Consider the following 72,089-nt stretch of genomic DNA (forward strand, 5'->3'; position numbering starts at 1 on the left):
ATGCGCACCATCGACCGAGACAAGCAAGGCAGTCCAAGGGCACGGATACGCGATTTTCGTTACGATGTGGCGGGCCTATGACTTTATTATCCGTGACACATCGATGATGTTGACATTATCTAAAACGTCGGAGTACAACCCATGTGGCTTAGTCTGTGAGTACTCACGTTCTTAAAATAATATTCTTTCGCACACGACTTTGTTCAGTGCTCTGATGTATACATACTTGAGTTATGTTTGTGACTATAGTTGATCTTACTCGCATTCTTGTACACTTTTCTTCAAAATTCTGATATCTGATGTCATCCAAGAGGATTCAGCATGATACAGCATGACAGTGTTTACAAGTTGCAATTAGTAGTACCGAACAAATGAGCAGATACATACACCATGGGGGCAGCAAGGGCAGTTCACAGGTAACACCACTTGAATTATATACTACAGCTGCCCTTAATGACTTAGAACTGTGACGATGCAGGAGTAAATCAGATGTATTCACTGGGACACAGAGTGTGGCACTAGTATAGTATGGAACAAGAGGGTATCATGCAGAAGTAAGTAAACAACAAGATAGCAAGGGGATGAAAACAACTAGAAATACAGCAAATGAAATAATATAGTGAATTGAGTCTCTAACTACACACCTATGTGGACAAATACAATCTGCTGTTCTAACGGAATCTTCTTGTGCAACAATCTCACAGCCTTGTGCAGCGCTACTGCAGCCCCTGTGCAGTCCAATCTTTTTGAATCACCAATTAACTTGCGGTAAAAAGCAGACATGACCTGGCATGCAACATCGTCGTCAACAGACCACATGGAGCCGATCACACTGCGAAATCTGCAGAATTCCATGGCTGCAACAAGATGGATCAACTCATCCGGGGTCTTTTTGTCGCCAGTGGTAGTGTGGCAGGCTGATAAGAATGCAAACTGTGGGTTCTGCGAGTTGGATCGGATGATATCCTTGATCATTAAGGGCCCGTCGTGCATAGCGAAGGAAGACTCGAATGGCTGCGTCCGATTCGGCATTCCATGGCAGGCAAGATGAAGCCATTGATTATGGTTGAGTGCATCGAATGCACCCTCGACTGTTGCGTTGGCATCCTCGAGGGATGTGAAGGAGATGACGGGAGTAGTGCTGCCGTGGTCCGGTTCGGTCCGGTTCAGAGGGCCCTGGACGAGAACCGAGAACTGGACCATGGTCCGGTTCTACAAAATTGTCGAACCCAGAACCAGACCATCAAGAACGGTTCTTAACAGTCCGGTTCGGTTTTTTTGCGGTCCGAACGTGAACCGAACCGCAAATTTTTCAAGCAGCAAGGAAAAACATTCACAATACATCTACATGACATTGGGTAGCTAGGCTAATGACACACCAGCTGCGTACTCTTCTGCCTCTACTGCCGCTGACACATGACCATTCTTATAGGCTGCCTTCATTAATTGTAGCGCGGAGAATGTGGATGGTGCGAGGGCGTTGCGGCGCAGAGTCGATGTGATCCCCGCACTGGAGAAAGCGCGTTCCGATGGGACTGCACTGCCTTGAATGGGCAGGTAATCACACGCAACACGAGCTAGCGTTGGATATTGCATTGAATGTAACTGATCAAGGATGTAAGCGGGGAACAATGAATTTGAGGGCTGACTTACACCCCACCACGCGACAACGTCATCCGTCTCCTCCAATGGTGAAGTAAGGTATGTGGAGAGCTCTTGATGAGGATCGCGCGTGCGATGGTCTGTAGCTTGACGTTCCATGATAGCGTCGCGCATCCAGGAAGCACCATAACAAATTGAAGCTTTCGTTGTTGACATGGCCAATGGCTCCTTGGGTTGCAGTCCTGGGGCTGGAGGCGCTTGATAATATTTGTCAAACTAAGCATCCATCTGAAGTTAGAGACCGCCAGGATACTTAAGGTTGAATAGTACTCACCACCGCCTGAAGACGAGCCCTCCCATCCGCGACCTTCATCTCAGTCCATCGCCGTTCAACATATGCTAACTTGTAGTTGGGGTCAAGAACTGTAACAAAATGAGACATGGACTTGAGCAAAAACTCGATACTTACCTAGACAGATAAAGTAGACATCCGAGTCACTAGCTTTCTGGTAGTACTTCTCAACATTCTTGAGACCCTTCGTAATGGCATCCGCGATTATTGCGTATTCTGGATTTCTTGCCATCGTCTCCCATGCGCTAGCGAGACACTCTAGTGTAGGTATAGTCTGCCAGGCTGTTGGGTACGCGACCGACGAGAATGATTGCTGTGCAGTTGCAGGTTCCTATAACAATCAGTAAATAAAATAAAAACAGATATACAAATAAGTACCTTGAGGACGTCATGCACTAGCCGTATCTTCCTCCAGTCGGCTTGATCAAGCTTGAAGTCACTATATGACTTGTTGCGCAACTTTGGGACCTCATGGCTCTCATCGGCAAGTAGAGTGAAGCGGTTGACAGCCTGAAAGATGTTAGATACTAAACCGGCAGTTGTACATCTCACCTACCAGGCGAAGAGACAAGAAGCGCTCGAGGCACTTGAACAAGGAAGCCCAGCGTGTTCTCACCCATGTCAGAATCTCACGAACGGCAACACCTTCTTCCTCGCATGATTTCTTGAAAAACGCTTGAGCTTGCGGTGATTTACGGATCTAGTTATTGGTTGTGTCAATGAGAACTCGAAGACAAAAAGAGAGGACTTTACCTGTTCAATGAGTGCCAATGCTTTTCCAACAGCATCGCCGACATCAAAACCATCCTCAACAATAGCTTCAGGGTCGTGTTCCAATGCTGCAAGTTGTTCAGTTAAGCTGGTGATGTCAGTATCCTCGTCATAATCGATAGCGTGACGGATCTTGCATAGTAAGGTTGCCTGTGGGGTGGGTGCGACTCCGTCAACAAAATGTCGCGCTGCAAGATTCAAAATATGCTCTTGACAGTGGATGCGACGGGGACCTGGAAGCCAGTGGGTACCATCTGCATCTATGGCCTTCGCTACTTCACTCATAGCGGTATCATTATTTGAGGCATTGTCCGACGTCAGCCATCCAACCTATGCAAGCGAAGTCAATCCACAGCTGAAGCCAGACTCTGGGAAACATACCTTATTGCGAATATCATACCTATCTATCGTCGTAACGAGTATATTGCTGATGTTGTGGCCGCTATGGTTGCCTTCAATCCGCATGAAATCAAGTTGCTCATTTCTCAGCTCCCACTGCAGCGGTTTGCCAGCAGGGCTCCAAATATAATGTCCAGTAACCGAAAAAAATGGTTCGCCGATTATCGATGTCCATGAATCGAAAGTCATGGACACCGCACTGTCAATATGCTAATGAAATATTGTAAGACTGATGCCATAATATAAGTAGGTCAAGACTCACCGCTAGACGCTCCTTGATATTTTCGACCACAGTCATTGCTCGAGACTTGATTGTTTCCGTTAACTTGGTGCGATGCGGAATGTCCTTTTCAGTTAGGGTGGGACGCGCATACTGTAATAAACGCTGAAATGCTGGCTTGTCAATTAATTGTATTGCCTGGTGTGATGTGAATAAATTGATACAATATATATATAAAAACAACGTACCTTGTCTTCTGTCACGATAAGTTCCATGATATATTCAAGCAAGCCTTCCTTGGTGAACGCAGGTGGTTTGCAAACAAGCTTGCCATCGAGAGTTGATTGTGATTGTGTCATGATGTCGTCTTCTCCAGGTGGGATTGCACGAGAGTGCATTGTGATGCCTGCGGCGTCACAACGCTCCTTGTAGACTTGAAAATGCGACTTCTTGTAACAGACAATATGGGTGCGAAGTGTCGAAGTACCTCCACGAAATGTGTGCTTCTGCACTGGTTCACCAGCGGCCCTTGTTTGAAAGTTATTAAACGACATATCAAAAACAATATGGACCACTTACTTGCATAGTGTACACACCCACCCATCAGGTAAACGGGTAAATATAGTCCTAACGTCCGCTGTGCGTTCGCTTTTTGAAAGCTAAATACAGGTCTTAGTTGAGACTCAAGGAAAACAATAAACGAGTACATACAGTAGTGGTGCACCCGTTCTCGGATTTAGATTCATCAACTTCATCGTCGACCTCTGGTTGGGGGATCAGCTCGTCAGCAGACGACTCTCCCAGATCAGGTGTAGAGGGTATTTCTTCATCTTCGGAGTCAAGAGGAGATAAGATTCGCATGGCAGTTTTCTTGCGTGGTGGATGATCCGTAGCGCTGGATAAAGCACGTTTCCTTGGGTTAGTTGACGAAGACAGACCGCAGGCATTGTCCACATCGCGAATACGAGCTGACGGTTTTGAGGGCCGGCCAGAGCGCCTAGATCCAGCTGCAACTGTTGCTGGGGTGCGTCCAGCCTTGAGCAGAATGGAGAAGGCGTCCTTTGCGGATGTAGTGGAAGAGGATGGTTGGGGCAATGGTACTTCATCGTCAGGATCGTTAAAGAAGGTAATTTCAGAAGCATCCTTAAGGGTGCCGTCAGCGTTCAGAGCGCAGCAGTCTTCAGACATCATGAGGCAAATAACTCACAAGTTTTTTGTTAGCACCTCGTTTTATGTGTGGAGGAGACCCTAACACCACAGAGCAACAATATCCAAGGAGATCTGTTAGAGATGACAACCGGTGGAGGATCATGCTTATCCAGGAAGCATATAGACTAGAACATGTAGATATCTGTGATATAGGTGAACATATGTCAGTCAGTAAGAGTTCTTGAGAGTAGATTGATTAGTACTTACCTTCAAAAAGGCTAACAGTAGCCCGATTAACAAATAATGCAAATCTCGAAGACGATGCTTTGATGTCGACATGGACACCGACGTCGTCGTTATTGAAGTCGAAGTTGAGGGAATTCGAAGTCAAGGAATGGTTCGGGAAGGTTCGGGAAAGTCGAACCAGAACCGGACCATTAGTGAAGGTCCAGAACCCAGAACTGTTTTCCGGTCCGGTTCTGGCTGGTGAGGGAACCATGGACCGAACCACAGAGAACCGGACCAAAAGTCTGGTTCGAACCGTGGTTCTGGACCGGACCGCGGCAGCACTAGATGGGAGTAATGTGGCGAGCGATGACGGCTAGCTCAGGAGCGACACATTTGAGCTCCTTCCCTTCAACTGGGTTGCCTTAACCGATGGCAACAAAATGTTGGGAGGACGCATCTCGAGAAACCTGCTGTCTTGCATGAACGAGAGTTGCCAAAGTGGGGGTGTAAGAGGATATGTAAATGTCAGATAAATTGTCTCTCCCCTTCTCGTATGGTCCGGCTGCATGGAGGGGAAGCAGCATGAACTCAGCAGTGGGACACCACCAGATACGTGAACCAGGGCGAACTTCAGACTCCCTGAGAGCTCGGACTACGGGGTCAACAACATCATTCCAAAGCTTGCGAAGGATCCCGACAAGCGGAAGTTGATAATCAGAAGAACCAAACTGCTGTGTGAGTGATTGGAACTCTGAGGAGAATTCGGACACTTCGGCTTGTTTAATGTCAAGTGGAACATGGACAGGATCTCCTGCACCATGGATGATCAAGGTGTTGCAGCTGTGCTGACTAGCATTGACAATTATCACTGGGCCATCTTCGGCCACCTTCTGGAGGTCAGAAAAGAGTGGAGGTAGGAGAAAACATGAAAAGTCAGGGAGCATGCGAACGCGCGAGACAACATCATCCCACTGCACAGTAATTTGTCGGATTTGCAAAGATTGGTCTTCAGACTGATCGAACGCATTACGAAGGCGAAAACTCAACTGTTTGAACTCTTCTGCCAAGACCATGCCGGCGTCACCTGAATCAGAAAGTTCATCAAGTGGTGTGCTGAAGCGTGCCAACTGGGTCCAGAACACTGCATGACCTTGCTCCACCAACTCCACCGCAGTGGTCAGCGAACCATGATGAACACTGCATGAAAAAGCATCTGTGGCAAGAGAAGAAACAGCCTCCCTGATGACATCGAAGTGATGTGAAGAAGACGACAGGAAGGCAACTTGCTGATCCAAGAATTTCAGTGCAACTTTATAAGCAAGCAATGCAGATGGGTGATTGAATATTTCGGCGGAGGCCGCCCATGACTTGGCTGCACTAAGATGTGTGCGAGATGCTGCATGTGATAGGTGGGAGAGTTGAGAGTACAAGCTAAATGCTTCGTCAAGGTCACACTGGACGTCCCATTTCCGGAATCTGTCTTGAAGGCTGAGTGGAAGATTGTGCAGAGATGAAGATCGATCTGAATGACCAGGGGGACAGAGGAGTAATGCAGCCTGATGGAGCTTGATGGCCTCGTCAAGGTCAGACATCACGCCCCGCTGCTGGAATCTGTCTCGAAGGCTGAGTCCAAGATTGTTCAGAGATGAAGATCGAAGTGAATGACCGGGGGGATGGAGGAGTAATGCAGCCTGATGGAGCTCAATGGCCTTATTAAGGTCAAACATCATGCCCCGCTGCTGGAATCTGTCTCAAAGGCTGTTTGCAAGATTGTTCAGAGATGAAGATCAATCTGAATGACCGGGGGGACGGAGCAGTAATGCAGCGCGATGGAGCTCGATGGCCTCATCAAGGTCAGACATCATGTCCCGCTGCAGGAATCTGTCCCAAAGGCTGAGTCCTAGATTGTCCAGAGACATGGATCGAAGTGAATGACCGGGGGGATGGAGGAGTAATGCAGCCTGATGGAGCTCGATGGCCTCATCAAGGTCAGACATCATGCCACACTGCTGGAATCTGTTTCGAAGGCTGTTTGCAAGATTGTTCAGACATGAGGATCGATCTGAATGACCAGAGGGAAAAAGTAATGCAGCCCGATGGAGCTCGATGGCCTCATCAAGGTCAGACATCATGCCATGCTGCTGGAATCTGTCTTGAAGGCTGAGCCCAAGATTGTTCAGAGACGAGTATCAATCTGAATGACCGGGGGGATGGAGGAGTAATGCAGCGCGATGGAGCTTGATGGCCTCATCGAGGTCAGACATCATGCCCCTCTGCAGGAATCTGTCTCGAAGGCTGAGCCCAAGATTGTTCAGACACGAGGATCGATATGAATGACCGAGGGGAAGGGGGAGTAATACAGCCCGATGGAGCTCGATGGCCTCATCAAGGTCAGACATCATGCCGCACTGCAGGAATCTGTCTCGAAGGTTGAGTGCAAGATTGTTCAGAGACAAGGATTGAAGTGAATGACCAGGGGGATGACGGAGTAATGCAGTCCGATGGCGCTTGACAGCCTCATCAAGATCAGACATGATGTCCCGCTGCTGGAATCTGTTTCAAAGGTTTTTTGCAAGATTGTTCAGAAAAATGGATGGATCTGAATGACCGGTGAAGGTTCAACGATACAGCGAGGCACGAACAATGCTCCTGACTGTATCTATAAATGTTGTAAGGTCGCGCGTTGCCTAGTCTGCTATACTTGAGACGACAAGTGCGTTCGACCCTAAAGGGGAAGCGAGTGCAGCAAGGATCTAGTAGTAGGCGCCGAAGGCGCTACTGGTTGGCGAATGCAAAGCACAGGAAAGTGAAGGTGCGCGCAAGGCATGAGAATGCGCGAAGCACGGGAATGTGTGCGCGTGTATGCGGAAATAAGAGAGAGTAAGAGTGAGTTTGCTTAAGTGATGATTAGACACTAGACAAGAGGTGAGAGATGCAAGCTGAGAGATGTTATATGCGAGGTGCCAAGGAATAGATTTCAACTATGCTCTGCTGGGTAGTCAATGGGTATTGTTGTGGTTCGGTGGGTGAGTAAGTGAGTAATAGTATGTACTGCTGGCGCTTAAGTATGGCACCTAAGCGCTGTCATGCGGAGCCGAAGCACTACCGAGTAAGGTATGTAAGGATATATGTAAGTAAGGGTCCATGATAAAAATAAAGATGGAACAATATGCAAATGTGAGAAATGGAAATATACGCACTAGGGAACTTGGTGGACAGTGGATGGATGCTTCCAGATGGCTGGCGCTATAGGGCGCTCAAGCGCGGGAAAACTTGCGCACATATACATCGTGAAGCGTGGGAAGTTGCGTGCACATTGCGCGATGCGCAGGAAAGCTGCGCCTCATGTGGGAATAGCTGTAGGAAGCATACAGAGTGATGCTACAAGTTCGTGCTGTATACTCCTTGGTGAAAACTGCAATATTGCACAAGGAGAGGCGTGAGTCTCTACACCGGTTGGACGGAAGAGTAATACCCTCGGTTAGTGAATGCAAGCTAATCTCGCTGTGAAAGGTGAGCACAAAATGGAGTGAGATCGCAGTCAATACCTACTTGGGGAGCTGAAACTGCAGTACTTGTACACCGAAGCCTGCCAGTGCAAGGGAAATCATATGGCGAATGCTCAGCGATCCCTAGAATTTAAAGGCGAGCTGCATGACCAAGGTGAGGTTGAGAGTCTGTTAGAGAACTACACGAGGCTGGGGCGTTGTAGCCTGTAAAGTACATATGCGAGTCGCAATTTGAATACATGAAACCGCACTGCAGCTGCGCATCAGGTCAAAATCTCATCCAAATGAACATGAGGGTGACATGATGAGTTTGCTGGCCTTCAATTACATGCTACTATAACTTGGAAATATCTGCAGCCGTGTTTTACCATTAGTTTACTTCAAGCACGGGCCCTTGCCAGCGAGCTCAGGAAAAGGCATCCAAAAATATGCAAGACGTGATTGAAAGTACTATGTAGTCCTAGGCCTTCACTGTGAGTCCGTGACCACTCTCATCAGTAAATTCACACATTTATTGGCGCTACTTTTTTGGAACATTAAAACATATTTACGACTTATTTACATTTATTTACTTGGTGCGCTATGTTGACAAGCCGAAAAGAAGCGCGTGATAAACAAGGACAAGAAAGCACACAAAAGTAAGTCATATATTCCAAGCAAAAAAAAGTATAGTAAGTGCTAAAAGTATTTATTGCGTCATTTATTGATTAACAAGGCGTCAGTACAGTTCATGGCTTCGAAAACAGTTGATTGCAGATGAGGGAGAAACCACCATTGGACGGATACGGCGCTTAGGGCAGACATAGCGATTCGAGCCAAAGTGAAGGCAGAGGAGGTGGAGGCGAAGGCGGAAGGAGCGGAGACCTTGCCGTGGTTCTGGAAAAGAGTGAGGAGGTGGTTCGAAGGAATCGGGGCGGCCGAACGTGTCGCTCGGCGAGGGTAGTGTGACTGTAGGGCGCGGTGAGTGTTAGGATGTCCTACAATCAACGAGAACTTACTGATAATCTTGATAGTGTCATCTGTGACTGCGATCTGTAAATATATTCAGTGCGAGGCCGATCGGGCCCCCAATATACGTTGTGATCAGCCCTGATGCCCCAATAGACAATGGGACAATGTTCAGCCCCCTCCGATCCATGTTGCTCTCAAACGATCTTCGGGACTCTGCGCTTTTCAAGAATATTAGAAATGCATCAACTCTTACATCAAAGACAAACATTCGCTGCAGTGAAATTTGATGATGTCGAGCACGAGAATTATTTGCTCGAGTGCTTCATTGCCATCATCTTGGCCGGCGTCTACACCACCCTTCAGTAACACCTGTGCAAGGAGTGGGAATGCATAGGAAAAGGTTGCAGCGTCAAACGGAGTTTGCTCTGATAGCGATCGCAGACGATAGAGAATGCGTAGCACAAGAGCTGGAGAATTGTTAACACATCACTTGTTTTTCAGATGACAGGTAAAACCTACAGCTTCAGTACGACGAGAACTGCATTGTTTTAAGTGAGAATGCACTGCGCAATCAATGACAAGTAATGACACATCATAGATAGTGTTGACCATTAGAGCTGACGCAAGCATCTACATCTCACACAAATTGAGAACGTGCACTAGCGCATGGTAAATACACTCACAACCGCAAATAGGTTTGCGAACCACCAGCTTGTGTTGACAGGATGAAGACTTTAATCTCTCAATCCTTCGCATTGAACTGCTGTACATGCAAGGCGCGCTCTTCCGTTTCCATACCACTGTGAAGACGAAGATACTTTCATGATATCTATGACCTTCGTCAATTAGGAGAGTATGAGGACCTAATAGACACGTACAGCTCGGGCGATTGTAGGGTGCGATGCACCCTGTGAGTTGAAGATCTTGGGAAGGAGAAAGTTGAAGAGAGCCAAAAGTTCGGGAAGGTTGTTCTGAAGGGGGGTACCGGTGAGGATGAGGCAATAGTGGGAATGGTAGTATTGTGTGAGTGTCTGCGTAAGTTCATGCGATGTGACCATTGGCAATGGACTGAGGATTAGATTGAAGACCCACCTCTATCATGTGTGGCGGTCAGGACGCTATTTCGAAGGCATGGTGATCAGCGTATTTGTTGACATAAAATGAACGGAAAGTATCAAGGGAATCATAAAATTTGAGAGAGTGAGGAATGTACTCAGAACTGTAGATGGGTATCAGGTGTGCTGCATGGAAGACCGTCTCGATATGAATAACAGCCAGGTTCCTTGAGCCGTCCTCGTGAAAACTTGGAGTGACCATCCACATGCCAGTGTCTTCATTGGGACAATCACCGATCTTCTCAAACCATTGGACGAGGGCGCATGGATACACTTCCCATCTGTGAAAGAAAGAAAAGAAACATATGACTCTCGCAACTTCGAGTCCTCGCATCCCTTCAGCATGTGAATCAGTATTGACGAACACGCAATCATTACACGGGTACCTGTTCCGCCAGAGCGGACATGCACAGATGTGTTCACGTCATATGCCGCCAAAACCGCTTGGATCGCTGGGAGCATAAAATGTTGCTGCAGCGGAATTGAAGACCTGAAGCTTGCCTTTGTGTCGAGGCAAGTTAACAGCTGGTATATCTTCGGGGTTGCGGGTATCATCTGGATTGAGCTGGGAGAACAGAAAGTATCGAACGAGGCGTGGTAGCTCTGGAACAGCGACTTCCTGTGCCAATGCTGCTACTGTCTGTGCTCGTTTTCGCTCTGTGTGATATAGTGGTGAACATCGAGATTGGACATTGCATGATATTACTTACGGGGAGTTTTGGTGAGTGCTACACAAGCGAGCACTGTTGGATCATCAACTATTTCACCGTCATCATCAGCATCCATTACTGGGTGCGGTTCGATGATGACAAGGGCATCTGGTTGCTGTGCAACAGCAGAGACAACTTGCTCGTTTGCATCTGTCGCTATATATTGCTGTTAAGTATGCGAGAAGACGATCACAAAAAGAAACCTGAAACGGACTTACCAATAGCAGCTAAAGTACTTGATAGAATAGTGCCAGTGAGCATTCCCCATGCATCAAAGTCCACACGGGACGCTGCAAGCTTGTCAAGGTGCTGATTGGTCACAAGCATCTGACCAAGAGCATTGTGCCTGCTCGACCACCGCCAGGGCTCCTTTACCGCCTTGATGTGTTTTGATTCTGTAATTGATGAGCACAGTCCATTCGGGGCACCAAAGAGTCTGATCATGTCCACGTAATGAGTCATTGAGTGCTGACGGGGGAGTGAGAAGGTAGGAACGACGATATCAAATATCTTGCGATAATGATGAAAACGACGAAGTGCATCTTGAATTTGAGTCAAGGTATCTTCAGTGACAACGTTGCGCCAGACAAGATAGCAAAATTCTAGCAATGCACGAAATGCGCGCACCATGTCTTGAGGTACGTGACCTTCGATAGCCAGAAGGAATACCTTCATGAGCGCTTTGGAATCGTCGCCCGTCCACTGTTTAAAGTCGCGACCTTGAGGAAATCGTCGTAGACCAGAGAATGATGCTACAGCAGCAATTCTGATTATTGTTAGAGAATATTATTGAGTAGTCAGTAAGGTGACATACCTGCGATCTATGTCGCTCATAATCTCCTCCGACCGTCTGGTCCCGTGCACAGCCTTAAGGTACTTTGCTACCCAGTCGACAAGATGGTCCTTGAAAGCACCTTTAATTATCTGGTGGAGGAGGTCAAACAACAGCAGCTCATGAATATCAGCTCGAGGGAAGTCGTTGGTGAATGGCTACACAAAACATATTAGTCTGGTATGAAGAGCGGCCCGTTCTACTCACGACGAGATCACCAACGAGACCATATTCATCCCACAATATATCTGCACATAGTTCTTCGATCAAGAAGTCATTGTGCTCGCGAGAACAGTACATCCCACCACCATCAAGGTCTGTACGAACTGCGATACATCTACATGAATTGTCAGTACCAATGGATACTGATTACAAGTGCCAATACTCACTTCGGGCACCAATGTCTGACAACGCAAGATAGTACCAGTTGTTCCTCATAATCCGCTATGTAGGGTCCTAGACTATATATGACACGTCGAAAATGACCGTCTCCACAGCACATGACCTCATACTTGGTCATAACAGGTTTTAGGCTGAGAGAATCGCGGATAGCGAACTGTGGAATAGTTGGCGGCGAAACATCCGAAATACATCATCTTTAGAGTGCATCTTGTCGGCTATAATAGCACAGCTCAGATGAGACATAATAAAATATGAACAAACATACTTTTGGGTATGGCGAGGAACCCAATGATGACAAGAGCATCACGGTGTGCATGCTGCACGTTGTTGCATACATTACCGATAGAGGCATAGAGGGGATAGTATTTGTTATTACCAGTGCCCACAGAGACGGTAGTCTTGTCACTACCGAGAATGATTGGGACCAAAGCAGATCCATGTGTTTCCGGATTTTTTGATATGGTGTCCTTGAGAATGTTAGCTATATCCTAAGCAATGCCAGAAAGAGATTGAAGACGTACTGCCTGTTGCCATGCCCAGTCTCCAGACATAAAGTCTTTCCATCGGCGCGTGTCGTCCAACGCATCATATTCACGAAATGGCACATAGTCGATTTCGTCCTTGTACGTAGGGTTGGCAAGTATATTGTGTGCCATTGCATGGGGGTCCCTATACCAGACCTCGAATTCATCGTCCATCCATGGTGGGACAACCTCAGGTCATTCTCCTAAGTATTGAACAGAAAAAGATTGCCACGGGACATCCCCAAGCTCCGTCGCATCTATGACACTGTGTAGATCTTTGTGATCAGCAAATGGAGGGGTGTCACAGTGTTTCGCAAGGGTCGCAGCCATTAAGTCGCACAAGAAATCCAAATTTTTTGCAGACATATGACATTTTTTGAATGCGAACTCTGCCGCCTCAAATTCTATTCTGTTGCGATATGGACTCCAATTGTTAGGAGCCTTTGGTGGCACAGGAGTCGGGGGGGTGCCATGAGGCAGAAATGTTCCATCAGCAGCGCATGGTCGTCCTAAGCATATATCTGAGTCAAAAACAAAGTACTGAAACTTGAAAGGAACTTACTGTTTAACATTGAATGGTACGTACGATAGTATCGCTCACTCGCATCAGTGAATTCTGCATCAGTATGGCTTGAATCCTCATGAATTGAATCAGGGAGTATGGGAGGTGGTGGCTGGGGCGGTTGTGAAAAATCCAGAGGGGGCAGTGAGAAATCTCAAGGGTAGGAAGGTGATCGGGATGGTCTGGGATCATCCTGAGGGGACAGTGTGGCTGGGGTGCCAATGGGAGGTCCTGAGAGGATGGTCTCGAAGCACATAAAGTTGGGTGAAGTGAGCGCCTGTGTTGGGTAAGACCCGACTGATTTTGAAACCAACGCACGCATCCTGGAACTGAGCATGGCAGTTGAAGTAGGTGGTGAGCACGACGGGAAGGCATAGTATGTGCTACGCTGAGATGTTGCCAAGGATTTTGAAGGCTGACACGTTCAAGATTTGGGGTACAACCCTAATCACCGGTACCGATGTAGTCAAACCAAAATAGTATATAAGGTTTAATTTGAAAATGAAGACTAGATTTGTTGGACACGAGTAAACTGCACCGAAAAGGCTCTGGTGAACATTGATGTAAACCACAATGGAAACACAGTCACGAACCTTGGTCTCACTGCACCAATAAATGAAAATTAGTGTACTATCTCCTTGCCAGAAAGGTCTTGGTGAACATTAACACTTCGCAGGCAAAGTTTGACACGGGAGTGCCGGAACATATCGATGAAAATTAAGGCTCCCAGCAGCTGAAACAAATCGTGCTAATGTATATTACTGGGTATGTCAGGGTATTTATTCAGAGTCAGCTAGGGCTACATTTTTTGAGAATTGTGACGAAACTCACCTTGTTGTCAGCCACCGTTGGTTCTATTTTCTCTTTCTTCAGCCTTCCGGATCCTCCACCAATACCATGTCTCAGCCTGCCAGCACAGTTCCAAAATGTATGAATACTCAAGCTAAAAATGCAACTCAGCATCCAGGATATATCCTGACTGGAGGCGAAGGTCACATAAAGAGACGTACCAAAGCTCAAAAGGCCGCTGATGACCAGCGTGAAAAGGAGGAAAAGGAGGCAAGTGAAATGGCTGTACAAGAAGGATATAAGCGCATTGCTGTATTTCAGAAAAAAATGCAGACAGACCAGGCAGCTACCCGTGCTGATGTGCCGAAGCCTACTCATCCCTGCCCACACCCATGCCCCGTCAAAAAGGCTGTGAAAGATGTGGAGACCTCCAACTTGACTATGGCTGAGGATAAGGCCGTGGGCGCCAATGGCAAGGGTGGTATGGTTGGAGGTAACTTAGCAGCTAGTGCTAATGTCGAACATCCTGAGAGTGATGCAGAGGAGGAGGAAGAGAAACAGGTGCCAGTGGCACACCACAAGAAGGGGAAGAAAGTGTTACTAGTGAAGATGCCAGTGAGAGATGTGATTGAAGCAGCAGATGCTGACATCCTTATCGAATCAACGGTGGCACGTTGTCTTCTTAGATAGATGATCTATAGATAAACACCTACAAAATCAAAAATCTCCACGGTCAGTGATTCAGACAAATACCAATGACTGATAACGTGGTTGTTCGTGGGTGGCTGTTTACACTTCCCCAAGCTATGTTCAGACAAAAGTACTTCCTGTGAGGTCAGTAGCAATACCAGTCAATCCAACAGTATGGACGCAATAGAAAATAAAATAAACAGAATGTAGTTAGCCCAACGGTCTGGTGATGACAAAAAAAAATTGATTCACTCCAACGGTATGGCAGTGTTTAGAGAACAGAGAAAAGTCAGCCCAACAGTATGGTACTGATAAAAAAAAGAAATAGATTGATAAGAGAAACCCTTCCTTCAGTAACAATGCTTCTTGTAATAAATTTACTACAGAAAGTCGTGCGAAATTATAGCAATCACCCCCTCAGCACAAACAGGTAGAATCAAAGGTCAGGACTAATCAGTGATCAGTAGAACTCTTAGTTCACTATTGAACCTGCTGCCAAGGAACTCACGATGAGTATTAAACAGAATCAGGAATGGACGTCCTTGGATTTCAGTACCAAGTCCCCTATTCAACAACTAAAGTCTAGCAGACAAAGAAAACCCTGGCTCAGTATCACTACTCAGATGAGTGAGGTCAAGCGTCACTATCAACTTCTGAAGTCTTCCCACTAAGCCGGTGCTTAGATGGACGTAAAGACAACACAAAGATCTTGAAACAAATTCAGACAATAACACTGAGACGTGAATGAACTAAACAGAAAAAGAGACAAATGAAAAGAAACAAACAAACAAACAAACAGAAAAAGAAAGAGAGAGAGAAGAAAGAAAAGAAAAGAAAAGAAAAGAAAAGAAAAGAAAAGAAAAGAAAAGAAAAGAAAAGAAAAGAAAAGAAAAGAAAAGAAAAGAAAAGAAAAGAAAAGAAAAGAAAGAGACTAGAGGTTCACCAATAGAAAATCAAAGAAAAAGTTTGCTCACTGTTGAGCACAGTGAGCTCAAGATATTTCACAGTTGTTGACGATGAGCTAAAGGTATTGCTGGATGTTGCTTACAATGACCTCTCAGTTAGTTGCTTAACAGCTCTTGTCACTGTTGTTGATACTGATCACACTTCACACTCAAATTTATTTGTGGGGCTTAAAAGTTCCCTATATACATCCTTTTATTGGCAAAAAGTGGGGTCTTATATAGATAAATTATGGTGGCTGTGTTACTATTTCCCACGTTCTAAGGGGAATAGGCTTAGTCAGATTGTACCAATACTATTTACTGTAGTCATGTGCTTTATCATTTGTGTCATCAAGCTTTAGTCATCTCAAAAGGTTGCTTTGTCATGATTTGGTTTAGGGTCATAGGTCACCTGACTGTTAGAGTCATATAACTTAGTATCATGTGACAAATATTAAGTAACAGACTGATTATGTTATTTGTTGGTGTCTTGTTATGATGTTGCTTTATTGACCGTAGAAATGACGCGAGCCGTGTATTTAGAGTGTTAAGAAAGTTCCCACAAGGCAACTTATGCAAGAACTATTTTACACTGTTACTTGACATGTGTGGGATTCAGTCTGAGTCATTGTTATTGCTGACTAAGCAGAATTTTACCGCAAAATTAAATATACAAGAATATTCAGCCTATCTGAGTCTGTCTGAGAAATGAAAATACTATCTGAACTGCAGTCTGAACCATAAAGTAAAGGAAGATTGTTCATAATGATTTCTAGGGTATCGGGCTCATGAGAGACCATTAGTCATCCATGCACCGAACCGGTTTGGTGCAGGTCAACGTGATGGTGATAAGAAGCTCAATGATGTGTAAGGCATTTATCACTTCTCAACCATGATGCACCAGCTGACCGAAACAGCTTTTTTCTTTTTCAATCTAATGGTCAATGATCATGATAGTTCTGCACCAGGTCTTGACAATTTTGGTGTTGCTGCCATGCGTATCCCAAGTTGGATATTGAGAATTCCTGCTGATTGTTCAAAGTCACCCTCCAACTTGAAAATCAGACCATTCCCATTGCCTTCCGACTTCTCTGGTATCACTTCCTCCTCTAAGCTCACTAGGGGGAGTACCATCAGTAGCGGTGGTGCCCTACTTATGCCCATCAACACTATCGCCAATTCTGGGGCTGATAATGTGGCAGATCGTTTTACAACCCTGTTCGCAGATGACGATTTGGCCGAATCAGTCGAGCGTTCTCAAGCCCTTACTCGTATGTCAAAACCCAAGGCTGCTCAGGTGAGTTGGATTATATAGTTATTTTTTTTTATGTGTTAACCGTATTATTAGGGTGTCAAGATTTCTCATCAGGTCTCTGATACTTTGGTTCAAATGAACTTAGCTCATCGCAATGCTAACCCGACTCTCAAACAGCTTGACACGATCCAGCCTGATGATGATTGCGAAATGAATGTTGAGGTGGCTCCCCCAGTAGTAACCCCCCTCGTTAACTACGCATCTGACACTGATATGGAATCTGATCTTGAACCTCCTCCTTCTACGCAGGTTCCCAAAGGATATTATGATGTCGACATCCGCCGGGCTACAGCTCGAGCTCACACATCCTACCCTACTACTCTGACTTCAAGTGTCAAGCACAAACTCGCGGATTTGGAGGATGACATAATCGAGGACAACCTGCTCGAGGATGACCTGCTTGAGGACAACCACATTAAGGACCACTACATCGAGGACGATCTCATCGAGGATGATCTCATCGTTGATGATGACTCTATGGCCGATCGTGCCTTCGTGATTGAGGAAGACTCAGCCTCATCTGAAGTTGAATTTGTGGGTCAAACAACGCCTATAATCAAGACCGAACCTGAACCAGTGTCCTTGCAAGTCACTTCTGCGGTAGTATTCTTTGGTGGCTGATGTTTAATCATACTAACAATGAATTATATAGACTAATGTTGGTGTCAAACACAGAGCTCGCATGGCAAAGCGGGCAAAGTCTTCCGTCGCACACACTCAGAGTCTTTCCAGCATCTCGAGTGTGACTTCTGGTGCTATGAACCCTATAGAGGTGGAGATCCTCCCCCGTTCTGCTCACAGGGTCAAAAACCTTCCTGGAGGTCCCCGAGTTGTAGCTAAGTGGAGTGCCCTGTTCATCCCTACTCTCATTCTTGCTATCGGAGATCAAGATGAAGTGTGGGGTCATGTCGAGTCCGAGAAAACTCTCTGCGCTATTATGCAAGACACCTGGGATGTGGTTTATCAGGATATACCCCACGTAGTCACTACTGATGGTCCTGTTATGGCTTTAGTAAGTTATTTTTGATGCAATTCGTATCTGATAATTTCTATTTGTTCTTAGGCCATCCAGCAGCTATCAGAGTGGCGCAACAGCATTGGCTCTACTGCCATCTCAGTACTTACACACTTCATGACATTGCAGGACGATGTCCGGACTGACCAAGACCGCAAAGATTTTGCAAATAACTTACTCTTCGAGCTAGGATTCTTGTACAGGAGCATCACACAGGACAGAAAATATAAGAAACCCTTTCAGTCTGAACTCCTTATTCAAGTCCTCGTACAGCACAGGTGTGCTACTTGGGGCGCTATTGATACCCATAGGAAGCTTACGCATGCCAAGGGTGCTCTTAGTCTTGTCACTGTGGCAGCATGTATATTCACTCTCTCGTCATACTATGACTAACTTGTTTTTTTTGTTCGCATTGCAGATGGAACGTGCCCTCAAACTTATTGGGCTCGAGAACACGCTCATCAGTGAATTGGCAGTCAACAGTAAAGGGAAGGCGGTCAAGGTCCCCCACAGTCTGAACAAAGCCTCGGGCAAGACTAGCAATGCTCGAAAGGCGTTTTCGGACACTAACTATGGTACGGCAACCAGGAATTACATGAAATCTATCAACCACCTTGGAGACTCGGTCCTCCAGGACATCTGGGAACACACGAAGGATATCGCTGCAAAGAGGCGTGGTGTGCCCCTCACTCCGGACGAGGATTCTGAGGATGAGTGTGCGCTTATCTTCGATATTTGGTACTGTCCTTTTCATTGTTTTCTAGCATCTCGTGACTGATGATTTTTGGTGCTTTTGTAGAGTCAGGTACTACTAGTATACCCACCTGCGTCTCCGCCGCAGTCGCCACCGCTACCGGCATGTACTACTACTTGTCGTGTTATTCGCTTTATTACGCATGTTTGAGGTCTCTTTTTCGCTACTTACCAGTACTTTCATGTTACTTTCCCTCCTTTTTTTTCTCACTTAATCTACTTATCACTTGAAATGCAATGTTTTGTGGTCATTTTCATCTCAACAAGTGTGAAATAAGTGTGAAAATAAGTCACAATAAGTATTACTACTTGCACGACTTGCAGTGTAGGAATAAGTGTAAAGTAATTGTCAAAAAAGTCAAAATAAGGTTGGAAAAAGTCGAAGTCAAGAGGAGGCACCTACTTTTTCGACTTAAAATCGTCTTGTGGCAAGTTCACGGCAAGTTGGTGTCACCGTTCTTATGCTTGGCTTTGCCGTTCCTTTTCGGGAATTACCCGGCGGCAAGTTGCACAAAAGGAAGGTCAAGAAATGTGTGAATTTACTGATGCCGCCTGTTGGCGATGTAAAAATTGTCCAATCGAGCTTGGACTCTCAGAGTCCATTGGTGGTACTAGGGTGATGCTCAATGTTTGATTTAGTAGGAAATGACTTGGACGTACGGGTACCATGAGGCCGAAGCAAGTATGCCTAGATCATGGAGGCTGTGAATGACACTGGCAGGACACGCCTACATACAGCGGATGAATGGCATGCCATGTGACCTAACATGCGCCCCGTGATACACTTTTCCAAACACTTAATAAGCAAGTAGTACCAAACAATGAATTATGATTCTCCACCGGGTCGTCTACAACAACCCTCATGAGCGAGAGAAGACACGGTGAACGGAGAGAGCACCGCTCAAGAGATAACCATAGGCGAAGTGGTAAATGGTCTCCGTTACTCCTCAAAGATTCTCGACTGACCTTCTGTGTCAATGTTGATTACCACGCACTACGTCGGCTGTGCTGGTAATGGGGCGACAACGCATTCACTCATGCTCATATTCATAACATGTCGTGATACGCATTCTCCGAACAGGAGGAGATAGAGGATGGAGTCGTTCAAAGTCACCTGAAAGACGCAGCCACCATAGCGAGAAAGAAGACAGAAGGTCTCGTCACACTAAACGTTCAAGGTCCCGGAGTCCATACCGCTCACACAGTCACAAGTACCATGATGATACGAGAGACAGAGGAAAGGATGATCACAATGTGAGACACTTCCTGTCTTTTTCCGATGTTGTTTTAACCTTACTGTAGGACCGAGACAAATACCACGAGCCTTCCCAGAGTCGTGGACGAATCAGAAGTCGTAGCGTCGTACGTTGTCGTCTCATTTTTTTTTACTGAGTTGCCATTGACATTTGAAGATTTGTGCATAAATGCATTGTAGACCGCTGAACATCGACGCCGATCTCTCTCACCTTCGGCAAACTCTGCTGCATCTATGTCATCTAAGGAGCGTGGTGGCAGTAGTCGGCATAGGTTGCGGGGGAATTCGCCGAGTCACCGATCTCGTTCTCGTTCGGATAGTCGCGATGTTCGCAAGTCCAAGTCAAAGCATCGAGAGAAAGATCGAGACAAGAAGTACAAGAAACATAAGGACAGGGATAATGGAAAGGACAAGGATGAAAGGCGCAGCGTTCTAACAGGCAAGAAGGTCAGTTTTCTTTGTCCAGATCCGGGCCTCAGACTCTCATATAATTGTCTCAGATCAAGTTGAAAGTTCATAAGGATGCCAGAGATCTCGAGATGGACGCCAATAGGCAGAACTTGTTGCAGTTCTTGAATTCGACATGCGAATAAGACAATCATGTAGTGTTACGGGCACCATTCGATGTTCTCTAGCACAGTTTTCTGCTTTATCTTACAGGCTCTCAGAATGCCGGCAAGCCCACGCACGGAATATTACATAAGCACCCCTTTCTCCAATGACGACTTCAGTTTTGATCTTTACTTGTCTCCTTTGGACTATAGCCTCATCATCGTCAAAACCCTCGACTTGAGCCCACAATGATGCTCGATCCACTCAATGCTGTCAGAGAAGATCTCAAGGAGAATGGTATCATTCCAGATGTTATCCCTGTTGACCCTCCTTTCCATCCCAAGGCTCTGCTCGTCGTGACCTTCCCCACTAGCCAAGAGGCTCTTCTTGGGAACACACTCACAAAAACAGACACCGCTGACGAACCAACTGTTGCGTTCACTCCAATGCAGGTGCCAGACCAGACCGATGAACCCACCTATACGCTCGTCATGACAGACCCAGACGCACCATCCAAGGAAAACCCCAAATTCAGAGAGTGGCGGCACTGGGTGGTTAGTATTATCATATACTGCAAACTGTCTATTTACTTTCATGTATAGGTCACTGGCGTGAAAGCTCCTCCGACGTCAGCCATTGAGACAGACAATCTTGATGCACAAGCTCACCAAACCCGCTGTGACGCCCTATTATCCTCCCACCCCTCCCCCGGGAACTGGCAGGCATCGTTATGGTGATTCAACTTCTGTTATAGTCGCTATATGTGCTGATGATAGCTGCAACAGTGCTATTGTTATACCAGGAGCCTAGTGCGGACTTCTCGATCCCTGCCGATGCCCCGGAACGCATGAACGAGGCTGCAGATAGAAAGAACTGGAATGCAGCAAGGTTTGCTGACAAGCATGGGCTGAGGCTAGTTGGGGTCAATTATTTCGTTGTCGTGGGGGAGTAAGATGTCCCAAGCGAGGCGGCTTTCCTCGAATGGCTGAGGTGATGCTGGGATGTACTATACTGATTGAGATATTTTACTTTTAAAAGTTTCGATGTAACAAACTTCAATGCGATTCGATGATGCCTCTGCTGAAGCACCGACGTTTGCTGGTCAACTAATATCCTCGTTGGAATGAAGGCCGGTGTCTCTGAGGTTAACGTGAGATGGAGGCCATTGGGTCCTGGTAGGCATAACTGTCGGTTCTATCCTGAAGTTTACATTAATTGTTGAGCCCAGTCTCTATCCTACGAAACCGCTGGATGATATGGGGTACGTATGTGTCTGGGGTGCAGCCACTTACCCGGCCGTGCGGCATTAAGTTGACGAGTAAGAGTGCGACACGGCGGAACCGGATATCAGGCAGCGTGCGCATGATGAAGAATTATCCTGAAGTCGCACCAGCCTGAGAAGTCCGACTGGAATCACTCTACAAAACGCCGTCGTACCGGGTCATTTGTGTTCGAAAGGTGGTTATCATGTACTTGAACGTCGCCCTCGACTCGTCTCAAAGAAATTCAGGCATGTGCATAAGTACTTCAACACAATGTACTATACATATAGGGTACCAGTTTCTTTGATATCTGCTGCAGCTGTTAGAGACAACATTCTGATCGTTGATTTATTTGCACGCTGAACATTCGAACCGCCCAGATCCCGATTGTTCATATTGACGTCCCACCCAGGGCATTCGAAACAGACATCACCTTGCCAGAACGCAATTCAAAGCACACTCGGTCGTATTGAGATGCTAAAGAGACAATAAGGCTTGAATCGACGAAACTACAATTGAATTGCAATGGGACTCTAGGAAAGTAAACCACGAATCTCAACTAAATAGATCGTCTCTTGGTGTAGCAGTGTATGGCATAGGAAGTATTCAATCAGATCGCGTACAAGGCAGCAAGAGGGAAGCTTCCAAAAACATGAGTTCAAACAGGATATAGGCTAACAAAAGAGTGTTGAGTGTCATATCAGTGTCAATGTGGTCATTTGCGGAGCACATGAGGATCCACGGCTGGTGACAAAATTAGTGATTTCCACAACTGGCGCCACGAGATAGGGTTTCCCTGTGGCTCCATGAGCTTACATCCAGAAACCAAGAATGAAACAAAACCTACGAGGTCTCGAGTCATCAAGCAGAAGCTTCCGTCAGTTTCATCGTAGCAGAAGTTCTCGAGCTCGATCCAGCCTTTGAATGCGATATTCCGCTTATCATACCCGCCTACGCGCAACCGAAGGATCTCCCCTCGTTCGTCCTCGCCGGTAGGTCCGTCTTTGTGTTTGACACCGAGGGCAGTCAAGGATTCCTTTATGAGTTGCATCATGATCCCTGGCCCAAGAGAAGTATAAAAGCGAGTAAGGGTAGGTGTATATCTGCGACCTGACTGTGTTTGTGACTGAAGACAACAACGGATTAAAAATGGAACTGAAATGCGTCCATGGGAGACATACGAATAGTAGAAGTGATTGAGTGAACTGGGATTGATGAGTTGCAGAGAGCATGATATCGTCTCCATCTTTATCTTTGCGAGTTTCGCTACATATGACACTGAATATCGGCCTCATGATGATAATCCTGGAAACGTACGTAAGAATATCTGGCATCGCATAGCTCAGATCACCGTTCGCCCTCAAAGACTCAGTCAAGTGGTCTGCAAGCGTGACAACCCCTTGCTTCGCAATTTGACTTGGTCTTCTGCACCACGGGTGAGCGAATACTTCAGCGAGTGTCATACGGCCCTCTGGCTCGATGGTTAGCAGACCACAGATAAGTGCTGGTGGGCATATCAGCACGCATGATCACGAAGGCGCATGATCCTGCTTACATAGGGCTTCTTCTTCTAAACGATTCCAAGGGGGCTCGTTGAATAACTCGCCCGTGATATACTGACAAAACTCTGACGATTGTGCTGTGGATTGATCCCAAGGGGTATCTGGGAGAGACGTTAATCTAAGAGTTTATGGAGATGATTGGAGTTTTGACGGACTTCCTGCGAGAAGTGTGAAAAGAATGATACCAATCCCCCAAACATCAATAGGTTCTGCTTCATACGGTGTTTGGTAGTGAACCTGGAATCACATCGTGAGCGCTATCCGAAAATGTGTAAATATGACGCACTTCTGGGGCCATGTACGGCAAGCTGCCACACAATCCGTCCAAATGTCTTGTCTTGCCGCTTTCCTTGAGTTTATAGATTGCTGCGAGGCCAAAGTCTGATATCTTGAGGGTACCAGCTGCATCAAGCAAGATATTTTCCGGTTTCAGATCACGGTGGCAAACTCCTTCGCGATGAATAAAGTCCTATGATTCGAAAACGTTTCGTCTCACTTGAATGTGGATGATCAGTGTTGGTATCTCACCATCCCTGCCAGTAGCTGGCCGAAATAGTAGTGTGCCACATTCTCTCCGATCCCAACATCCGGCGCTGATGAATCACGAGTTAATGATTGGATACATGATCGGTCAACGAAACGCACCGATCTTATCAAAGAGGTCTCCTCCTGCAGCAAGCTCTAGTAGCATGTACATTCCAGGGACATAGCAATCTTTGTATTTGCGCTCCACCACGGCAGCCTGTAGAAACTCCAGGACATGCTTGTGCTTGAGCTGCTTATGAATCTTCATCTCCTTCTCGACAACCTGGCGTTCCTTGTCGGTAGTCTGCTCCTTAATGAATATCACTTTGCATGCTGCCACTTGATGGCTCTCTATATTGACGGCTCTGAACACGGTCGAGAAGGTACCTCCACCGATTTGTTGAATGAGCTCATAACCTGCAAATCAGTCATGTCATTTGTGAACCTGACCCAATAAGAGAGAGAACGTACCTGAGATTTTAGGGTATTTCGGAGCCATGTTGATACAAGAGGTCTCTGTCAAGCGCAGAGACCAACGATATTAATATACATGATGATTAGTGGCTCAAACAAAGTTGCGTTCCTTTGTGACGGACACGAAGTGACTGTCAGCACGTGCTATGTGACACACTTATACATACGTTGCGCGCACTTTTTGGTTGATTCTGACGAGTTAGATCAGGTTGGACAATGAATGATACCGCAGACTATTCTAGATGGGGTCGAGACAGTTGATTACAATATTGGCAAGGATGACGCGGACGGATACATGGGACGAGGCAACATTGATATCATCTATATAACATTGTTACATAGCCGAGACTCGTTTCGCCACGGTTCTGCCGGTTGTAACTGACAGAACTAACCCCAAGTAGTTCTTCCCCCTATACTAGCGACAAACGAGTCTGGACCATGTACAGAAGCTAGTTTTTGAATTGCTGAAGATATTGGGTTATAAATACTCGCCTACGACAAGGTAGAGCAACGGAGACGATGGAAGGTGAAGAAGCAAGAAAACCGACTGTCGACTGCCTAAAGTAAGATGGCGCTGGCGGTGGCCAAGCCGCAGACGGTCCTTCACAGGGGACAGCAAGTCGCAAAACAGGAAGTTCAAGAAATGTGTGAATTTACCGCAGGTGACAACTATATGCAAGTTGGAGAAATGCGGCACTTTGCACATTATTTTCCCTACCAGGTGGGACGTTGTAGCACATTTCCATTGATTTGATTTTGCCACGACGTGTCATTAGGTTACACGAACAGACCAGACCAGACTCATTCCTCCGTTAATGCCACGCATGCCGTATTATCGTGTCCATTTACTCACAGCTCAAGGATGTTGAGCCACGACGACCCGAAAGAATGGCAAACGTTGGCCGTCAGACTCGCCACCCAATATTTGTCCTCCAAGTGTATAAAGGCAGCTAGAAAAGTTGGCATAAAGGCATCAAACACCACTCGCCTTTTGAACCTCCTCTCACCCAGTGAACAGCATGCACGCTTCATTCTTTGCCGCCAGACTCGTTGTGCTTGCTGCCATCGCCTTAGCTGTTTCTGCTCAGGCTGAGAGTCAGTAATACTTCGAGATTAGATGATGCCAACACTTATGATACGTCTAGGTCATCTTCCCGAAGGTTGTGACCGTAGTGTAACTGTTCAATCTGGAGATACATGTGACAAAATCTCCGCGGCACACAGTGTTTCCACGTACGTGCAATCATGTGCCTTCCGTTCACTTTTTCATCGAATGTATGCGACAGATACCAGCTGGCGGCAGTCAACAGCAAAATCATTGACAGCGGTTGCGATAATTTGGCCATCGGAGAAGTAAGATATTTTGATGTTCGAAAAACACTTGAACTCATCGTCATAGGTTATATGCCTTGGAATCAAAGACCATGATTGCAAGGATACCCATGTTTTGAAGAGCGGCGAAACGTGCCATAGCGTTGCCGACGCGGCTGGTATCCCGGAAAAGACGTTGCTCGCGAACAACCCGAACGTAGGCTCCGACTGCAGTAGCATATATCCTGGCGAGGTGAATAAAATCTGATTTATCGGAACCATTGCTGATAAAAGGATTTCAGGTTCTTTGCACTGCGAAAAAGATCTATGTGAAGGCCACCTGATCAAAAAGCTGAAAGTGCTATAGCCCTAAAATACTTTACCCCAGTCAAGTTAGAGCCACGGATCTCGCATATGGACCGATTGCACAATTGTCCGGCGGACCCATCACGGTCAAACTTGTCCTTTCCACGTGATTGCGCGGACAATTTCTATATTTATATGCCGCAGCAAATTTTGTTTTGAAGTGTTGATATTTAGCTTGCAGTCGGAGAATGTAAAAGGAACTAGTACTGAGTTCAAGTTGGACAGTCGCTCCTGTGGGCTCCATGCATATGGTGGAGTTGCCACATTATGATTCTGATGATGCTGATGCTGATCGCAGCGACTGTAACACCCAGGGCCATAATGTTGGGCACCTAGGAAATCACCGACAGATAACAGAAATCAAATTGAAATGCAACAAACTGCTTTTCCACCTCACCCATGGGCCATGTCGCAACCAAGCTTTGTGGCGCCCTAATCTACTGCTATCTCCGTCATCCTGAAAGATGTGCCATAAGGTAAGCTGTTTTTTTATTCTATTTTTTGTCCTTTGCGGAGAAATATTAGCACAATACATTAATATTGTACTAGTGGTCCAAGGACTCCGGTGTCCCGATCGCATCTCCAGGTGTGCGAATGCCCTGAATCCTGATGTGAGGCGTACCACTGTCCTCAATCCATGGTAAGGTTGTTTCTTTCTCATGAGTCAACATGATAGGTGAGCAGCTGAGCTAGACCAATCACCATGATCCATGGCTATCGGACCGCAGGACGTCTCTCTATTCAGATGTAGAATGTAACTTCGTTCATAAAAAATAGGTGTTGACAGAACAACTCATACAGTCAGATATGGTCGACCGCTCGAGGCTCCAGCGAGTACAATTATATGACGTCCCAATCCACCTCTTGGGCTCCGCCTGATCAGCCCGGATCACGCAGATATTGTTGACTGGTTCCAATCAAACTTGCGAACTTATCGCTGACTATTTCGGTCGAAGTACTTCACCTTGCTCGGAGTGGTGTTGCCATCAGTGCAATCAATGGAATCATCATGGAGACAAGGTCCAAACCTAACTATTGAGAAGAGAAGGTAGCGGGAACTGCTCAAATCGCTGCGGAAAGATGGACGATTTGATTGGCTAGCAATACCATATGCTACATACATATTGTAACTCTGCGCTCACATCACAGAACATCCTAGTCCACAGTTTCAAGCTTCTCTTCCATGCTGATTTATTCGCGTGTTAAGACCAATTGCGAAATCAAGTACAAGTATTGCTTCCTCGAAGAATCATGCACAGCGCTAGCACGACTGATACGATCAACTTCCCAAACACTGCCGTTTCATTTCGGGCGATAGACAAATAACCGAAATAGTCCTGTTTAAACGTTGAAACACCCTTCATGTATACATAAAGGGTTGCGTCCTGCTCGTTGCTAGCTCGCTCTCGAAACACGCCCCATACGTCCAACTTCCAATGACTGAAGTTACAGGCAAAGCAGATTTCAAAGTTGGAGACGACACGTACCAGACTTGGTACAAAATCGTCGGCGATCTCACTTCGGGTGCCCACCCTCTGATCGTGCTGCACGGCGGCCCCGGTATCTCGCATGAGTATATGACACCTCTCGCCGAAATTCACAACAAATGTAACATCCCTGTCGTCTTTTACGACCAGATCGGCATCGGAAAGTCCTTTTTTGAAGGTGTGGCGGACAAGCCAAAAGTGTTTTGGACTGTCGATCTCTTCATGGATGAGCTGGACAACCTTGTTACCCACCTTGGTGTCCAGAATGGCTTCGCTCTTCTAGGTCACTCCTGGGGAGGGATGCTAGGGGCGCACTACGCCAGCCACAGACATCCTGTGGGTCTCAAACACCTCGTCATCAGCAGCGGAGCGCCGTCCATGGCACTGTGGGAACAGAGCACCCACAAGCTGCTGAAAGCGCTGCCAGCGGATGTGAGGGAGACGATTGAGAGGCACGAAAAAGAGGGGACAACGGATAGTCCTGAATATGAAAAAATGGTAGGGATCTTCTTTGAAAAGCACGTTTGCAAGAGCCCCTGGCCAAAGGTGATGGAGACGTCCTTTGCGGCCATGATACAACATCCCACCGTGTATCATACGATGTAGGTGATATCTTGACGGACCTTTCTGATATGTACTGATCATGGATTCCAGGACTGGACCGTCAGAATTCACGATTACGGGAACGCTGAAGTCGTGGTCGTGTCTAGATCAGATCCACACAATCACAGCTCCTACTCTGCTCACCAACGGTGTGATGGACGAAGCGCAGGACGTCTGCGTGAGTCCTTTCTTCCAGAGAATCCCACATGTGAAGTGGGCGCAGTTTTCGCAGCGTCACGCGCCATTTTTGGAGGAGGAGGACCAGGCGAGATACTTTCAAGTGGTGGCTGATTTTTTGACATATGCTTGAATAGTTAAATACTGTAAAATATAAGACTGAATGCACGAGAATGGAATGTCCAGTGATTTGCACCTTCCACAGGGAAGGATCTCAAGGCATTATCCTGCCATAATTGAAGGATACGCGATGAAAGGGCGGCCGTCTGCCATATATGTTAGGAGAGCTTGGAAATACTAGAAACAAATGAGCAAACTGGAGTATCTGATTGAGATGGGAATCTGGATGTACATTCACTGGTGAAACGAGGAAATAATCGTATGCAGAAAGGGTAGGATTAGGGCTTGCATCAGCGAACCGGTGAACAAATGAGAATGGTATTTAAAGCAATATATTGTAGAGCATCGCAACAATCTTCGTAAATCTGCTGACCGCTTTCACATGGGAATATTTGGCATTGTCGAGGAAAGACGGATTTGCAAGTACGCTAGCCCAGTAGCACTATTTACTTCGCAAGCTTTTGCACTCGGATGGATGGACGAAAAAATTAATGCACACAGGTTCATGAAGTTAAATACGGACTGAGACTGAGAGGGTCAAGGAAGGAGGTTTCAATGTGCTAAAACAAAAGACATTTGGTCGTCGCACAATCCATTTTGCTAGCTCAGAGTGACTATGACATGAGTGCAACTTGCTCAAGCACACGAAGCATGAGTCTGTGTTGCAAGAAAACCGTAGTGAAGATATCTATAAATGATTTAAAAATTGGTATAAAGCTACAAATACACGTAATGATCGTGCTAAATTGTAATCCCACCCAATCATTGGCATCTTCATAATTTAAACCTTCTGGCCTCCCTAGCCCAAAATTTCTGACGAACTTGTACATAGGGAACTGCATGGGTATACCCCCGGGTTTTTGGTGGGTTTTGAGTATCTGGGATGGTAGCCCTTCATTCTGCGACAAAAACAAAAAAAAGTTTATGCAAAATGATCCAGGATTGGCTGAGATATTGCTAGTCCAACAACTCAGGCTAAATCTTCAAAGCTCATCCCTCCACACATCAATCTTTGCAAGCAAGTCATGATTTTGCGAGTTTTTTGACATTTTGAGTACCCACCTGCAAAGATTGATATGTGGAGGGATGAGCTTTGAAGATTTAGCCTGAGTTGTTGGACTAGCAATATCTCAGCCAATCCTGGATCATTTTGCATAAACTTTTTTTCGTTTTTGTCACAGAATGAAGGGCTACTATCCCAGATACTCAAAACCCACCAAAAACCCGGGGGTATACCCATGCAGTTCCCTACTTGTACACTCCTCAAATACGTGACGGGTGCCCAAAAGCAAGCAAGCGCGAATTTATACATTGCTTGGGATATTCGAGCAACATTTTGTGTGTATCCCATCATGGAACACTTGTATTCACTTGCGACACGCTCCACAGATAGGGATCCGCACGGGTGAACCCCCGGGTGTCGGCAGGTCAACCCGCACCCGCACCCGAGGTAAACCCACACCCGCAGCAAGGGTATGGGTTGCACAGTGGGTAGCGAAGTAAGGACCCGGGGTACAACCCATCAAGGGTGTACCCGTGGGTCATAGATCCGCCAGTGCTTAGCACATATGTCCAGCACACGTCAGCGAATGCTGACGTGACTCGAACATATGTGGATGGCACAAGAAGGAGGAGGGGCGTGCACTGGGCATTCGCGCATGGCATCCGTCGCATTGGGAATGGCGTAGTGGTCGTTGGTGATGGTGTCGCTGGGGTATGCGCTAGTGCTGGCGCGAATGACAAAGATGGTGGTGCAAATGATGGCAAAGGTGACGCGGATGGTGGTGTTGGCATGAAAGCTGGTGGTGGTGCGAGTGCTGGGCGCACAAAGATAGGCGCCGGCGACGTGACACGTATGACGTTGTTGTTGTTGCTGAGGGTAGAGTCTTCAATGTGAGTACTCACTTCCAGTGTGCCCAAAGTCTCGTCTCCTTGAGTTCCTCTTTCCTCCTTCATCTCTATACCATCCCTTCTCCCTTCTTCGATTCTCTTGTCCTTTCGTCTTCACATGTTGTCCGCGTGCGTTTGCATCGCGTCAACACTTGTTGATGCGTTTCGGGCGCGTGCACTGTGAACGTGGAGTTGGTGGACCTGGGAAGGCGCATTAGGTGCTGGTGTTGGTGGTGGTGCCGATTGTAGCGTGCACGCGGGAATGCTGGGTGCGAAGATGTTGATAGTGGCGTGGTGAGTGAAGACGTTGATGATGGTTGCAGTTGAGGAGTGTGCGAGGACGAGAGGTAAAATTACCGAAGGCACGGGTATAGCTGGGGTACGGGTAAGAGCGCAGGTCTTAGAATCCCAACCCGTACCCGTACCCCAGTAGTACCCGTACCCGTGACCCGCGCGGGTTACCCATACCCATGCAGATCCCTATCCACAGAAGTCGTGGTATTGTGCAGACACCGTGTCGTCTTCACTTGCACCAATGTGAGAAATGAGGTTGAGATGTATAAGTCCACCAACCTATTAGTATCATTTGCTTCATAACCTTTTTGACTTGGATGGCTCTGAGAACAAGTGAGTGGGCACGGGTTCACGAGTTTAAATATGGACCAAGACTGACAGATAAAAGATAGAATATTAAATTGTGTGAATATGGAATACATCGTGGTGATGTTACTAATGGTGCGGATACACATCGTTCAGCATTCAAGTAGTATATCATTGCCAGCTCAGAATGACCATCAATTAGATTCACGTTGCTCGAGGGTTGAAATAATGACACTGTTACAACCAGACACTCCTTTCGGTGATGTCACTAGTGATGCAGATGGGTCTCATTTGGCCCTGGAGTAGCATATTGTTGCTAGCTCAGAATAACTATCAATTAGGTTTAAGCTGCTGGAGGGTCCAAATCATGATGTTGTGTTACAACCAGAGACTCGTTTTGGTCATGCCACTAGTAGTCCAGATGCATATTGTTTGGTGTTCAAGTAAAACATTGCTGCTAGCTGACGGCTACACGATCATTAGTATTGTCATGATTTCACCCCTTTTGTTTCTGTGTTTTAAGGATGAACAATTATTTTGCTCGTTGCTACATAGCCAAACTGCTCTGTGAACTCGCCATTTTGACCATGCATATTGAAAATGATTGGAGAGGTCTTCACGAGTGGTACCAGATATTTTGATAATAAATGATGTCGTGCTTCATAGCATATCAGAAAATCACATTGCGCTATCACAACAAATCCATAAAATTTCATACATTAGCAGCAGAGGTATATCTATCATTAAATACATGTAGTAGGCAAATAATGACAACTAGTTGGAGTCAAATGCGGCGTCCTCCATATGCTGTCTCTGAGCAGCGAGCGCATTGACGGACATTTGGGAAATAACCTCCATCGTCAAGTCCTGCCGATGATTTCGCCCGAAAACTTTTCTGCAGTGAGTTAGCTGTCAGAATGAGTCGCTACTGATGGTCGGTGACTTGCCTGGTCCACCACTCAAGTAACTCGTTCACCCTGGCTCGTGCAGCCGGTCCCAGAGTGTCCTCAAAGAAGTCTACTCTGTTATTCCAGAAAATTTGATAATCGAAGTCACCATCCATGATGCGCCAGGACGTGATGTTGGAAAGGGCAAATCGGACCTGCCCCAAATTTCAATTGGATAGTTAGAAGTAAGTATCAATGCTTACCTGACAAGCTGTGTACGCGATTGCGCGAGGGGTCACTTTTCTCATACCTATGATAGAGGCCACACACGTTTTCACTTTAGCTTGATCGGATCATCTCTGGGCACGTCGGTTGTTCTTAATTATATCGGCACCATCACCTTCGCCATCAACTTCATTGGCGGAGGAGGGAGAAGTAAAGATGGCCTTAAATGCCTGCAATGGAATGAGCTGTAAATCGAATTTTAAAAATAGAGTTGCTCGCCATAACCAATAATTTCGACTTCATGAGACCGCGCTCTAGATTCTTCGAGTCAGCTTCATAGTCTTCATACATATACGACGGCCACAAATTCCCTGAAACAATGAATGTAACTGTACGGTCACGAATGCCAGCCTTGACGCTAGACAGAACATCAGCGACATGTGAGTGACCTCATAGAAGCATCACTTACATTGGATCATCCCAGTGCCATTCTGCTGGGCAGAGTAATTTACTGCAAGCATTGCTCATGAAGCCTCGATGATGCTTGTCGTCAGCCCTAAGGAGCGAAGTCGGACGACGTTCAATATTTACCCACAAAGCCATGAGCTCCTTGAGGGTGCCTGTGTCGTCACCACAAGCCGAGTCTGTGCCTTGCTTGAGCTATATTAAAAATGAGCAAGAAGTATAACAAATGAAAGCGTAAAAAACCTTTTTGAGCATATCTTCTGATTCCTCGTTATCAAGGCTTGCCAGCTTCTCATGGATCCATGGTAATACCTTGGTGAGTTCGACATAGCCACGTTGAAGGCGGTCCTGTCTGTTATTTTTGTAATAAGCACGATGACAAGATTATCATAGGATACTTACTCTGCACTGGGTACAGCGCAGTCACCAGTGTTTCTATCCTCACAGCACCTGTCATTTTCAGTAATGAGATCCTCGATGGGTGTGTAAAGGACGACCATACGACGAATGGCTCGTCCCTGCGAAACATAATAGGTTGTCTTCCTACAATCCAGGCATCAAAATGGCTCTAAGATATCAAGAACATACGTACCTTTGCTTCATCGCTTTGTCCTGCTTCAAAATCTCAATTTCATCCATGAGGGCAGCAATCCTTCGCTTTGCCCTAGCATTAGGAGTCGTGGGGACACAAATCAATACCTCTTCCATCTGGCGGTCGGCCAGGTCTGCATAGTCGTTCTCATGTGTCGACATATCTGAGATAAAGTAGAAGAATCAGGGAGAAGGAGTGAATGAAGGGTAGACGAACCTGCGAGGTCATTCTTATAGTCTTCACCTTGGCTGGAATGACCTAATATAAGGTAAAATTATGCTCAGATAAGAAATGGAACTTGGCCTTACTTGGTCCATTGTCTGGAGCCTTTTCGGGTGATCGAAGTAACCTGGTCATGTCCGATTTCTGTCCATGCCGACATGAGCATTTCTCAATCCTTTTTGGGATAGTCTAAGTAACGTTAAATCATAACGGCTATGCAGTGACGGTAAGGCGTACTAGTACTTAGGAGGGCTATGAAACTTGGAAGCCGCAAGTCGAGTGGGCACTCGTCACTGTCAGGCAGTGACCTAAGGTGAATGAGACAAACAAACTTATCCAGCAAGAACCTTGTTGGTCATGAGTCGGTGACACGTTCAACATTGCTGATGCAAGAACATACCTGCACCGGACCAAGTGTCTCTTGAGGGTGGCATTTTCACCACTGTGGTGAGGTGAAAAGACTGATAGTGCTCCATAACAATCGAGATCGATCAAGGTTGTTGTTGTTGCTGTTGCTGTTTGGAATCAAAGATTATGCCAAACAAAGCTGCACAGCCCCCTGCTAATGCTCGGTCCAGCCTAACTTCACAGATCATGTCACTGACTCTACATCGATGCCATCACATTACGTACTTATAATATCAAGCGCTGCAAAACGAGATATAATCGATGAAGAAAAATCTGCACTCATCAATATTGTTGTGGATGTACTAGAGCCAGACGAAGCTAAAAGTAAGTACATACCAGGAATATGGTTAAATTGATGGGCCAGCCCAAGTTAGTCACTAAAAGCAGGGTGCAACCAAAGGAAAATTTTAACAAGTCCTGCCAGTGGGCTGCTCGCAGGGCCATGACGAATATTTTCCAGGACCCTAAAAGGGGGTAAATGACTAGTGATTTCCTATTTTGTCGCGTTAAACTCGACAGGTGAGCACCGTGACTAAACTGCCATGAATCGCACTAAAGTCGACCCATTTGGTCAGGCAAGTGCTAACAGTTCAGCCACTTGTCAACTAGCCACTCTGAATACCATATTTAAAGATCGAGCAATGATCAAAGTAAGTTGCTGTGAGTCCAAATCATGTCTGATACTCTTAGTACTTCCCCCGGGAGCATCCCCTCTGCGGCTCGTCCGAGTCGGCGCTCTGATCGTCTATGTCGACGTCGTGTGCATACTGCCACCTGCCTGCCTGGGGCCCATAAAGAATTGCCAGATATTAACGATGACTCAGAAGAACTCAATGGCACGCGTGCAGCAGCTCAGTTATGGTACTCTGGGTCAGACTCAGCAGAGGCTCGCGCACAATCTGAAGTCAAGAAAGGTACGATCTCTCTCACTGCATTCTCATAGGATACTTTACTTACCACTGCATTGTGCTAGTCGAATTCCAAATTCCTTTGAATACCATGGATGGTAACAAATGTACGACATACGTGGGCCATCTATATTCTGAATCAGATAATCGCATGGACATGTTCGACTCCATGAGAGCCACAATGGATGTCCCAAAGATGTACCAGCACATGGGGTGGCGCTTGTCTACAGCCTGCCGTACGGACCCAGTACATCGGCTTTTGACTACCCAAGATCTTAACAGTGCTTTCAAAGCTGCAAGGATGGAGCAGAATTCTGGCCGAAAGAAGAAAAAGGTTGTCATTGAGATTGTGAACACCATAAGCGTTTTACATTCTCTCGAATCTGCACGATATGACGACAACTTGCAGATGCCTGGCATGAAAGGCCCGGGAAAGTCAAAAAAACCACAGGCAGACTCAGATATTGAGCAGAACCTGACTGACACTGTGGCATCCCGGGTTGTTCTACCTTACACAAAGGAATTAGAGAATGTGAAGAACAGGTTGCGGTGCTTCGAGCATCGACTAGTAGGAGAGAATACATTCTGCTGGGTAGATGTGTCGCAACCAAACACTCCCCACTATTCACTCTGTATTCGTGACCTACAGGAGTGGGCTAAATATTTGGTACATACCAGTGCATTCGGACCTTCAAGTACACTATATGATGTCTAATTCTAGCACGACATTCAAGATCCAGACAACGCCTGTGTTACTCTACCAACAACACCTCATTTTGACAAGATTCGAAAGATGCCTCAAGGACGAAGTGTGTCATCACTTCAGCGCATACCCACCGAGCTTATATCCCCCATTATCCATAACCATGTTCATCTTTCACCTTCTATCAACAGTTCCAATGGCGCACACTTTGTCCAGCAAGGCGAAGGTCCTCTGATGCCTCAACCACTCAAGAGGACCTTTGCGCTTTACATGGAGAGCGACGAAGATGACGAAGATGACAAACCATTGCAAAATATCGATGACGTCCTCACGAGCATCCATCTCTGCTACCCTTTGATGAACTTCCCTCGGTATCTGGATACGCTGAAGGAGTGTGGTATAATGTATCTACTGACTGCATCTCATTTTGATAGTACCTTCTACGAGGAGAAGGTGGGAATGCCGGAAGGCGCTGCATATACATTTCACTCTCACATTCGTAATACTCACGTGAAGAGCGAACGTGGAAAGGTGAGAAGGAAGCTCAAAGGCAAAAAAAAGGCAGGAGTGCAGGCTGAGAACCGTGATGAAGTTGAAGAAAACCTCCAAGCTCTTGAGTAGCCACCACCTGGGACGGTGCGTAACTTGTTTTCAAGTTTGTATCTGATGCTGACTGATCATTCCATTTACTAGTAGTACTACCAGGGCGATACCCTCTGCCAGTGGTTCAAGTTGATCCATTACTATATACTTTGTCTTTATTACTTACTAGCGTGACATGCTACTAGCGACTTTTTAAGAATAAATATGTTGTCAAGATTCAGAATACAGAGGCCTAGGGAAACACAGATCCGGAAATGTGAAACAACGAACACCTGCCAGTGTATGTTAATGGGACGGGCAAACCAAACAAGTGGTAGACGGTTGCTGATGCGACAGCCGCATGCCAGAAAAGAAGGTTCATGAACCGCAGCCTCAGAGAAGCAAAGGTATGTCCCGTCCCGATTGCCTGAGTCACTGGTGTTGTGACTCGGAATCAGAGTTATAATTGAATGTTACCTTGTGGAGCAACTTGAAGGTCATGTTGGATGGGATATAGTACCTACATCTACTACGTACACTCACATAATGATAAGCTCAAGTACTTAAGTACTAATACCTCGAAGGAAGTTCTGACAAACAATTTGGAACAAGTGACGATGTGAATATTCAAATAGTAAGCCTCATATCCATATCATGATATCTATGATGCCTCATGCTCTCACGGAGATCAGTCCAGCTGAGCATTTTATCCCAAATCGGTATGTCAAGTACAGTGCAGTAATACTAAACTGGGCTTGTTGACTGAGACTTAAGCTGCTAAGCATAGCTTCCATGCGAATTAGGGCCAACACACTGGTCCAGTCTTTGAAACTCCGCCACAGATATTAGTCGGACAGAGACGAGTCTCCAAATTCAAGTCTTGCCTAACATGAATTCCACCATGGAGCCCCCTCCTACAGGATTTACTGCCCATTCTGAGGCTGATCGTCAGGTATGTGATTGATCCAGTCAAATTGCATGGGCTGCTGATTTTTCCTCAAGAGGTTTTTGCAGGAGGGCAGCAATGCAAGTCCACAACATGATGTCTTGCTAGAAGCAAGAAACTCCAATTCTGGGGAAAGTACCGCCTATGATCCAATTTCAACACCTCCAAACCTTCCACCTGTAACTCGTCATATGTCTTGTTATATAAGGTGCTCGTTTCCGCGGTTTACTGGACAGGGAAAGCGGGCTGATGCTCCCTCTGCAGCAGAGCTCCGCTTCGCTCAAAAGTATCTCGGGGGAGATGTTGACATGAGCATGATAGATGTGAAGAAGGTATTATTTACCTCATTTATGCCATAGATGACCTTCACATGACAATCTTACACCAGGGCAAAGACATCTTCCTTAACGGCATAAAGGATATGCCGGATGAAATCATCCAAGACGCTGTTCTTGCGGCACAAGCTGACCGCGAACATGCACATTTACTTGCCATCACATCAGCTTGGGGTCTGGAGAAAATCGAATGGTGCGTGAGGCTTCAGACAAAGATAATGAAGCACAACGCCAAAATGTATGCTGATAAGTTAGCGGAAGCATCCTTTTTCGAAGCACTTTTGGTCAAACGTACAAGACCGCAGCTTGAAGATGACGCGGACTTCACTATTGCAGCATATGTTGAAGATTTCATGGTGTTCACTGTTGCAGACATGAAGCTTGATCAACTAGAGGATGTTGCTGATGCATGCAAGCTGGATCTACCCATGGACGATGCAACTCCTGAGAGTTACGTGAACTCACACTTGGATTCTATTATTGCGGGTGCAGACAATATCTACCCCTGGCCCAGTCGCTTCTGAGCCTTATCTCGGTGAGGCAATTATTGGACTAATCCTTTTCATCACAATATTAACTCGCCGGGCAGTACTATGACATATACGCTTGTTTCAATGTTCTGCATTGTTTTGTTGTTTGTACGTTTACCAGCGAGATAAGTAACTTGATTTCTGTAGCTGGAAGATGATGAAGGGAGTTGATGGTGTAAGCCAGTTGTCAAAGAAGAATGTTTCATTAGGAGCGGCAGTCATTGTACTACTAGAGCATAGATTGTCAGCCTGGATCAATCATGCACCCCGTCTCAGGCATACATTTTTCCACACCACATCTTGAACCTTCTGAAGCTGCTTTCCTGCTGCAGCCTGAGTGACGCCTCAGTTATCAATGCGGACTCGTCTGACGAATGCGCAAAGAACTTTTATACCCTATTCTTGTTTTACTTTTCTTTTACTATTGTTGGATGGTATCCTGCGATGCTCCTGGCTGCTCGTGGGCAAAGGCAACCGCTGACAGTCGAGGGCTCAATAGGCATCACGCAACATGCCAACTATACCGCAAATCCCAAGTTCTAGCTAACAAGAAAAGGCAAGAAAGGGCGAAAGAGGCGGCCAGAAAGAGCTCAGCCGGTTCTTCCCTAGTCAAGGTGAGCTGTCTTCTATAGTACTATTTCACGAATAGTAGTCATGACGGCTCGATTGTCACATTTCTAGAAAATTATGCCCGTGAAACAGCATGTGGAGAGCAGTAACTGCTCCAAACACATTCAGGTTGTTGGATCCGTATCTCAGGCTAGCGCAGTGGACCCCAAGTGCTTCCAGAAACTCTCGGAGCAGCAATTTGAGGCAGACTCGGATGCCTTGGGTATGTCCAAGTCTTTGGGTTCCTCGAGTCAACTTCTGACCCTTCATGGGCTCATCAGAAGAACCGTCGCATCCTCTCAGATGAATGCCTAGGGCTTTTGAGGATATCCCTTTTGCTGACGAGGATCTTAATACCTCGGACATGTTTGATCCTTCACCTACTCGGAATACGGTACCGCCTCAATCTAGAATCCAGAGAGTTATATTGACCTTGCGAGACACACTACAAACAACCTTCAATTCTCTTGGACTTTGCCGCTTGTACCCTCGTCGCCCATCCTTCGAGCCAGATAGATTTGTCCCATCTTTGCTACTTTCTACGACATGTCCAACCATCACAGAGACTGCTTCGCCCGATGTTTTCCCACCTCCCTACCCCTTTCCAGACATGACGATCTATCGCCTCATGTCTTGGATGAATTCCAGCAGCAATAAGAAATCTGAGGCTGAAGTTGCGTGTCTTGTCAAAGAAGTGGTGTTGGCAGAAGATTTCAACTCGGAGCACTTGCAGGACTTCTCAGTGCGGAAGAATCTGCAAGAATTAGACAATGACCCCAGTGGGAAGAAGATCAAGTTTCCAGATGACTGGACGCAGACCAGTGTTACGATCAAGATCCCTATGAAATCGAAGGAGGACGATGCGAGAGCTTTTATCGTTCCCGGACTCCATTTTCGCCCCCTCATCGAAGTCATTCAATCAGCTTTTGTGGATATCCAAGTGAACACATTTCACCTTACGCCTTTCAAGCGCCTCTGGAAAGATCCATTGGACAATCACGAAGAGCGCATATTTGACGAGCTATATACCTCTGACTCTTGGCTGGATGCCCAGGATGAGGTGCAGAAGCTTCCAAAAGAGCCCGGGTGTAAAATGGAACGAGTGGTTGCTGGCCTCATGTTTTTTTCAGATGCTACGCATCTTGCAAACTTTGGGCAGCAAAGGCTTAGCCTCTGTATATGTACTTCGGAAACCTGACGAAGTACGCACGTTCTGCTCCAAAGTCTGGCGCATGCCACCTTGTGGGATTTTTGCCGTCAGTGAGTCATTTAATTGTACCTTTAAGGATCTCTTTCAATCGCATATCAGCTGCCTGATAAAATCAAAGACGTTCTGAACAACTTCCCTCGGATATCGAAAAGTGGTATGGCCGCTCTTCACACACACTGCCGATGCAAGTTGTTTCATGCATGCTGGGATATCTTACTAGATCAAGAGTTTCTTCATGCATATCGCCATGGTATTGTATTGAAATGCGCTGATGGTGTCATGCGCAGGATATTTCCTCGTATATTCACATATTCGGCTGATTACCCTAAAAAGTGTGATCTGTATTGATGTTTTCAGGCAAATAACTCATTAGAACTTAGGGCTTTAATTGCTACAATCAAGGAGATGGGCTCTTGCCCGTGTCCCCATTGTCTCATTCCTAAAAACATGTTTTCTTCTTTAGGCCCCGTCAAGGACATGAAGAACCGTATCAAGGATATTCGAGCCTACGTTGAGACTAACGTTGTTAAGGCACGAGAGTATATTTTCAAGTGGGGAAATACTGTAGACGGCGTGAAGGTTGAAGAGACACTTGGAGCGGGCTCTTGGGTACCTGTCTTGGTGAGTGCGAATTCCAAGACCCTCTGTCGTACCTGCTCAGAGCAGTACCTCACAGAACAAATTTTCGGAGCGGCTGGGAGCGCTGAGACTTAATCCATTTCGGATGCTGGTTGTAGACTTCATGCACGAAATCGAGTTGGGTACTTGGAAGGCACTTTTCAGTCACCTTATCAGGATTCTTTATTTGCTCCCAGGAGGAGATCGCCTAGTCGCAACTTTGGACTCCAGGTGCGTGGAACTTGTACAAAATTCCTAGTGTCATATTAACAAATAGTATCGCACCGCAGATTTTGTCAGGTTCCAACTTTCGGAAGTGGGGTGATACGCACCTTCACAAACAATACGTCAGAGATGAAGAGACTGGCTGCACGAGATTTTGAAGACATACTGCAGGTTCTTGCCCCGTTCTTAACTATTTGCTCTACCTCACTTACTGACCCCTTTCAACTCCAGTGCGCAATACCTGTGTTTGAAGGACTATTTCCTGATACTCATGACGCGGCCGTCCAGTCTCTTTTGTTTAGATTCACACAGTGGCATGCGCTTGCCAAGCTAAGAATTCATTCAGAGTCGACACTTAATTTCCTTGAGGAAATATTTAAGAAACTTTCGAGACAATTGTGAAAGTTCCACAATCATACCTGCACTGCCTTTAGTACTGTAGAGTTACCAAAGGAGAAGGCAGCTCGCCAATGAAAGTTTGTTCAACGTGCGGGACCTCATAACACTCCTACAGAATCTAGTGCACCAAAGGTGAAAAAGTTCAACTTAAACACATACAAGTTTCACACAATGGGAGATTATGTGTATACCATCAAACTCTTTGGGACTACTGATTCTTTCACCACTCAGATTGTACGCATTGTCTGTCTCCTACTCCTCAAAGACACTTATGAAGTTTTGCCCAGGGAGAGCTGGCGCACAGAGCCTTAAAAGTGTTCTATCCGCTAACGAACAAACTCGACACTTCAGCACAGCTTGCAAAGCACGAACGCAGGCGCCATGTACTTCAGCGAGTCGAGGAGGCAGCAGGCATTTCCTCCTTGAGTAATGAGTCTCCGGCCGACTCCCCTGCTCCACTGTTGTCCAACTTAAAAGACCATCATTATATTGCAGCCAGTCGGAACAATCCAGTCTCGTTATTTGGATTTCTTCGGGAACACGATGGTGATCCGGCTATTAAGGTAAACTTTTATTGTACTCTTGGGCGCCAGTTTGTTTATACCGCTCTCAGAACTTCATTCCACGATTGAAAGATCACATTTTGTATAGGCTGAACAAGTTGGATATTGGCCATTGCGACCACACATTCATGGCTGAGGAACGCAACTCAGTTATCATTCCAAATAATGTGGTTTACTCGGCTCAGACTATGCAAATACACTATACGACGTACAACATGCGATGCAAATATGATACCATCAACCCAAGGACACATGCAGATGTGATGGTGCTTTCAGGTGAAAGCACTCCAAGCCACCCATACTGGTACACTCATATACTGGGTATATATCACTTGGACACATGGCTCGAAGGGAGTGAGATCTCACAGCACCTCGAGGTGCTCTACGTCAGATGGCTCGCACCAATAAAATCACACCAGTCTGGCATGCAGCACGCTCGCCTTCCCAAAGTGGCATTTGTGGAGGAGTCTGATTATGACGCCTTTGGATTTCTTGATCCAGGTCAAGTGATCCGGGGAGCTCACTTGATCCCCGTGTTTGCTTCTGAGCGCGGCGTAAGCTCCCTCCACCACAGAAAATTGTTAGCACGTCCCATTGGGGAACTAGATGACTGGGAAGAATACTATGTCAGAATGTGAGTCCAATGTTTTTTCTTCTTGTGGATGGATGACTCACATTAATCAACATTAGTTTTGTCAATTGTGATATGTTCCTGCGTTATACTGACCTGGGCGTAGGACACCCGATAACTTTGTGGAGCACTGTCAGAGATTATTTTGGCTCTTGGTCAAGAGCGCCAGTGGAGGCAACAGATATCGATGAAGGCGGAAGTGATGATGAGGGCTGCAGAGATGATGATGAACAGCATATGCATGTCGACCTTCAAGACGATGAGGAGCCAGAGGATGAAGGCGATGACATGGAGAGTGAGGAAGATGCAGGAGAGTCTGACGATGGGGTCGATGACCTAGGAGAAGTAGATGAGGATGATAACCTTTCTTTTTGAGGTAGGTCCGAATTCAGTTATAATAAAAGCACTCGTTCATTTTCTGATCACTTGCCTCGGCATCGACTTGCAGGTTCACATGACCATGAAAAACGTTATGTATAGTAGTACTAGGAGGTACTCGCAATTTTCATGTACCCAAAATCGCTTTGCACGATGTTCCAGGTCAGTTGTGGGACAAGGCAGCCAACAATGCATACATCGACTGCAGGACTTAGTATTTGTGAAAATCTAGCAACTTTTAGATGAATGCGACCGACTCTACCATACAAAATATGTTGTGCAACGACCAAATGATACACATCCTATTTAGTAACTTCATGAACCCATGTGCATTAAATTTTTCGTCCATCCATCCAAGTGCAAAAGCTTGCGAAGCAAATAGTGCTAGTGTGCTTGCAAATTCATCTTTCCTTGACTTAATTCCCATGGAATGATTCGCTGTGTACAGTATTCGCCCTCTGGAGAACTTCTTGCCACCGCAACAAACAAGAATATTTAAATTTATAATCCAGGCACAAGGGAACACGTCACAATCTTCAATGAGGCTCACACGTTCAACTTGTCACTCGCATGGATGCCCGATGGCACTCGCCTTCTTACAGGTGGCGGTGGTTCTGATCCCACCATACGTAAATGGGATACAACAACCTGGAAGCAGGACATCCGCATCTCGTGACAATCATGTCCGTCCCTGGCAGCTCTCAGACCGACAAACTGTTGCCACCTTCGAGCACTCACCTACGCCGTTCTGCATCACTTTCTCCGTGGACGGCAATTACATCCTCAGTGGAGGTGAAGATAAGGTGATCTCGGAGTGGGCAGTACTTCCGAGTCTGGGTATTCATCCAAAGGCATGTTTCCGTCCTTGACTCATATGCCACAATTCGAGCATGTTTTGTGCAGATCCTGGCCATCATGACAGCCCATGTTGCATGCATCTGAGATGGGCACTTGTCTACCACTGAAAAACTACTCATGCTAGATATCAACACCGATGCCAACAACCATACTTCCTATGCCCATTGGTCATTTGTGATGGCTCGACAACACAAATGGGACCATGCCCTCCAGGATGCGAGGGCAGCATTTGATGTTGCATCAATGTACACTGGCCAAGATCCACAAATCCACCATTTCCCGCTCTTGATCAAAGTACGTTATATTTGCCTCGCATACTTTCTGATTCATCGTATATTTTAGGCCATCGTCCTCTTCAATGCAGATCAACATGACGAGGCCATTCTGCTCCTCAAAGAACTCACTGCTGGTTGTCCGAATAATGCCGATGCTCTCGCGTGTGATGTCATGCAAGTAAGTAGCATCCGCACTTGGTCATTATCTTTGCAACTCGTGCATCAGGCATATCTGCACATTCAACTCGGAATCTGTTAATTGTAGACACTCGAGTTGAGGTGCATTCGTTCCTTCCGCCTGCCATAGAGCAGCTTGCCTCCTCCAGATCAGCTTCCTCTGACGTGGGCAAGATTCTTGTTATCATAGCGCCTACACGGGAGCTGGTGCTTCAAATTGAGGAAGAGGCAATGTCCCTTCTTGCACACCACCCATATGGTGTGCAGTCTGTTATCGGAGGTGGGCAATCTTTCCCATTCTTTGCCGCATATCATGATATATATTAACACTTGCAGCATAAACACAGAGAAAACCTGTCTTAACTCTCCCACCGCTCGCACCGACGTCCTAAATGCCACTCCCGGTCGGCTCCTCGACCATCTGACTTTGGGGCTAGCCCTCCGCCCAACTGTGCTCATTCTTGACAAGGCAGATAGGCTACTCAATCAAGGATTTCGCAAGGATCTAGAACACATTCTGGGATTCTTGCCTGATAGACGGGGAACAAGATGACAATCTATGCTATTTTCTGCAACTTTTGACAATGCAATCAAGAAGGTGGGTAGGTTTTTTGTGTAAGAATAACAGGCACTGATCGTTTTGGGGAGTAGATTGCAAGGATTTACCTAGATCCAAATTATAAATTCATATCTACACTCCACACGGACGAGATCAACACACACGAACATGGTGTGTGCATCTTTTCCATAATCTATCAATGAAATAACAAAGTGACACATATGTAACATAGTTCCCCAGAGTTACCTCATAACGCCCCTCGAAGATATCCTTCCGACACTTGTTTCCCTCCTCAAGCAGGCAGGTCTGCAAGCAAAAGCAATGCTGTTTTGTACAACAGCACGTGGAATGGCCGTTGTCGCGAGTGTCTTGCAACAAGTGTCTGCTGGGCCACAATCTATGCTTCCCCCAATCTACCAGATCCAAAGCCATATGTCACAGGCTGCGCATACATGCGCCGCACAGGAGTTCCACGATGCCCCAGAGGGTGCGATTTTGGTTACCAGCGATGTGACTGCAAGAGGGATGGATTTTCCAAGGTGGGTCTTCTATCAAATCTCAAAGTATCCTCAGTCCCTTTGTTGGCCAAACAATCATGCTGTTGTCTGATCATTTTTCGTTGATCTGTTTTATTTCATATCTTGCCCTGCTGTCTACTTTCTCTTCCTTAGATGACGCACATTACGAAGAAGCTGCTCACCATTGTACTGCTGTTCTCAACTTGAGCGCTCTCTCATCGAACTCACCTATTCATTTTATGTATGAGGATTTGGTGGTGGTGCGTGAAAATACATCCGAAATCCTTTTCATAACCAAGTCCCTTGTCCAGCTCTTCAGCTGGGATCTCAAATCATTGTGGGTCACTGCACACCAGAAATGTTGTCATGCACTCCTTCGGGCAGGTAAACTTCAAAATGCTGCTAAATCATACCGATACATGATGGACAATATCGATGAAACAATGGGGGCGAGCTGCATTGAATGGTCCAACAGTGAATGCACATTCCGATCATAATGACAATATTCACTTCTGCTTCTGTTACAAATTTAATATTAACTGGTCATCTTGCAGTTATGTTGGTTGCTCGGTCTCTCGCATGTGAAGTGCACATAAGTCGTATTGACTTGATCCATTCGTTTCAAGATTTGCAGCCAGTCCATATATGATATGCAAGACACTATGTTACGTACTGAAAAGCTTAGACGTGAAATACCCAGAATATTCACTGATACGGTATACCAGTTTCATGTCCATCTGGTGTTTTGTTTCTAAACTACAAGTTTCAGTGTCACGTACTATGCCTCACAGCTGTATTGTCACCCCCATAAGTTGTCAGGTCACACATTGTCACTGCTGCCACTTTCAAAGTCCGCTTGGCAAACTCTAAGAAATTTGTATTACAGCCTAGCACTGACAAGTCGTCACAGCCATTGGTTTAGAACTCCACTATGGTAGTGCTCGGATGGCTGTCACCAGCATGACTTGGACGGCTTTCAATGAACTTCACCATTTCTTAATGAAAATCAGACATTCAACCTCGCAATGAAAACTGCATGATAAAACATTGATCCAAGTTGTAAATTGTGTGTGGAAGTAAGAATTAAGTGAGATATTCAGGTCGTGACGACTTATGGGGGTGATGACTCAGCCGTGAGGCATAGTACTGCAGTGTGACTTAATATGCGCGTGACGTTTCCTCACGTGCTTTGTGTCACTCAAATTTATCAATGGTTAACAGTGTACACGTTGATTGATAGCAACATAACACTTAGTAGTTGCTATTCCTTTGTTCAATGATGGCTGACTCTGCAGAGACATCTCCAGAAGTGATGCTCCAGTTTTACCGCATGCTGTGCCCTTTCAAATCCATCTTCACATGACTCAACCAGGAACACGCACCAAAAGATTTGTTTACAAACCGCGAATTTGCATTCACTCTCCAGGGAGACGTGTATCTATGTTATAACTGCTTTTTGAATGCAGAAGAACTCAGAAAGCAAGCAGGTGTGCGAGATCCAATAATTTAAGCGCCCTGCCTCGTGTACTAAACAAGGGTTCCTGCCAGCAAAAGCCATGCATCGTTTCTGGTGAGCCTGCTGCTCTCTACCTTTTCAATTACGAGCCTCATTCACGTATCATATATCTTGTCACCTCACTGCTGTGGCTTCTTCACTTTACCTTTTATTGTTGACGTGCCTTAGCAAAAGGTCCGACCCTATTACCAGAAGTTCACCCTTTTGACAAAGACTGGTTCACACCGACATCTGAGCACAAGCAATTACTAGTGCTCCCGCCTGCTAGTGACTTTCAGACGTCACTCATATTGCCAGAGTGCGTCACAGACCTGTCTTGTCAACCTTACAACTCTCTCACAATACAGGTTCCCAGTCTTACTCGCCATTTCACGCTTCTTCGCTCCTCCTCCAGCGATCCTCTTACACTTGATGATCTCAGGTTTAAGTTTGCGGAACAGAGAGCCTGTGGTGTGCCAAGCCAAATATCAGAGGAGGAAGAGGACATGATCCTTGAGACGCTGGGGCGGATGCATACCAAAAATGCTGCGCCCAGTACCACTTCGAGCAGCAAACTTGAGGGCGTCTCTGGCGCTAATGCGACTGACCTGGGAAGGAATCCAACTACACCCATGAGCGTACCTCTCATATATCCACCACGACCTCTTCGACCACATACCCAGCTTCATCTGTTACTTCATCATTGTCGCCGAGTTCGCATTCAACAAAGAAGTACAGCAACAATCTTTTTGCATCTGGGCGCACTCAATCCGACGTGTTTCGAGATCGGGCCCATGTACTCATCTCGGGTGAGCTATCTTTCAATCTGCCTGGCACTTACACTGACAACATGCCAACCAAGCAAGCGGAAATTGGCGCGGTCTGTAAAGTCTGGGAAGCTCTTCACCCTGTTAAAGTGCGAGCTGGTGTTCGATATTGATATGACTGATTATGACAGTGTGCGCACATGCTGCACATCAGCAGGAATATGTAAATGCTGCTGGGCATTCATCGCCAACGCTGTGCGCGTCCTTGACTCAGCCTTGCGCACGCAATTTGGATATCATCATTTGTCATGGGTATACTCGGGCTGTCGCAGCATCTATTTGTGGGTCAGTAATAACTAGGCCATGGGGCTGACCGACGAACTATGTAGAGCTGTGGTTGGGGCGCTTACTGTAATAGAAGGAGGTAAGGAGATGGCGAAGAAGGTGAATGTAAGAGGCGTGACACGAAGAGCCACCCCAGAGATTTGCCACCTCCTCTGTGACATGCACGCGATGAAGGGAGTAGGATGTGGTATCAATTGTCGGATAATCAAAAATGCTTCCTGTCCAAGGACGGCTGGCAAATGCTGCTTAAACTGGTTCCGGACAAGAAAATTGTCGAGACTCTCGAGGAGCGATGGGAGAAACAACCCGGTATCGAATCGTCGAAGAAATGGAATGAGCTGAAGGCAGGGTAATGTTGTATACACTTCACTTTTACTATCTATGCTATTACTGATGCTTCATAGGCCCAAAATCTAGCCACTCTCGAGGACATTATTCTGCAATTCATGCCTAGATGCCGAAGTATCCAAGCACCGAAACCATCTTCTCAAAGTACCACTCTGTGTCTGCGTCCCCATTGACCCAAACCATGTGAAAAATTTCGACCCCAATGCAGTTCCCAAAGTTATGCAGCTCCTTCAAGAGCTTGACAAGGCAGGCGAGGGTGCAAGTGAGTGCACCGCTTGTCACTGTGCCCGTTGTTTTCACTTACATTTTGATTCAGACTGGGAGCATACAAGTCTCAAGCCGTACGTCAACATGGTAGACAGACACGTTATGGGAATTCTGGATGATGTCTGAAGGAGAGAATGGGCAAAAGCTGTGCTTCAACACGGTGCGTGGATTTTGGTGTATTTTAGGACCATTCAGATTTTTGTCTCATTTTACAGCAATGTAAGTTGCAAACAATATCATTTACCCTGTTGTATTCTATTAATATACGCTGCCTGTCGTCTCAGTGATTCAATTTCGAGTCTTCCAGTCAGTTACGACACATCATGTGAGTCGATTACTCATGAGACAAAAAAGTGAGGCACTGTTGTGCTCACGCTCGACACCGTAATGTGTTACATACTTATGCATCCTCTGTTTGCCTTGGGAATGCCCCCCATGCTTAGGTGTCGTCATTGAAGGAAACCATGACTGCGTCATCAATGAGCCAATACTCCTCGTTACTTTCATCGACGTTATCATACGCTCCCAGCTCGACGACAAGCAAATGGACACTGGAAAGCAGCCAGAACTCACGGTCATGTGATGTACGGTTGAATTGAGGCGCGGTTAAACGGTCCTGCTTCCTGCTGCACGGTGGGGCAGAAAGTTTGACTTGGAAGGATTCAGTGATTAATTGCACATGCCCACGTCGTGCCATGGGTTCAAGGTGAGTCACTTGACTTTTCTTCGCCATCTATCAGCATGTTCAATGATGTCCAACCTTGGGACTCGACATTGGTCGCCTATCACGACCAGGAAGAATCCCTAACAACTAATGACACTCTTGATTTTCATCGCAAGAATCTTGGTTTTCCATGAGCTGGCCAATTTCCCCCCAACCTCCCTGATCAGCACTATCAGGCCGCAGGTCAGGGCATACTATACTCTCTCATCCCATATCCCCCTCCTTACCTTCACGTTCATGAATCCAAGATCCCGCCTGCATTTGCTGAGGCATGGGAGTCCCATGAAAACCAAGATCTCACTCCAGGAGCTTTCCTTGAGGCATGGCACCCCACATTCTCTGATCACCACGATTCCATTGATCGTAGTCACAGATCGCCGAACTTGTCTCAACTTTCTGTGCCATCATCCAGCGCCACCTTACTGAATCATCACTTACCCGCTAGAACTCCTGAGACAGCCAACGCGGACTCGGCCCAACCCCACGCACCGCTCGGTACCATCCACTTACCACCTCCTTCAGATATCATTGATGATGAAATACGTCAATCTCACGCTCCCCTCATGTCTATTCGCCTCCACAGGGCACAATCCAGTGGGACAACTCGCTCAAGGACCTCGCGTATGTCCAGATGGACAGGAATAGAAAGGGGAGAAGCCGCAAGGCAACTCAATTCTTAGCCCCTCACAATGACGCCCGTGCAACCGACCTTTAGTGTAGTACCGTTCAACACCACATCAGTCGCGTCGCAGGCGAAAGACACGATGAAATCACTACTCTTACAGTCGTCCTTATTTCCCGCAAAAGACGACATCGCCGCCAAGGCGATGACTGCATGGACCACTACCGTCGAGAGCTAACCAGGTGAGTATCTTCTTGAACCGCCGCCAGAGAGTCGTGCTCACAATGTTCCGTTCAAACTAGTTGAATTCCGGGACTTGGCAAGAAGCGCTGCTGTTGCCGGAGAAAAGAAGCTCGTCAACTTAGTTGAAAGTATGCGTAACGATTTGAAGGAAGTAGGACAACATTTTGTATATTTCAAGTACAATTTGGGTGGCGCCGTCTTGGCGACGGAGATCCTCACAGCTGTTGAAGTCTGTGCGCATCAGACCATTGAACTCATCATGGATGAGAGGTTCCTGGACGTTACCGTTAACATGAGTGATGTGTTTCCCGTCTGAAATCAAACTGACGCGCAGTGTCTTTAGATTAATGGGAGCTTCGTCACCATCCCATTCAGCAGCACCCCTGTTTTGGAGTTTATTATGTACATCACGTACGACAGCAAATTCGGGTACGATCGATACCTCGGGAAAGGCGTCCCCATGACCTGCGACAAGTTGCGACCGCTGTTCATGATGACAGGTACCATATTCAGGTAGGCGCTGGGGGAGCGCTCCAGTGGCATCTTTACTGCCAGTGATTTTGTGGTGGATGACTGGCAGGCATATCACACAGGTTTGGAGAAGTGCTTTGACAATATGAGCCTAGTGCAGCAGGGAGCGCTTGACATATTAATTGCAAAGCACGTCGTCTGCCCGTACTAATCATCATGTAAGCATTTTTGTACCAGTAGTTCAACGAAACCAGCACATCTGGAGTAGCTTTCGTTCCCTTGAGTGATTGTGATATGTTGCAGTGTTGTGGAGAACTGGCATGCTTGCCAGATAGACGCCTAGTATGTCGTAGAATTTAACATCTGACATATCGGTAGCCAAACGTTTACCATCACCATGACAGTCTCTCTTCAAGCTTCAAGTCATGCACGTGTTTTCGATCCTGTGTCTCTAATACTGAACCCCAGTGAAAGTCGGACATCATGGGCCATTTCCACGGAGGTCGACGGATTTGTAAGTTCCGGGTAGTAGGTGATAGTTGCGTGCATGATCTTGTAATTCACGCAATATTTGAACCGATCTATAAGTCAAACATAAATGAGGTAATATGATGTTGCTCAACAAACGGTACCTAATTACACTATCATACCTCACTGGTTGAAACTCTCATAAGAATATAAATTAGGTTACAAGTGCTAACAGTTCTTTCCACGATAAAGTCTTATATCACTTGGTAGTTTAAAACATAAATGAAGGGATATGGTATGAGTCAACAAATATAACTTAACTATGCTATTGCATATTGATTGCTGCAACGGCACAATGTTGTAATCTTGTCACAAACTCCTCATGGTAAAATGAATTTTCAGAGATTCATGGCTATGTACCAATAACTAATATTTATTGCCATATACATAGGTATATTCAGCCGTAGCATAATGATATCATCTTATACTTCCCACGGCTACAAAATCAAGGACTCATGAATTCACTGATGTGAGTAATCCAAGTTGAACATTCCAACTTGGTCCTAACGTTGTCATCTCCAAACGCATCAGCCATTATTGTGTCTTGACATATCAAGTCTCATCTGGTTGTCAGTCGTTCCCCCAACGCGCCTCATACGTCGTTCTTCGAATGGCTGAAGTTACAGGCAAAGTAGATTTAAAAATCGGAGATGACACGTACCAGACTTGGTACAATGTTGAAACCTGTTAAATAAACCAAACGTTTCGTCTCGATGACAAAAATTCGAGGAAAATCAAGTTATACAGTGGAACGCTGGATCATGTAGACAGCTAAATGTTCAATTATGCCGTCAGCGAATTTCATAGAGTGGTAAAGTACTGACCTGGTGCAATGTCCTTGCGAGCCTACCACCATTCTATATCGCAGCTACTGCTTGATTCATCCTCCGAACATCCCAACTCAAAAACAAGGACGTCGTCCATCACACAAGAAAGTTTTCTGTGCCAGTCCAAGCTGTCTTGCCCTAGCACAATGTTATCAAGTTTCGCGACCCGTGGTGGTCGGACGTTAAACGATAACGTTGAAATATCAACGGCAAAAAGGAATTGCAGATGTTCTTAATTTTGACATTAGTACATAGTAGGCTGAGTGACTCGGATATGTCAAAAGCATCACATAGCATTCGGATTCAAACCTTCAAGTTTTTCGATCGATGTGCAAGTCCAAGTCTTCTTACTCGGAGACGAATACGAGTCCGCAGGGCAGAGTCACTATGGGGAGGGCTCAGGGAGGGAAGGGCTCGGATGGCAAATGAGGACACCCGGGTGATTCGTGCGGTGTATCAAACACCTGTAGAAAGTTTCTTCGAAAGAGAACCAAGACTTGGTTGCTCTAAGCAGGCCCCCGGCGAGTCGATGGGTACTCTTGGTGGCGGTGTAAAACTGATACATGACTATGGTGTATGGTAGGTTACGGTTCGTACGACGTACAGTAAGGGACGCACCAATATTTTAGTTGCTTTATCGTCGTACTTTTGAAAAAAAAACTCGATCAGTCAATAGTAAATGAAGCGAAAGAAAATGACATCCCTTGTCACACTGGTCTGGCGTGTAATTCGTGTGGTATGTGGTCAACAAAATTTGAGAAGGCATGATGGTTTTCATGAATATCCACACCCTAAAGATGTTTTTGTGAGCAGGGAAAGCACGAAGAGTGAAATTTTGAAAACCCATGCTGAAATTGAGACTGGCGGAAGCCGAGAACCGCGGGATCCCCATCAGCTACCGGGAATTGCTGCAGTCGTCCCTTAAGTTGGTTGTCAAAGCGACTTTAAGCAAGGTGGGTAGAGAGCTCCGAGTCCCGAGTCGGAAGGATGACGTACTGTTGCTATACGAAGTTTGTGTTTGTGAAGTAGTACATATACTCATACGGTAATTCACAATATTCACATCCTTATTGAATGCATCATGCAGATCCGGGACGAGGCGACTCGATCGATCGATGACTCCATTAGAAATCTTGTATACATAGTCTACATGACCCTATAAAGTTTGACCAGTTCCTTCTCCTACACTAGTGGTACTGATTTCATCTTTTTCCAGCCTTCTCCGTTGTCCACCTCGGGAGGGCCCCCACATAAACTCGCGACCAGCCCGTCTAATGAGGCAACGAGTCTAGCCCCCACAGCATTCGTCCCCGGATCACCCCAAGGCTGTCCACTCGTAAATTAGATCTACCGGGTAGGCGTGATACGACGTGTCATATTAAGCTACACGAGTAAATTTTCACCAAGTCTATTGAACACGTCAGATCAGACTCATATTCCTCCGTGAATGCCGCGCGTGCCATATATGATGGTGTCCATTTACTCACAGTCCAAGCATGCCAAGTCGTGACGAGCCAAAAAAACGGCAAAGGCTGGCCGTCAGGCAGCGTCAGACTCGCTGACTGGTGTTCATCCTTCAAGTGTATAAAGGCAGCTAGAAAAGTCGACTTGAGGGCATCAGACATTACTCACCTGTTTCTCAATCTCCTCATCTGAACAGTATGCACGCTTCATTCTTCACCGCCGGGCTCGTTGCGCTCGCTGCCATTGCCTCAGTTGTGTCTGCTCAGAGTCAGTAATCCTTCGAGTTTCGATGATGCCCACATTTATGACAGCAAAACGTCTAGGTATCCTCCCCAAAGATTGCGACCGTAATGTAACTGTTCGAGCTATGGATACATGTGATGGAATCTCCGCAGTACAGAGCGTTTCAACGTACGTACAATCAGGTGTCTTCCATTCACTTGCTCATCGAATGTATGCCGCAGATACCAGCTAGCGACAGTCAACACTGGAACCATTGACGCCGGTTGTGATAATTTGTTCATCGGACAAGTAAGACATTTCAACACTTGAAAAACACTTAAACTCATCGTCATAGATCATATGCCTTGGACTCACCGGCCAGGATTGTGATGTTACCCATGTTATGGGGGCCGGTGACACGTGCCAAAGCGTTGCCGACGCGGCTGGCATCCCGATCAGCACTTTGCTCGCGAACAACCCGAACGTGAACAACGCCTGCGATAACGTGTACTCTGGCGAGGTAAATAAAATATGATTCATCAAAGCTCTTGCTGATAAAAGAATTTCAGGTTCTCTGCACTGCGAGCCAAATCTATGTGAAGACCGCCTAATCAAATTGAGCTGGATATGTATTCCTTGGAAATTGATTTGAGCAGGATGGCAATATTTAGAATGACGTATAATCTGGTTCTCTGAAAGTAAGGGAGAGACAATACGTACCCTTCAGTCATTTACACTGTATGTTCCCAGGACAGATAAATGCGTACTGAGCTCCCTAGGTTAATCTCAACCTGTCTCCGTGAGAGTAAGCAGCACTGGGGCACACATTGACCACTTACTCAGCGTGTAGACCTTCGTGTGCTTCTATAAGCACCTCCAGATACTGTGGATATTTGCTAGCCACGTGTAATTGATGGATGAATTAGGAAGGGATAGACATGGTGAAGGTAAGTTGGAACAAAGCAGGAGGATGCATGTGGGGCGACCCACAGAGATGTGATGCGCCTCCGCACATCCAGAACGGGGACACCCATCTGTCTTCAAGATAATATCCATGTGAAAAACAAGGGTGTTCAGTTAGGCACCTATGTCCATAACCAAAAACGTCCCGATCATAGGTTTGGTAGCTTCAGCACGGACAAGTAATAGTATGTCCCAGTGACCAACTCGCGCTTTCAGATGGAACTTGCGGCTAAAGGAGCGAATTCTGAATGTAGTGTATGGGTAAGTAAATAGCCAGCGAGGTCGGATGGAGGAGCCAGATATGGTTGTAATCCTAACGGAGTTGAGCAATTGGACGTGGGACGGCCACCATTTTCTTGCCAGGAGGTCAAGAAATGTACGCAGAAACAAACTCTTCCGGTTGCCCGTGCTGTTGACGGCTTCCTTAAACGCCAAATGTACTGCTTGAGGTGCAACCATCTTGTCAATACAAAAGAGCTCAGTAGAACTGGAATATGCGAGTTTCTTTCTTCGTGTGCCAGCAGTCTGTGAAGACCTAGGTGCCATAGCGTTGAGATCCTCATATTACGAGCTGCTACAATCGAGGGAAGTACCAAAACCAACTTGAAGAAGCAACTGATGGTTGGAAGGACCGCACGTCGAGAGGTTGCCGTGGACTGAGCTAAGCTGATGGTACGACCTCACCAACATCCTCGGTAGTCAATGGACGCCAGCGCTATCATAGTGAAAAAGGTAGAGAGCAGCGATCCCGCGGGTTTCCGTTCAGGGTGGGCTTATTCAAGACAGGGAAGTTGTAGGCAAGAAGCTGAAAGTGGCAAGAAAGGATTGTAGACGTTCCTAATTTTGACATTAGTATATGAGCTGAGTGATATGTCAAACGCATCAGTGGCCACTGACATAGCATTGGGATTCAGACCTTCAAGCCTTTCGATCAACGGGTAAGACTCCTTGCTCGAGGACGACATCCGAGTCTGCAGGACAGAGATAGAGGAGGACTCGGAGTTCACCGGAACTCCGACACCCGGGCCCTGAATGGCTCATACGGTGTGTAAAGTTCTTCAAAACTTAAAAGAGAACCAAGACTTGAACGTTTTGAACAGGTCCTCGGGTCTTGGTGAGTCGATGGGCTCCTCAGTAGGCGAACCTAGGCGAACACTACCGTGACAGGCGTCGGACTCGGGGACTCGGAAGTCGACCCTTGTAACCAACACAGTGGGTGAGTCGCCTACCTAATGGATCAAGCACATAATTCATGATCGATCACTATCAATTCAGCTGGAGGGTGGTCATGCTGGCGAATCGCGATAGGTTGTAAAATATCATGATCGCCTTGGGAGAATTTCAATACGCTTGCCAGATAAATTTAAGCGACTTCGATGGTCTGGACTCTGGATCCGTCCCATCGGCGCTGCGGGGTCGTTGTCGACCTTCACTTCCGTCCCTAACGTGTATTATAATGGGTGCATAAACCGTCTCCTGCTCCAGGTGCCATCATTCAGGGACACTACCATAGTTATACTTGAAAAAACTCATAGCTTGAATGCGCTTTCAATCACATTCTTACAGTCTACAGGACTTTGCGTTCCTCCCGAGGACACTTCCTGCCCCCTCGCAAGTAAAAATTGACATCTTAGTCGTCAGGATTCCAGTGTTAACCATGTTCTTTCGTTTATCAGTTCGTTTCTTACTATAGGGCGTTGTTGTATCAGCTTCTCGGTTTGACGTTCTGTTGCAGGCCGTGGTTGAAATCATGCAGAAGCCGGGCGGGTTGCTAGTGAATAGACCTCGCGTGATTGCTACTGGAGAAATCCTTAGCTTCCATCTGCCAGAAACAGGCACATTGCGAGCTGCGCCAGTCCACCGTCTTTCAAAAGATACTGTCTAATTCTTACTTCCAGAATAAGCCCCGGTCTATACGTTGTAAACAGGTACTAACATCATTCCGCGCACATGATCTTCCGAGCTCATTCAATTAGTACAGATCGGTATCCATAAACCGCTTTATTCTTTGGGCTTTCCAGCTCACTCTGGATCCCACAAGGCCGCTGGATGACTGGGATTTCATGGCCGCGGTGATGTTGAATGACAGGTCATGCGCTATTGATTTAAAGACGAGGTTTGCGGAAGTACATAATGCAGAGTTATCGTGACGTCGCATAAGAATTGACACCGCAACTAGGCTCGGAGGAAACAAGGGAACGAATCACCATTTCGTTCATTCCCTCAGTCCCAAGGTCTCGCAGTATCATTGGCCTATGATATCACAATTGAGTTGTACATTAGATAAGGGCAGAAGCTTCTCACTTTAGCAGAGGCCGATGGCATCATGGTTCCGCATACACCTAAATTCCTTCAAACTTGACTGGTAGTAGCCGTCCCACTCATCGACGTTGACGTAGGTGGCAAATAACGTATAGATTCCATCGTCGTTACTGACGTGGACGGTTCGTAGACACTGTTGCTATCTCGAAGACGGAATAGAATTCGTGATGCCAGAACGCTGTGACTGACCAGCTGTAGCCTAGTGCAGTGGGTTCCAGATCAACTAGCGGTCAGAGTGCAACCGGTGACGTACGCTTCAAGCATATCGCTGTAGGCACTCTGCAGAAAAGACAGAAAGTCAGCGAATCGTATGGTTTGACAGCCCAGATGCGTACTGGAAGTACAGCTCCGATGATGACATTGGCGAGTGTGATGCCTTTTCAAACGCGTTACTCAATGATATCTTGAGAGCCAACTATTTACACGCACCGAGGATGCACAACATGTAAAACATGCCATCGTGGTACAGGGTTACTACAATTCTGCTCTGAAAGTTTTTATAATCGTGAACCCTCTTATATACAGTAAGGATCAATATCACTGCCATGCTGTTATGAGCAAGAAAGCAATAGATAGTTGTGAATAATCACTGACCGCTTTCGAACATCACCAAGAACATGTATACGACCGCACTGTTGCGTGTGCTCTCGAAGTAACAAGTTCCTACGGGGGGCTCCTCTGATAGTCAAGTTAGAATCACTTTCGTTCGTGAACACCAATGAACTCACCTCCTGAAAGTAACATTGTAGGGCTGAGGGATACAGCAAGGATGGCGGCAATTGTCAACTATGGGATAATAAAACTCTATGCAAACATCCCTGCTCTGCAAAACACGTACCACGCTATAGACCGATAATCCGATCAGCAATATTTTACTCTTTTTCCAGAATGCCCAGGTCCGAATAACCAGCAATGCTGCCAAAACAGTGAGACTCATCGCGCTCTTAATATGATGTGGAACGCGCACCTTCCGCAGCAACGATACCTATGACATGAATGACTGACATCCGCATTGTTTAAGTTGCATGAAATAAATCGTTTGGCAGGTCGACTTACTATTTCCTTCCAGAGTAGAGGCACACTTTTCTCGTGCAATCAGCTTAGCATCGAAACTATTCGCCATCCAAGCTCACCTGACTGCTGACACGCAATGCGTCTAAGATATGCCCATCAGCAACACAAAATACAAGGAGAATTGGAGAGGGTCACTCGCCATATGCCGTCATTCCAACACCCGCGAAAGGTAAATATCGAGAAACGACAAATATGACACGAATCACATCCCATGGTCTGAACCAGGTCCATCGCACCTGTGGGAAGTGGTTAGAGTAATACTTCCGAACAGACAGATATTTCCTCGACCTCTTCGGAAAACGTAATGCAAAAATCAAATGCCTGCAACGTCGAAAGAGATTTGAGGTAGAAACGCAAGAAATCTGTTTGATACTCACGAGGATTGCAAGACTGCCCACTAAAAATAATAGTCAATGCCGCCGTCCAGTTTTCAGACGATCGGCGGACACTCACAATTGGCATACTAAATCCGACATAATGTTAGCCTCGAGTTTATCAGAGGGAAGTCACCCTTTACTCACCCTGACCGTCTGCAACTTCGTCAGGTCTGAGATCGATAGGGAAGACATATCAGGATAAGATCAGTATTCAATATGCGTATCGTGGTACTTGCCCGCAAGTCCTGAATGGAGCGATACACCTGCGAGCATTGCTTAAATACGATGTTCGATAAGGCATTGGTATTAATTTAGTAACCGATACTGTGCATGCACAGCCAAAGGCAGAAATTCATTCGATAACATCAGAGATAGTGCTTGATAAGCGCTAGAGGCGCCAAGCATGGTAATGCGAAACTGCAAACGCTGTCTGTCACTCCCACCGCAAGCAAAGTCGAAGATAATATAGGGCCTATGAGATGCAACTTCAATTTCGGTGGAAAAGTAACAGAACTTACGGGAACTCGAACCAGCAAAGAAGACTCTGGAATTTCAATTGAAGGAGACCCCTGGACGACTACTGAAACTTTAGATCAGATCATCAGTGCTAGGCAAGATCGTTGCTCGATGTGAAGATCAAAATGATGTTGCATCCCGAAGCCCTGAAATGGCATTAGCCAACCGGGTTAGTCTCTTCAATGTCTCCTTCTATTAGAATTTCAGAGCTATGTGCCCTGTATGTTACAGTGACAGGCCTTATTTCCCCGACTTTGCTCATGGCGGGATCCTTGATCATGATTTATGGTGTAAGTGACTGGAATCAATCAGCTGACAAGTAACAACTGTTGTCATGTTGGCCCTTGGGATTGATTGAGTCATAGCCACTGTTGTTGGGCGGTGCATGAAAGTTTACAACTTACAAGCCTTTTAACTAGAATGGATTTTTGCTGTGTCTGTGACAATTTGACGACGCAACAAATTCCATATATCAAGTATCAGCGCCTTCAAACTGTGAATCACCATGTACTAATGATGTGTCCAACAAAGGAAAGGAACACCCCGAATGAGACTCACATCATGCCAGCCTATGAAGTAGTCACTGCGAACTCGAGTCCGGCGGTAGCTGTTCTCCAGCGTTTAGGAGAATGAGCAGTGACGCGTGTACGCACAGTACCAGTACTTGGCCGGTGCGTGGTTTAAACTCGATAAATTTGTCGGAAATTTGCGAGATCGGTTGCAATATTACATAATGTGACATGCCGTTGAAGAAATAGGTTTGCCCGGACTTTTCAGATATACTTCGAAATACCATATGTTAAATAAGTACCACGACGGATCATCGCCCAAATTTTTCCTCCCTGCAGACCGCTCGGCAAGCATTTCCCTACACGGTACTGCTAGTTGATACATGTACACGCTCCTGGAAGACAATCGAATTCATGCTGGTTTCTATATTGGATTCGGCCACGAGTTTAGCGTGACATTGTCGAACGCTAAGGATGAGGCGTGGTCCCAGCACAAACATCTGCACGACCAATAAAATCTGAAGAGCACCTCCGAGTATCTGAGTTGTCGTCGAATAATTCTACACAAATGATGAGAAGTGGTCACATGCAGATGTCAGCGACAGCTCGGCACACCTGGAGCTCTGGAGAGAAATCAGCAAACTGGAGGCAAGAGACACAAACGAAGCTAGCAGGTGCGGAACTTCAGAAAGAGATAGTCCCATTCACAGGAGAAGCTCACCTCGCAAAATAAAGCACGTGGGATTGTATCAGGACTCTGAAATAGTCCCCAATAGTCGATCTTGTCGATGGGCCGAGTCGTCGCAGGTTACGGAAGTGTTTCACAGCAATCCAGACTGAAAGATACAGTACGAGGACCTCCCAAACAGTGTTGAGCATTCAAACCATTGAAGTGAGAAGCTGGTAATCCCCCTCATATTTGGTATTGCACATGTATGTACCAGAGATTATCCACACATCTAGTGTTTATCCAATGAGTCGTGTTCTTTAAGTCAACAAGTGAAGCTTACCCCCTACAAAATGCTTCAGTACTATTCCCGCGATTACTCCGCAGGCGATGTTGACAGCCAGGAAGATAATCACAAGGAAAATAAGCATAATTCTAGATCCCTGATACATGGCATATAAGCGAGCAATCATCACAACTGGCATCATGTTTCAGTCGAGTCAAGATCCCAGAGGTATTGCATCTGGGTAACTCACTGCCCAACATGGCGGCCATGACCACGTTTGTCACATTTATTACATAGGTCATAATATTGCCTGAAACACTCAATTAGTGATCACCCTCGTGCTAGTATTAAACGTTCCAACTTACACCTATCAAGTCATCATATTGAGCTAAGCTTAATGGTCAGAATCTCACTTACCCCTACAAATGAGTGTATTCATTAGAATGATTAGATGTAAATAAGATGGTTGCGGAACACTCACTGCATCTGTCAGCGGCATCAATGGTATGCTTGCTACGTGCCGCCGGTCAGAAAAATCGAACACATTGCATATGAGACATAGGCAGAACGTAGGCACTAATTGTCAGAGATAAGCTATTAGCATGGTTCCAAGTTGTTGGCTTCGACACATACACAGAATATAGTATTCCAGTATAGCGTATCTAGAACACCGTGGAGTCAGCACAACTTGCTATAGAACAAAGCGAAGTACGAACGACCAAATACAACAAAGTCATGAGAGACCAGCGTTGCCTCTGTTGCAAAGTCATTGTATTTTCTTCTGATACAGGATTCTTGTCACTCACCCAGATCAGTTCAATCTATGACACCATTCTTAGCAAGTTTTCCGCCCCAGACATAACACCAACCTACCTCTTGTCCTAGTGTTAGTACTGCAAATATCATGAGAATATCAGCAGTTTTCGAACACGGTCCTGCTCACCCCAATCGTATATCACTACGACGCCAGCGGCAACTGCGAAAGCGGAAGTCAATGTTGAATCGAGATACCTTGATGCAACAAACCTATCCAATAACTGAAAAACATATTCCAATGGATTAGCGGCCACCAATTGGGATTATTTAAGACTAACGTCATATTCAAGGGATGGGCGTGATTGGGGAATGTTGGTGTTGTATAACGATAGTGTACGTGCTAGACAAGCACAATTCAGCGCTTCTGTTTCCAAAGTCAGCATGGATATTCGGGTCATCATCGGCACCTATAACTCCCACACTTTGTAGGTAATGTGACAGAAGCCGAACAGGCGTTTCTTGGTGGCGTCTTGTTCGGAGCTGAATCTGATTGGGCGAGGTGCCTCCTTTTGTTGTTTCCGAAGATATGTAACTGATATATCAGACTGCTGCGGCAATATGCACGGTGCTAATGACAGCTGCACGTTTCCCCTAGGAACAAGCTAAAGTCCAGTCGATACACCCACATCCCTTCAAACTTGACTAGTAGTCCCCGTCCAACTCATCGACATCGTCGGAGGTCGTAAACAATCTAATTCCATGGTCGTTACCGACATGGACGGTTCGTGAATACGTTCGTTGCTATCTCGAATGCGGAATAGAATTCGCGATGCCAGGACGCTGTGAATGACCAGCTGTAGCCTAGTGCAGTGAGTTCCAGATCAACTGGCGGTCAGAGTGCAACCGGTGACGTACGCATCAAGCATATCGCTATAGGCACTCTGCAGAAAAGACAGAAAGTTAGTGAATCGCAGGGTTTGACAGCCCAGATGCGTACTGGAAGTGCAGCTCCGATGATGACATTGGCGAGTGTGATGCCTTTTTTCAAATGCGTTACTCAATGATATCTTCAGAGCCGACTATTTCCACGCACCGAGGATGCACAACATGTAAAACATGCCATCGTGGTACAGGGTTACCACAATTCCGCTCTGAAAGTTTTTATAGTCGTGAACCCTCTTATATACAGTAAGGATCAGTATCACTGCCATGGTGTTATGAACAAGAAGGCCAATAAATTGTGGATAATCACTGACCGCTTTCGAACATCGCCAAGAATATGTAGACGACCGCCTCATTGCGTGTGTCCTCGAAGTAACAAGTTCCTAGGGGAGGCTCCTCTGATAGTCAAATTAGAACCACTTTCGTTCGTAAACACTAATGAACTCACCTCCTGGAAGCAGCATCGTAGGGCTGAGGTCTACAGCAAGGGCGGCGGCAATTATCAACTATGCAATCATAAGGATCTATGCAGTCATTCCTCCTGTGCGAAACACGCACCGCACTATAAACCAATAACCCGATCAACAGTCTTTTACTCCTCTGCCAGAATGCCCAGGTCCGAATAATCAGTAGGGCTGCCAAGATAGTGAGATCCACTGCGTTCTCAAAATGCATGTGGAACGCGTACATTCCGCAGCAATAATACCTATGATGTGAATGACTGACACCACAATGTTTAAGTTGCATGAAAAATGAACCGTTTGGCAGGTCGACTTACCTTTTACTTCCGGGGAAGAGGTACACTTTACCCATGCAATCAGCTTGACGTAGAAACTATTCGCCATTCAACCTTACCTGATGGCTGACACGCAGTGCATCTAATACATTCCAATCAGCAATACACAAGATAAGGAAAATCAGAGTGGGTCACTCGCCATATGCAGTCATTCCAACACCCACGAGAGGCAAATATCGAGAAATGACAAATATTACACGAGTTACATCCCATGGTCTGAACCAGGTCCATCGCACCTGTTTGGAGTGGTCAGAACAATACTCGCGAACAAACAGACATTTCTTCGACCTCTTCGGCAAAAGTAATGCAAAAATCAAATATCTGCAACGTTGAAAAAGATTTGAGATAGAAACACAAGAAATGTATTTGGTACTCACGAGGATTGCAAGACTGCCCACTAAAAACAATAGTCAGTGCCATCGTCCAGTTTTCAGACAATCGGTGGACACTCACAATTAGCGTACTAGTAAGTCGGACATAATGTTAACATCAGAGGGAACTTGAAAGTCGACCTTTACTCACCTTGACTGTCTGCAACTTCGTCAGGTCTGAGACCGATAAGGAAGACATATCAGGATAAGTCGGTATTCAGTATGCGCCTTGTGGTGACCTGCCCGCAAGTCCTGAATGGAACCTCTGAGCGATACACCTGCGAGCACTAGTACTTAAGTACGATGTTCGCTAAGCCACTAGGATTTATTTAATAACCGATGCGCGTCATGTACAGCCTAAGCCAGAACTTCCTTTGATATTCATCAAAGATAGTGTACACTGCATGTAAATTTTCGGCGGTCGATACCTGGCTGGAATGTCATGTGACCCCAGGGTTAAGTTTGAGCCGTTTCTACAGTAGAGCGCTCAGCGCTAGCGCACGGGCAATTGCAAGCAGTCGCTGTGGATATCGATAAGTCCTCTCCGACGAACCGCAAGCAAAGTCAAAAAAAATATAGGGCCAAATTCAATTTCGGTGGAAAAGTAGCAGAATTTACGGGAAATTAACGAATCCCGAATTTCAATTGAAGAAGATCCCTACTGAAATTTGAGATGTTATAGATCAGTATCAGTGCTAAGCAAGATGTTGCCCCTTCCATTGGCTATATGGACCTGTATGCTATAGTAACTGCCCATGGTGCACGGATCTTTGACCGTGATTCATAATCAGCTGATACCTTTGTTGTCATGTTGGCCCTTGGGATTGATTCAGTCATGGGCGGTGTAACATTATAGATTTTTCGCTGTAAACCGCTCACGACTTCAGACCGGATGCAAAAGATTGCCGTCAAAGTCTTGGAAGTCGTACGTACAGTAAAATTTGGTTGTGTCTGTGAATGTCAGTATCAGCGCCTTGAGACTGCAAATCACCATGTAATGATGTGAGTCTAACAAAGAAAGGGAACACCGGGAATCAAACTTACATCATGCTGCCAGCCCATGAAAAATTCGCTGGTAGTCACTGAGAACTCGAGTCCGGCGGCAAATATTCTCATCTGAACAGCAATAAGACGAACAAGGCCCAAATGGAATGCTGTTATAGCCCAGAGGTCGATAGTGAGAAATGACTCAAATGAGCATAGTTGAAGTTGTGGAAACCTTGTCTCCCCTAAGGCTAGTCAGGCCAAAGGAGAAGGAAAACGGTCGTTCCTTCTATATTATGGAGTGTTGTCGACAAGAGGCAGCCATTCGAAAGATAAGTACACCACAGCACCGTGACTTGCCTCCCGTTCCCACGGTCGGCCCGAAGACGTTCACAAAAACTCACTATCAACTAGTGACCGCTAATACCAGCTCCTAGAGTTGATGAACGGCGTACAAGACGAGTCACCGTCGTGTTCAACATAACCCTCAAATGTCTTCGTCACCCATGACATGAGAAGCAAGGTCGTCGAGGCTGGGACAAAGGATACACGCATGTCTCTTTCTCCCTCTCTACTATGTCTACGTCTCACTCACTCAAACAGCACTCGGCCTCCAAGTTCAAGACCCACCCCCTACATCCGTGGCTAGATGCACGCCTCCCATCCTCAGAAACGTACCATCACGCACCCAAAAACTATAGACCTTTCTCCTCACGGACCCCTCATCTCCCGACGGCATCATAACACAGACCTTTACAAAATCAATTGTGAACCCTGCGATGATGGATCTAGCGTTCGCTGGCAAACCGGGTCAAGGTGAAGTGGAGGAATGGTAGGAATTGACGCGGAGGATGGGCTTTAGGGAGGTTTGGAATTACAAATATGTGCTTGATGTATCATGTGGGTCGTCTTTTTTCGTTGCGTTGCTAGGCGCGGGTTTCACTCACGCATCGGCAGGTGGACGGGAGCGGCTGGTCGAGTCGGTTCAATAGACTCGTGATGATTAATTCGGCTGTGTTCATGTTTACGGTGTATCCTGAATGGTGCATTTGCTTTCCTTTTTCTCGTATCTTGACGTTCTTCTTTTTCCTTCCTCTTCAATCCTCGCCCAATTCAAAACCGACAATCCTACCCAAAAAGGTTCACCCAACGTCCCTAACGTGTATTATAGTGGGTGTATAAACCGTCTCCTGCTCCATGTGCCACCATTCAGGACTACCATAGTTGTACTTGAAAAAACTCATAACTTGAATGCACTTTCAATCACATTCTTACAGTCCACAGGACTTTGCGTTCCTCCCGACTCTAAATTATGGTGAAGCTGTTCAACCTGCCCATTTCAGGCACCACGCAGCTTTTCCGGGGTACTATGGTTTGCCCTGGGTTAGTGGGAGCGATTTGTTAGGCTTACTTTCCTAGCTCAGAGAGCCCGAGTAGCCTTCCTCTCTCACCTTACCCTCCCACATGCAGCCTTCTGGGAACACTTCCTGCCCCCTCGCAAGTAAAAATTGACACTATAGTCGTCACAATTCCAATGTTAACCATGTTCTTTCGTTTGTCAGTCCGTTTCTTACTCTAGCGCGATGAATTGACCAGTGGGATTCTCTCGTTCAAGAACTGAGAGGATCATGGTCATTGGTCATCATAAAGTTAGTCCTCCGCACCAAGTTGTCACGGCATCTAGGTTTGACATTCTGTTGCAGGCCGTGGTTGAAATCACGGAGAAGCAGGGCGCATTGCTAGTGAATCATCCTCGCATGATTGCCACTGGAGAAATCCTTAGCTTCCGTCTGCCAGAGGCAGGCACATTGCCAGCCGCGCCAGTCCACCGTCTTTCAAAAGATACTTTCTCTAACTCTTACTTCCAGGATATGCCCCGGTCTATACGTTATAAACAGGTACTAACATCATTCCGCGCACATGGATCCTACAAGGCCGCTGGATGACTGGGATTTCATGGCCGCGGTGATGTTGAATGACAGGTCATGCGCTATTGATTTCAAAACGAGGTTCACGGAAGTACATAATGCAGAGTTATCCTGACGTCGCATAAGAATTGACACCGCAACCAGGCTCGGAGGAAACAAGGGAACGAATCACCATTTCGTTCATCCCCTCAGCCCTCCGGTCTCGCAGTATCGTTGGTCTATGATTTCACAATCGAGTTGTACATTAGTTAAAAGCAGAAGCTTTTCACTTTAACAGAGGCCGATGGTTCCGCATACACCTAAGTTCCTTCAAACTTGACTGGTAGTAGCCGTCCCACTCATCGACATTGACGGAGGTCGTAAATAATCTGTAAATTCCATCATCGCTACTGACGTGGACGGTTCGCGGACACGTTCGTTGCTATGTCGAAGACGGAATAGAATTCGTGATGCCAGAACGCTGTGACTGACCACCTGTAGCCTAGTGCGGTGGGTTCCAGATCAGCTAGCGGTTAGAGTGCAGCCGGCGACGTACGTGTCGAACATATTGCTATAGGCGCTCTGCAAAAAAGACAGAAAGTCAGCGAATCGTAGGATTTAACAGACCAGACGCGTACCGGAAGTGCAGTTCCTGTGATGACATTGGCGAGTGTGACGGCTTCCTTAAATGTGTTACTCAATGATATCTTGAGAGCAAACTATGTCCACGCACCGAGGATGCACAACGTGTAAAACACGTCATCGTGGTACAGGGTTACTACAATTCCGCTCTGAAAGTTTTTATAGTCGTGAAACCTTTTATATACAGTAAGGATCAGTATCACTGCCATGTTATTATATGTAAGAAGGTCAATAAACAGCTTTGGATCATCACTGACTGCTTTCGAACAACGCCAAGAATATGTATGCGACCGCATCGCTGCGTGAGCTCTCGAAGTAACAAGTTCCTGGGGGCGGTTCCTCTGATAGTCAAGTTAGAATCACTTTCGTTCGTGAACACCAATGAACTCACCTCCTGGAATTGATATTGTAGAGCTAAGTTCTACTACAGCAAGGTTGGCGGCAATTAACAACTATGCAATAATAAAAATCTATACGATCATCCCTCCTCTGCAAAACACGCACCACGACATAGACCGATAATCCAATCAGCAATCTTTTACTCTTTTGCCAGAACGCCCAGGTTCGAATAACCAGCAATGCTGCCGAAAAAGTGAGATTCATTGCGCTCTTAATGTGTATGTGGAACGCGCACCTTCCGCAGCAACGATACTGATGATATGAATGACTGACATCCACAATGTTTAAGTTGCATGAAAAACGAACCGTTTGGCAGGTCGACTCACTATTTTGTTCCAGTAAAGAGGCACACTTTTCTCATGCAATCAGCCTAGCATTGAAACTATTCGCCATCCAAGATTACCTGATTGCTGACACCCAATGCGGCTAAGATATGCCCATCAGCAACACACAACACAAGGAGAATTGGAGTGGGTCACTCGCCATATGCAATCATTCCAACATTCGCGAAAGGTAAATATCGAGAAATGACAAATATGACACGAATTGCATCCCATCGTCTGAACCAGGTCCATCGCACCTGTGGGGAGTGGTTAGAATAATACTTCCGAACAGACAGATATTTCCTCTACCTCTTCGGAAAACGTAATGCAAAAATCAAATGCCTGCAACGTCGAAAGAGATTTGAGGTAGAAACACAATAAATGTGTTTGATACTCACGAGGATTGCAAGACTGCCCACTAAAAACAATAGTCAATGCCGCCGTCGAGTTTTCAGACGATCGGCGGACACTCACAATTGGCATACTAAATCCGACATAATGTTAGCCTCGAGTTTATCAGAGGGAAGTCACCCTTTACTCACCCTGACCGTCTGCAACTTCGTCAGGTCTGAGATCGATAGGGAAGACATATCAGGATAAGATCAGTATTCAGTATGCGCTTCGTGGTACCTGCTCGCAAGTCCTGAATGGAGCAATACACATGCGAGCATTACTTAAATACCATGTTCGATAAGGCATTGGTATTAATTTAGTAACCGATACTGTGCATGCACAGCCAAAGGCAAAGTTCCATTCGACATTCATCAGAGATAGTGCCCGATAAGGACTAGAGGCGCCATGTGTTGTAATGGGAAACTGCAAACACTGGCTATCACTCCCACCGCAAGCACAGTCGAAGATAATATAGAGCCTATGAAATGCAACTTCAATTTCGGTGGAAAAGTAACAGAACTTACGAGAACTTGAACCAGCAAATATGACTCTGGAATTTCAATTGAAGGAGACCCCTTGACGACTACTAAAATTTTAGATCAGATCAACATCAGGGAAACGTAATTCACTACAGAATGCTACAGAGCGCTCGGTAGCATTCTGTAGCACAATCCAACCCGCTGATGAACAGTGCTAAGCAACATCGTTGCTCGATGTGAAGATCAAAATGATGTTTCATCCCGAAGCCCTAATATGACACTGACCAATCGGGCTAGTCTTACGTCTCCTATTGAAATTTCAGAGCTACGTACCCTGTATGTTACGGGGACAGGCCTTATTTTTTGACTTGCTCATGGCGGGATCCTCGAGCATGATTTATGATGTAAGTGACTGGAATCAATCAGCTGACAACTGTCGTTATGTTGGCCCCTGGGATCGATTTAGTCATAGACACTGTTGTTGGGCGGTGCACAAAAGATTACAACTTACTACTACAAGCCTTTTAACTAGAATGGATTTTTGCTGTAAACCGCTCATGACTACAGACCAGATAATCAATCTGGCGAAAGAACGCCGTCAAGGTCTTGGAAACCGCACAGACATTTTTCTATGTCTGTCACAATTCGACGGCGCAACAAATTCCACATATCAGGATCAACGACTTTAGACTGCGAATCGCCATGTAATGATGTGTCCAACAAAGGGAAGGAGCACCTCGAATGAGACTCACATCATGCCAGCCTATGAAGAATTCACTGGTAGTCACTGCGAACTCGAGTCCGGGGGTAACTGCTCTTAGTTGAAGGATATCAACGTTTAGCAGGCTCAGAAAGAATGAACATACGTCGGTAGTGACACGTACGTGTGCGCTAAGTAGCAATATGTGCGTGACTGTTGAATGTCGGAAATTTGCGAGATCGGTCCAGGACTCCGGGTTGCCGTTGACATGCCGATTGAAATGATACCACTTGGTTCAAGCGCGGGTACTTAATTGTGACTTGTAGACACCATCATGCTGTATCATGCCGAATCCTCTGGGACGACATCAAATATCAGAATTTGGAAGAAAAGTGTACAAGAATACGAGCGAGATACACTATAAGTAATCAAAAACATAGCTCAAGCATGTATACAGCAGAGCACTGAACAATTGAAGTCGTGTGCGAAAGGATATGACTTTGAGAACGAGAGTACTAAGCTACACGGGTTGTACTCCAACGTTTTAGATAATATCAACATCATCGATGTGTCACGGACAATAAAGCCACAGGCTCGCCACATCGTAACGAAAATCGCATATCCGTCCCTTGGACCGCCTTGCTATTGTCGGTCGATGACTCGGATGCGCATTCGTAACCACCCATAGGCGTCCCAAGTCGATGTCCAGAGTTATAGATATACCCAGCACCGAGCTAAACAACTCGAGGTAGGTCTACTATAGCTCATCGACTAATCAAAGTTAGTAAAGAGATCAAATGACGAACGAAACCTTGAGTAACCTCCGGATTAAACAACAAAAAATGTTGTGTAATGAAGTGACAAAGTTCAGACCATATCAGTATAATCGCAGGTCAGATGTGTAGGTAAAACGATTGGGCAGATGTATGTATGCAAATTGGATCGTCATATGAGAATGTATAAGTCACTTTCAAATCCACCGCTTCCATCAATCGTGGAATGAGGTCGTTTATTAGCACTCCCCGGCTAACCTTCCAAGAGAGGTCGGGATTGAAGTTCAGCTTCTTAAGGGTGGCGGATACCGCTGTTGGCTGGTATTTGATGACGTCAAACCTAGGTAAGGTTGGCTCATGATAAAATTCAGGCCGTCGAGTTCTTGGCACGATCTATGTATCCAGACGCTAGACAGCTGAATTGAGGACACGCTCCCTCAGAGCTGTTGAGTGCTAGACTGTCAACAGAATCCGATATAACTGCGTGGAAGGACTGACCGTCTGGACGCAATCGACTGTCATCCTCGAGAGATTAACCACCAGTACAAGCCAGTTCAAACACCCTGTCACCTGAAGCCAGCTAAGCTGCGCATCGTAGCATATCAACTGGGCTGATGTTAGAAAACTACACAATAGAATTGGCACCGATGTTGATTAGCGTGCACGGGAGACGGTATCAGCAGCCCCAAGTAGATTTACAGCGACGGTATTGCTCTCTTGAATACGTTTCAGGCGCTCATAAAGCACTTGTACCTCTAGGGCCGTGGTGTCAATCAGTTGCTGCTCTGTGGGAGGTACCGATGATGCCGCACTCTGAGACTCGGGGGCGGGTGGCATGGGGTATGCGCCTACACCAGTTTGTCGAAGGAATTCAGCAAGTGTGCGAAGTGCCTGCATGAGTGTAGCCAGCTCAGCTGAAAATTGGAAGTGTAAAGCCACAATTATACAAAAAAAAACATGAACGTACTTGCCTGTTGTATGTGCTGGACTATTTCCTGCTTGGTATGCGCTTTGTCTGACAAATAATTAAACATGGTATAGGTATGAAGGGAGTAGAGAGACTTACATGCCGTGCAAGCAATTACGTGCCATTGATTGAATCCTTGCGAGATGGTCAAGCGCTATTTGCACGTTCTGCTTTAGCACTTCTGGTGAATTTGGATCAGTATGGATGGAATCGTGCAGGGACGATTGTGACATATAGACAGAAGCATTCTGAAAGCTAGATGGCGGGATAGATGGTATGGACAGATTGGAAGATTGACTGGAATTATTCATTTCGTCGCTACTTGATGATTCTGGTGGGGCGCGTTCAAGTTGCAACCGTGCTGATCTTGTGCTGATCCAGATGGTTGTTTAGACCTGTTATTCCCGCTATCATTGTACAGTGTACACACCCGTACATAATCATGGTAACTCGAAACCATAATTCTCAAATATTCAATATTCAACCAGTACAGTGGCAGTACTAGTATGATTTTATGCTAGCATTAATTGTCTTGCCGCCTCCTCGATTTTAACGTCTCTAAATGTCTGTCCTCTGCCCACCGACCACGTATCTTCCACCGATCGCCAAGATCGCGAGTTTCTCCGTCACCCAGCTTCTCGATGCTTTGACTTATTTACAGTCACTTTACCATCCAGAAGTCCGTGGCTCACGTCGCAAACGTGTGCAGGTGCCTGTATCTAATGAAGAGAAAAATTCACACCTTCGCCATGAGGATGATAGCGAACTCCAAGCTATCCGATCTGACGCATTCGAGCGCTCGTATTCCATTCGGTGGCTTACCACTTTAATCGCACAGCTCGAGGTCTGGCAAGACTTATCGCACTCTGAGGAAGTCTTATTGGATGATCTTGGGACGCCAGAGCCTACCTTGGCTTACACAGAGATACTCGTCCAACAAGCCGCATCGCTACTCGCGATTTGTGCCGGGGTCGCTGCTGCTGGAATGATCACCCGTAACTTCGTTTTTGGTTCTATAGACGGGCAGAGGCGAGTGGAAGCGCAGCTCACAGACATTCCGCTGGATAACGATGACTATGGGAGTGTGGGAGCGCAGACATGGGGCGGGGCATGTGTCTTGGCAGAAATGATTGTGGAAGATCCTGAGCGGTTTGGACTGGGTTCTTTCTCTCACGGCCCTGAATCACGCAGGCTCAATGTCCTTGAGCTCGGAGCAGGAACAGGGTTGGTTAGCTTGGCGGTTATGAAATTACTGGATTCATTGCCGTTTTTCAACCATCGCGAGGTTCATGTGGTTGCGACTGATTTCCATCCTTCTGTGTTAGCCAACCTCAGATCAAATGTTGACGCGAATGTCTCCACGCACAATCAAATTACTTCAACCCATTCCATTACCACTCATTTCCTCGACTGGTCATCATTCTCTACTACTCCTCGACCGGATTGTCTTTCGTACCCATTTGATGTGGTCCTCGGTGCAGACATCATTTACGAAGCCCAACATGCGGTTTGGATCAGGGACTGTCTGAAAGGGCTCGTGCGACGTCCTTCTGATAGCACCGTGTCTCCCGCCGCTTTTCATCTTGTGATACCACTTCGTCCAACGCACGCATTCGAGTCAAACACGGTTGAGTCCGTGTTCCTCAAGGCATGCGATGTTGATCCGAACGGTGATGCTGATCTTGTCATTCTATCGAAGGAATATATCACATGTGATGCATATGGCGATTATACGCGAGGACAAGGTCTCGATGAAGACGTGGAGTACGTTTATTATAAAA

At 46.2% G+C, this 72,089-nt stretch overlaps 7 protein-coding genes across 7 annotated transcripts; 6 read left to right on the forward strand and 1 right to left on the reverse strand.

Annotated features, from left to right (window-relative positions):
• The first annotated feature begins 27,424 nt into the window (after positions 1 to 27,424).
• On the forward strand, positions 27,425 to 28,544 carry F5147DRAFT_728505 (proline-specific peptidase). Its single transcript, XM_041439330.1, has 2 exons — positions 27,425 to 28,228; positions 28,281 to 28,544. Exons 1-2 carry the CDS (start codon positions 27,576 to 27,578, stop codon positions 28,537 to 28,539), a joined length of 912 nt encoding a protein of 303 aa, XP_041285034.1. The 5' UTR covers positions 27,425 to 27,575; the 3' UTR covers positions 28,540 to 28,544.
• Positions 28,545 to 28,908: 364 nt separating this feature from the next.
• Positions 28,909 to 30,714, forward strand: F5147DRAFT_659096 (uncharacterized protein; the record flags this gene model as incomplete). Its single annotated transcript, XM_041434543.1, has 6 exons — positions 28,909 to 29,027; positions 29,359 to 29,389; positions 29,708 to 29,866; positions 29,916 to 29,999; positions 30,022 to 30,419; positions 30,609 to 30,714. 6 exons carry the CDS (start codon positions 28,909 to 28,911, stop codon positions 30,712 to 30,714), a joined length of 897 nt encoding a protein of 298 aa, XP_041285035.1.
• Positions 30,715 to 31,941: 1,227 nt separating this feature from the next.
• F5147DRAFT_588378 (uncharacterized protein) lies at positions 31,942 to 33,301 on the reverse strand (the record flags this gene model as incomplete). The annotated part of the gene is made up of 8 exons (XM_041432083.1): positions 31,942 to 32,118; positions 32,167 to 32,240; positions 32,304 to 32,373; positions 32,414 to 32,546; positions 32,598 to 32,788; positions 32,837 to 32,945; positions 32,996 to 33,136; positions 33,186 to 33,301. 8 exons carry the CDS (start codon positions 33,299 to 33,301, stop codon positions 31,942 to 31,944), a joined length of 1,011 nt encoding a protein of 336 aa, XP_041285036.1.
• Positions 33,302 to 34,488: 1,187 nt separating this feature from the next.
• On the forward strand, positions 34,489 to 36,047 carry F5147DRAFT_781492 (uncharacterized protein; the record flags this gene model as incomplete). The annotated part of the gene is made up of 3 exons (XM_041442647.1): positions 34,489 to 34,729; positions 34,789 to 35,390; positions 35,445 to 36,047. 3 exons carry the CDS (start codon positions 34,489 to 34,491, stop codon positions 36,045 to 36,047), a joined length of 1,446 nt encoding a protein of 481 aa, XP_041285037.1.
• An 850-nt stretch (positions 36,048 to 36,897) lies between these two features.
• Positions 36,898 to 37,813, forward strand: F5147DRAFT_659099 (uncharacterized protein; the record flags this gene model as incomplete). The annotated part of the gene is made up of 4 exons (XM_041434544.1): positions 36,898 to 36,960; positions 37,011 to 37,133; positions 37,191 to 37,286; positions 37,343 to 37,813. 4 exons carry the CDS (start codon positions 36,898 to 36,900, stop codon positions 37,811 to 37,813), a joined length of 753 nt encoding a protein of 250 aa, XP_041285038.1.
• Positions 37,814 to 44,321: 6,508 nt separating this feature from the next.
• Positions 44,322 to 45,336, forward strand: F5147DRAFT_659100 (uncharacterized protein; the record flags this gene model as incomplete). The annotated part of the gene is made up of 6 exons (XM_041434545.1): positions 44,322 to 44,360; positions 44,414 to 44,492; positions 44,554 to 44,625; positions 44,662 to 44,808; positions 44,993 to 45,099; positions 45,151 to 45,336. The coding sequence occupies 6 exons, from the start codon at positions 44,322 to 44,324 to the stop codon at positions 45,334 to 45,336; spliced, it is 630 nt and encodes a 209-aa protein (XP_041285039.1).
• A 730-nt stretch (positions 45,337 to 46,066) lies between these two features.
• F5147DRAFT_728512 (uncharacterized protein) lies at positions 46,067 to 48,280 on the forward strand (the record flags this gene model as incomplete). The annotated part of the gene is made up of 10 exons (XM_041439331.1): positions 46,067 to 46,148; positions 46,212 to 46,326; positions 47,073 to 47,143; positions 47,201 to 47,442; positions 47,491 to 47,525; positions 47,546 to 47,600; positions 47,628 to 47,795; positions 47,875 to 48,056; positions 48,111 to 48,135; positions 48,190 to 48,280. Coding segments are annotated over exons 1-10 (1,014 nt in total), but the record flags the coding sequence as incomplete, so codon positions are not given.
• Positions 48,281 to 72,089: the final 23,809 nt, after the last annotated feature.

This window comes from Suillus discolor, assembly GCF_016758755.1.
Source record: "Suillus discolor strain FC423 chromosome Unknown F5147scaffold_139, whole genome shotgun sequence".
In the NCBI taxonomy this organism is placed as follows: domain Eukaryota; kingdom Fungi; phylum Basidiomycota; class Agaricomycetes; order Boletales; family Suillaceae; genus Suillus; species Suillus discolor.

Bases quoted from the DNA above. Each gene is read 5' to 3' on its own strand.
- F5147DRAFT_728505 (XM_041439330.1), top strand. From the start codon at position 27,576: ATGACTGAAGTTACAGGCAAAGCAGATTTCAAAGTTGGAGACGACACG. The intron at 28,229-28,280 runs GTAGGTGATATC...CATGGATTCCAG, and splicing joins CCCACCGTGTATCATACGAT to GACTGGACCGTCAGAATTCA.